Source organism: Nicotiana sylvestris, chromosome 1 (assembly GCF_000393655.2).
Source record: "Nicotiana sylvestris chromosome 1, ASM39365v2, whole genome shotgun sequence".
Lineage (NCBI taxonomy): Eukaryota > Viridiplantae > Streptophyta > Magnoliopsida > Solanales > Solanaceae > Nicotiana > Nicotiana sylvestris.
In genome coordinates, this window is record NC_091057.1 from 168,509,135 (window position 1) to 168,581,223 (window position 72,089).

Below are 72,089 nucleotides of genomic sequence, written 5' to 3' on the forward strand. Positions count from 1 at the left end.
TCTCGGGCTTGTCTAAAGATCCGCTCTTCGAGAGTGGATATTGTTTCTCTCAATATAGCAACATTATTTTCGTAGTCCCTCTTCATTTGTTGCATAGACCGTGCTCAAGTTCCTGGAGATGGGGTCTTTTAGCCGGCCTTTCGTGCTCAAGTTCTCTCCTGTACCAAGCAAGGTATCCTGGTGCCACTTCGCCTTTGGCCCGATCCTGCACGCATGTATCTGCTTTTAAATATTGGCATTCACTCCAGATCTGACGGACTCTTGCTTCAGGGAACTGTCCGTCAGGGCTAATCTCAATTACTTGAGCACTAAGATCTTCCTCTTGTGGCACTGTTTGGCATCTCCCGAGTTGTCTCAAAACCCGATATGGCGCGTAAGGCTGAATGCTCTGGAGCCCCATCAATAGAAAGTGGGTCCTATCTGCCGGCATATGGATGACCTCATCAATGGGCAACCATCCTAGTATCCACTGTATTTGGCTGGCGGTGAGGGTCCGAAAGAATGATGTCCATGCCGTAACTCCCTCGAGTAGACTGACCCCCTTGTTTCTTGTGTAGAACTCTTCTATGCAAGTTTTCTTCGAGGAACCATAACTCAAGAGCTGGGAACGGTGGCAGAGATGCTCAGTTATCCATATTTGTAGCAACAAGTTATACCCTTCGAAAAAGTTCCCTCTGGCTTTGCAGGCTGTGAGAGCTCGGAAGATATCAAATAATATCATAGGCGCAAGAGTGCTTTCACCTTGAATGAGAAAGGTACTGGCGACCCCGGCTATTTTCAGATCAATGTTTCTGTCTTTCCTTGGAAATACCAAAAGGCCCAAAAAGGTTATCATAAAAGCCACTCGTCTATGCTCGTCCCATTTCTGACGGTTACTTTTGTTGCATAACTTGTTACCTAGGTTATTGAATCCTCCGACATGACTGTATCTGTCGTATATGAAGCGCGGATTACAAAAACCTGCCGCCAAATCTGGGTTATGGACCGTCCTAGGTATCTTTAACGAATCTAAAAATCGATGCATAGTGACAGCTCTTGGAGCAATCAGGTATTTTTGCCTCAACGGAACTTCAGCATTTCCGATGTACCCGGCTATTTCCTCCAAAGTAGGAGTGAGTTCAAAATCGGAGAAGTGGAACACATTATGTGCCGGGTCCCAGTAGGTGACCAAAGCTCTTATGATATCTCCTCGAGGCTGGATTTCCAATAAACCCGTAAGACCTTTTAGATATTTCTTAACATCTTATTGCCCTTCACCACCTAAATCATCCCACCATAGCCGCAACTTGAAAGGGATTTTAGTCATTATTGAAAAAGGTTCATTTTGCATCGTGCTCATCCTGCACATTTATTAAGGTGATTAAGAAATAAAATTTATTTGACTCAACAAATTGACTATTTTTTAATTTTCCACAGATTAAAAGGAAAATCCGGTTCCGCACATGGCTTTTCAGCACTTCGGGAATGAAGACTTTAAAGCTGGGTGAGTCAACCGGTCAAAAATCCAAAAATGACTAAAAGTGGCCGTTTATGCAAAATCAGCCTTCCGGCGTCCCTTTCGGGAATATTCGGCTATTCTTGCCAAAAACGGCATCACCCGAATTATTTACGTTGACAATTAAAATTTGACTTTTTTTTTGCTATTTTTGTGAAAGGGGAGGTTGGACCCGATGAGGGTTGCCTACATATCCCGCACCCTGTGAGAATCAAACCGGCGTAGTTCGGGTAGGTAAAACAAAGTTCTTTTGAAAACAAGACTCTTTTTCAATGGCAAATAAAACCATTTTTCACAAACAAGACCCTTTCTTTTCAAAAATTCGACAAAGTTTCGACGCTATTTGGACATTGATTTCTTTTCAAAACAGGCGATTAACTGCCTCTATCTCTCTTTCCTCAAAGTATTCGAAAGCCGGTCAGCATGCAAGTCCGAAGTAAACAAATGCACAGGTAGCAAGTAGGATGCATCAAGATGGTCTTTTGTCGTTTTGGTACACCTGTCCTAGACAGACCCAACCCCCGTGTTGAGCCTCCAAAGTCAAATGCACATGATGCAAACAAATGTTCCTACTAGGGATCCGGCTTGAAGCTGAGTTATTCTAGGTTCGTAACCTGGGTATTTGTTCTAGACTGTGTACCCGAGCGGACAACTCGAGTCGAGGAGGGGCTACGTACCGGGGACCCGCGGGATCGTCCGGCTTTGTAACTTGTCCGGCCTCTTTCTTATTTCAGGGTATAACACTAACAGAATAGGGAGTCTCAACCAGTAAGCAACATCCCCGGAGGCAAGAAGAGAAGAGTTTCGGCACAGTTTATATACAGTTCAGATAATATCAAAGCGGTAAAAGCATCATTTAGCACATTAGGCCCAAACATGTAAAAATCACATAAAACCAAATATAACAATTTATCTAAGCTCGAATTCTTGAACCCTGATCCAGAGATTCTGGGTTCGGTCCCCAGCAGAGTCGTCAGAGCTGTCACACCTCCTTTTTACCTGCGCCTGCAGGGGCGTAGGGGGAGTTTTTCCAATTAAGGGACAATCGAAACGGGATTTATTATTTAATTCAGAGTCGCCACTTAGGAGATTTATGTTGTCCCAAGTCACCGGTTGAATCCCGAATCGAGGAAAAGATTGACTCTGTATTACAGTCCGCGAACCAGAAATCCAAGTAAAGAATTCTATTAACCCGGGAGAAGGTGTTAGTCATTCCGGAGTTCCGTGGTTCTAGCACGGTCGCTCAACTGTCATATTCGGCTTTTTTATCTGATTTTAATACATGTTGAATCCTATGTGCAAATTTTAACTGTTTACTGCTTTTATTATTATTATTTTTATCGAGAATATCAACATCGTGAAAATACATCTCGAACCACGTCACATCAATGCACCCGTGGTTATTGACACATTTCAACTCTGTTGAGATTTGGATTTGGGTCGCATAAATGTGCACCCGAGTTTAAGAGAGTAAATTATTTAAAGCGCGCTGGAAGTGACTTGCGCGTTATTATCTTTTGGGGAAGGCCATGAAATTCGCTAAACGGACCGTCCCTAAGTCTAAGTAATTAATACATACATTTGTGAGGGCCCCGCAGTCCGTGCGTTTTATTTGGCGAGGCTCATCTCGTTTATTTTAAAAGGACGATCCTAAAGTGACTACACTTTTTCTATCATATTTTGTCTCTAGTAATAAGAAAATGCCCTAATTAATTAGCATGTCACTGAACCGTGATTAAGTACTCAAATAGATTCAGTTCAATTTGATAATTGGGTCATCATGAGCCTCTGTACAGGGATATCATGGCTTTATTCAATGCACTATAGGCAAGCAAACTGTCAATTTCAAAATCCTATTTGTTATTTGGGTATTACCTTTCCTACATGCAAATTAATGCGCTGGGACTCAGCTTAAAGTCACCAATTAAAACCAACTGCTCGCCTATGATTATGATCTACATGACAAATGCTACTGGGAATTCTATCTCATAACATGAGTTTTCTTAAACAGATTTGAAAATAGTTAACATGAATTTAACTAAAGCTAACATGAACTTCTTCCAATTAATCACAACTGGTGCTCAACGATTAAAATTCATGTACGTTTTGTATACATGAATACACGATTTTATGACTCAACTAGACACATTCATAATTAGCAGTTTATTTGCCCACTTAATACATCATAAACAGAAATCTAAACCACATCAATAAGCTGAATGTTGAATATATAGTTACAGAAATTTAAATAACTTAGATTTCATGCTTCAATCCTTTCATATTTCAGCTCGCAACTATCAAAGGCAAAGTCGTGTACCTGGAATTGGAATATAAATGAAGTAGAAGAGGTCAGCTACAACAATAACTCGAACAGCAACAGCAGTAATCAATGCCCAGTAATATAGAACAACGAGCAGACCCAAGTGATAAACCAAAAATCCAGAAGTGTTTAAAGCCAAACAGAATTACCAGAACTGACTCAAAACCAGCTTGAATAAACCCAAAATGACTAGAAAACCAACCAGGAAACCTCTGAAACTCTCAAAATCAGAAATCAAACTAGAAACATGCAACTCATCAACTGGAATTCTAATTTGACTTCAGGAGCACCAATGCAACAGTAGGTTTTCTCAATCTTTGTCAAGGTCAGGAAGTGTGTATGTCTCAAGCCCTCTCCCTTATTTGTCTCTCAATGTCTGTTTTTCTCTCTGTCTGTATGTCTATCTTTGGACTTTTTCTATATGTTTTTGACTCTAAACCTTTACTGCCCGTTCAAAAGTCCTCCCCCAACTCTATATTTAAACCCAAAACCTCAGCCCATTTTCCAGCTTTAAGGAGCACTTAGGAAAGTATTTCTGCCCATGATATTCCTTGACAGCCACTACTACATGTTTTTTTTTCTTTTTTAATCCAAGGTTATGGGTAACTTAACTTATTTAATCAACTTCCCATGCCATTAAACCTTGTTCCCCATTGATTACTGAACAATTCATTAGTTTATTGGTACTTTAATACCCCACTGTCAAGACATTCAACTTAACTAATTTCAAATCTTTCAATCCCAAAATACCCTCCTAAAGTCCCTAAAATTACTGCCCTACCCAATCCCTTTCACTCTACATTGAACCTTTCAACTCTAACCTATTCAAACCTACCAACTAACTAAGATGAATCCAACATACTACAATAGCTATAACCAATTCAAATCAGCTAGTAATTCAGGATAACAAATGACCAATAAATTCAGTTCAATGAACTGAATATACCAACACGCTCAGTTCTAAATTCAAATATACCAACGAGCTCATTTTAATACAAACTTTAGAACACAAACGAGGCAGGAAGGAAACAGACAAGAATGAACCACAAATTAGACTATTATCATGCTAATCTAACATTCAAGCATACCAGACTAATCGACGACACTTATTCAATCGATTACACAAATTATAACATATAACAATCAACAACAAACAGAAGCAACGATAAAATTGGACCAAATAAAAGGTCTGATGAAGAAATACAAAATCAATCGACAAAAACTGAAAAATCAATAAAGCTACACTTAAACAAAGTAAACAGAATAAACAAACACAAAAATGGAACAAACAGGAAAAGAAAAATACCTCAGGAACTCGGGGACTAGACGATCCTGACTTGGACTCTGACTCGGACCTTTTTGAGGTCGAATGGACCGTAATCGAGTTTTTTCAACTGAGAACACTTCGACTAAGGTCCACTAGACACCCAAATTCCTTTTCTTCGGACAAACTTCAACCTTTTGGTTTTCTAGGGTTCTTGGGGGTTCGATTTGGGGTTCGAACGGTTCTGGTCTGATTCGAACCAAACCAACAGTGGTTTGGTAACGAGGGAGGTCAGGGAGATGTCTGGTATGAGTTTGGGACTAGTTGGGGTAGGTTTAGGTTCTGCTCGAATCTTCGATTGAAGATTCGAGAAGCTGGAGGTTGATTCGAGGCAAACGGTTAACAGATCCGTAACGAGGGTGCTCAGGGGGTACCTTGGTGTGAGTTTGGGACTGGTTGTGGTGGGTTTCAAGTTTTGCTCGAATCTTCGATTGAAGATTCGAGAAGCTACAGTCTGATTCGAGCAAAACGGGTAAGGGATTCGTGGAGAGGGTGGTTAGGTGCTCTAGGGGTGTTGGTTTCATGGTCATCGGCGTTGTTGCCACCGGCTTTCAAGAGAAAGGGTTTTAGGGCGGGTAGGGTTTCGAGGGTCGTTTGATTTTTCTCTGAAGGAGACGATGAACAAGGGTATGGCTTAGGGGGGTGTGAGGTGAGAAGTTGGGCTTATATACGGAGGGGTGGTTTAACCCTGGTCGTTGGATCAAGCACGATCAATGGCATGGATCAATTCATTTAAAGGAAACAGTGTCGTTTGAATTAGTACTGGGGCAGGGTCGATCCGGGGGCAAGTGGGTCGGGTTGTGGGGATTGTTCTGAGGCATTGGATCAAATGAAATGAATGGCCTGGATCTATTGGCTATATACGACGTTGTTTGGATATATCTGGCGATTGACTGGACCGTTCGATCGAGTGAGATCGACGTCCCAGATATTTCATGCCCGAACGGCATCGTTCCACCCGCCCTCAAGACTGGTTGGGTTGGACCGGGTAAGAGGGTATTTGGACTGGGCCTGAACTGTCTTTTAAAGTTGGCCCAGTCCGATTTTCTTCTCTTGTTTCTTCTTTTTCTTCTATTTTCTTTTTAATTCCTAATTACCAACTAAAAATCCTTATTAAATTATAAAATTGACAATTAACTAAAATATTAACTCTTAATAATCTATCACACGAAATTAAACATCAAATAATGATAAAATCACACAATTCGGACATTAAATGCAAAAAATACAAAGTACATATTTTTTGCGATTTAAATTGTAAAATTAAATCCTAAATGCACATGCAATCCATATTTTTGTATTTTTCTTAATTAAAGTAGAAATAAACATGCACAGACAAAAATACAAATAAATCACAAACAACACAAAACCATTTTATTTTGCACTTTTGGGAGTAGTTCTCATAGGACAAAAAATCACGTGTTCACAGGCCATAATAAATTGGAACTCAAACCCAACTCTTATCATTATGGAGCATCAGGACTTGATCTCGATGTCTTACCCTCAATCAAAGGCATAATAGGCTAAACAATATTGAGATTCATTCTCAAGCCTTAATTTCAATCACATGCCAAGAAAGTTATACACAACTAATTTGCAACTTAGCAAATCAAATTTGCTTTCTTAAATAAGTGTACAAATCTCAAATCAACGTAAAGCTTTATTAATTATTTGTAGCATCTATATGAAATACAACCGTTTGTAGTCAGAATATTTCTTCTAAATTCTATTAGAGTTTAAAAGGATCATAAAATTATTGTCATAACATTTATTGAGTCTCTCTCAAAAATATTGTTGTTTTCGGGGTATACCCTACCTATTGGATTTGATTAAATGTCATGACTTTCCTTCACTCAATTCAACCAAGCAATTAGTGAATAAATTTATCAAAAGTACACCATATAGGTAACAACACATATATAGTACTAATACATAAATTCAGCATTTATATTACCTGAAAAGTGACATTATAGGTAACAACTTACCAGTTGTAGCTTGTGCATCATTCATATAAAATACTTAAAAATGGTAAGTCAGTAGCAAGCATCAAGTAGGTCATGGATACTCAAAAATACCTCTTCTAGTAGTCATACTAATCATTGTTTGCTTTCAAATGATACGACCATAAATTATGAAGTATACTTTCTCAATAGCTGGTTTGTTTTCCAAATTTCAAAGAAGTAATTAATCAACCTAGATAAAGATGTGAAGTATTTCTTATTTTCTTCAAGATGATTTATGTTTTCAATCAGTGTGACCAATTTTACTATTTTTATTCATTTTTTTTGGGTACTATATGCAAGTGTAAAAATCCAAAAGAAAAAAAAATATTCATCCAAGTAAAAGAAAATATTAAAAACGGCAGGATAGATTAAAGATAGTTAACACAAATATGCATAAGACAATTTATATAAAATATCATTGGTTACCATGACATGCATCATATCAACAATTAACTGCTACTATGATTTTCACATATAGAACTTCGAAAATTTTATTTCATTCATGTGATATAAAAGATGTAATATTAATATGTGCTTATGCAATACAGGTGTAGTACGAAGTTGTGTGCATATGAGATTTTAAAGGAATGACTAGTATAAGATAATCATACCTTCTTACATTTCATTACTTACCATATGTAGTTTCTCTTTACATTTAACCATGTGATGATATGTATAGCTTCTAATTGTAATCTTTCTGGATGTAGGAAATTTTTTGTAGATATATATACAATTGGTTAGAGACTCGTGTTGATAACGTGTTATGAAATAACAACAATTTAGTAAAACATGAACAAGAAATAAAGACAATTTAGCAAAACATGAACAAGAAATAGAGATAGAGAGAAAAGAAGAGATTTTCTTCTTCAATTGTGTGTATTTTCCTATCTATTACAAGGCCTTTATATAGGCATGAAAAGTGAAAAAAATATGTCATGCAATATGTCATTGAATATGTCATTAACCATTTGAGAGAAAGATCATGGAGGAAGAGTAGACATCCATCATATTTTGATTTTCATCGTGACAAGCCCGTGAATTTTGAATGGATAATTAAAAAAAGAAGATAGTATTTGAAATTGGAGCTCTCAATTCATTGTATTTCAAACAACAATGATCATCCTTTAAATAGATTCTCTGCATGCCCTTTTTCCTTTCTTTCTTCACGAAAACTTTTGAGAGTCACTTTGTTTCTAGATTTCCATGTGACACTGTTTCCAGTGCGCAATTTGGGCTTGTGGGGTTTCCATACTTATTTTTACAAGGCTAAACTCAAAAAATTGTGTACAAGTTTCAAGTGCTCTCAAACTCTCCTATTCTTAGATTCCTTATTCAAGAAAATGAGCAAAAAAAAAGTTTACAGAAATGGGAGAGAAAGTAAAGCCGAAAGAAGAAATGAAGTCTAGAAGTTTGGAATTATCATGATTCAAGCTAGTGATCTATTTTCCCCTTGTCTCTTAACTCCTAAAAAAGATAACTATTTTGACTAGATTACACATAATTAAAATTTATATATTGTTAAATCGACACATGAGAATATATATAAATAAGGGCAAATTTTGAAAAAATAAAATTAATTCCTTCTTGATTACATAAAAGGTTACTTATCTTAGACCAAAATAAGACAAAAAATCACTTAGATCGGAGGGAGTAGAAGAGTAGAACACTCATTTCTTTTTTTCTTTTTCTTTTTTAATACTACTATAATTTAGATATAAGGAAAGAATTTCCTTTTTATAGAATTTAACTTCTACAAAAATAGTAGTGTAACTGCTAATGGAATGATAAGAGAATGAAAAATTTGTAGTGTCAATCATTAAACAAGTTCGATGATGTAATTTCTTGAAAGCTCATTTAGCAGAAGCAAAAAAAGACTATTGCTAATGGAGACCTTTTATTAAACCAATGCCTGGTCAAAGATCTATCATTATAGGGTCTTGGTCCTCTTGGAAGTTGGAACAAAGTGAATTTGTTTTTTTATGAATAAATGTGCTTTAGAAAAAAGTGAAAATTTCCCAAAGGTGAAAAGGATGTTTTTTATAATGTACTAAGTGGCACTACTGGTACATTGAAGATATGAAAAAGAAAAAATAATATTGTATAACTGCTTTTAAAAAAATAGTTATATATATATATAGTATAAAATTTATATATTTTTGTAATTACATAATATAAATAATTTTTGCAGTGAACTAAAAGTGATCTTTGCCGTATAAAAAATCAGGATAACACGCGAATGGCACACCCCCACATAAATTTATTTGAGTTGCTTTCTAATGTAGAGGTTTATAACAAGAGCTTTCAAGTGTTTTTTTCCCTCAATTGATCATTTTCTTGCTTAGTTTAGCCCATTGTCTTGCACAAGTACGGAAGTTTGATCTAATTATATTCTTTTTATTTCAAGAAAATGGCAATCATTTATTAAGTCATTTTCTTGAAATTGGGTTCATTCCTAAGTTAACAAACTCAACATTCGCACTCTAATTTAATTGTTTGTTTTTTCTCTCCAAAATAGAATATGTTCTGCTGCCTAAATATTCTAGGATATCTTCCTTTGATACAATTATATATGGATAGTATAAGTCATAACACATTGTACATGAATACATGGTCTAGAGAAATGATTATCAATTTTACAATTGAGCTAGGAGGAAAAATATATATGAACACAAAGGACCACAAAAAGGAGCCTTTTTTTTTCTTTTCATTTTCCTCATTCTTGAAAATATCTCTCTATTTTTATGGACCTTCCACTTGTACCTGTGTGTCACTTCAGTATATGAAAGCAGATTCTTGGGATTTTTCTTTGGGAAAATGCACAAGTACCTCACGATTTATATCCGGATTTTCAACTACACATTTTTTCTTTGCGGAAATTTTATTATCCCCTAAATTTATTTTAAATGTAATTATTTGCACCCTTAACGCTGACAACCAAACTCTTGGCAAATAGTGAGTTACACGCGCCCCCACATATATTTTTTGTACTTTTTTTATTCTTTCTTGTTTTTCTTATCTTTTTTCTTATTTCTTAGTATTCTCATTTTTTTTGTTATTTCATTCTCTTTCTTTTTGTTTTGGTCACCGGCGGCATAAAATGGTGCTTGTCGGAATTTCACAAACACCATTTTTTCCGGCGACAGATTTTTATCCGAATCTAAGTGTGTTTTGTTTTATATATATACAAATTTTTCTTGAAAGTGTAATTTATGTGTGGGAGGAAAAGCAAAAGAAATAAAAACGAATATAAGCTGAGAAAACTTTTTCCAGTTAAAATTTCAATACATCATTTTTTTCCGGCGTGGGAAAGTTTTCGCATGATGAATTTTTCTCCCCAAATCTGAGTGTATTTTGATTTGCTTATGAATAGATCTTTTTGAGAGACTTGTGTGTGAAAAGAAAAAATGGAAGAAAAATGGTTAGACAAAGTCGCCGGCGAATGAATATCCGTCGGAATTAGAGAAAAAACGAAAAAAAAAAGTAAAAGAAAAAAGACAAAGAAAAAGGAAAAGGAAAAGGGAAAAAAAAGTAAGAAAAAATGGTAAAAAGGAATAAAAATAATCTGAAAATCGTTTTTCTTGTTTCTCACTCTCCCAGAAATACACACACTTTGTCACGTCAGCGTTAAGGGTGCAAATAATTCCATTTAAAACAAATTTAGGGATAATAGGATTTCCGCAAAAAAAAATATATAGTTAAAAATTCGAATATAGGTCAAGGGCACTTATGCATTTTTTTTCTTTTTTCTTTTGTGGGTGGAAAGGGGGGAGCAATATCTTAGCATCTTCTAGATACAGAAGCCCAAAAAAGTTTGTAAAACTTTTCCAAGGTCTAAAAAAACATCCTTCCATGGAAAGTATAATGATAAATAACTTTTCATTAAGGAATCCAAGTAGGGGTACTTTTGTCATTGGGAAGCTTCTCCTAGGAGTGAGGGATTTTGTGCATTTCATTTTAAAAATATCATTTGCCATGCAGATATAAATATGCCACCATGATCTAGGGCTAATACATTTTCACTTTATTATAATTTTTTGGCAGCTTTTGCCTTCTTTCAAGATTACTTTATGTTTGGTATTGCCAGAATATGTGGGTCATCAGTAAATTTAATTCCTAAAATGAAAGTGTCCCATACTTAGCTTCTTGAAATATATATATAAAAAGCTAAAAAGAAACAAGTGGGACCTAAATTGATAATTAGAAAACATTTGGATGTGAAAAGCAATTTTTTAACTTTTATATCTTTTTAATTCATTAAAGGAGAAAGCCTAAACAATCCATAGTATACTTTACCCCACTGTTCCTAAGCCAATTAATTTAATTCCTACAACTAAGAAACGTAAAAAAAAAGTAGGGGAAAAAGAGAAGGAAAGATAGTGTTCTTCTTTTTCAATTTTAGCTGAAGAAATAATGAAAAAGTCTTGGTAAGATCATGAGAAGAGTGCTACCAGAATATATTCTATGATTCTATCCTTAGCTATTAAGAGAAACTGTAAAATACTTTCTTCATAATTTTTAGATTTCCTGTCTTTTCTTTCTAGTAATTAATTAATGTGTAAAAATTATGCATGTACTTGTGCCAGCCAGAAACTCTACATGCATTTTTATCATTTAAATTTCCAATCACTGTCAAAGTCAATTATTCTCAAGATATCGACATTACGCGTTTGCCTTATTCTTGTTGTAAAAAAAAAGGCTCTAACAATTGTTTAGACCTTTAGACCAATAACATATGCTAATAAAGTTAGATTAAGCCACAAGTAGGTGTACAAACTCACATGGGGTACAAGAAAATAATAAAAAAAACTAAAGCAATAATGATCTCTAAAATAAAAGAAATGAAAAAAAAAAAGGTATCATGTCAAGGCATCCAAAGCTTAGGGAAAATGAGGGAAAAGTAAGAAAAGAAAAGAAAAGGTTGGAGGTAAGTTGGAAGAGTATGATCTTCTATATTATATTGCAAGGGTGTTAGAAAAGTTTTTAAGAGTTGTCATTATGACTCTTTGCTTTTGGCTTTTTGGCTTCTCATATGAAAGAAAAGAACTTTTGTATATGCTTGGCTTGATCACCATATATATCTCTTCCAACAGTTTTTCCTTTCTTTTAAGTTTCATTCAATATAGTTATTTTTTCATTTTCTATTTACATAATGGGATTAGGAAATACGAACACGAAAAAGAGATAAATGAAAATTGAACTCATACTTATTGTGTAAAAAGCTTCCGTCCTCATGCAGTCGTGGAATAAAGAACTCTAGTAACGAGTTTCAAACGAAAATGCATGAAATCTGTCACCACCCGAATTTCCCGCCCTCGGAAGTCGTGATGACGCCTAATCATAAAAGCTAGGCAAGCCGAGTATTATAGGTACACTAACTCTTTTATTTACCCCTTTTTAACAGTTTAAAACATCATGCGATCAACAGTGAAATATTAACAATAATTAAATACACGCGAAAGACATAATCTGATAACTTAGCCAAAGACAAGTACGACAATATCAAGTACATCTCTACCTGGAACCGGAGTCACAATATAACGAACCGTCTACAAATACTACAAGCAATTATCTGGAAAGAAAGATACAATCTGTCTCTAATGTAGATGAAAACAGAATATAAAGGTAGAAGAGAACGCTGGGGCCTGCGAACGCCTGCAGGACTACCTCGGGATCTCTGACTGGACTGAAGGCAGCCACCCAAACCTATGGTCCAAAAGATGCCGCTCCGGGATCTGCACAAAGTGCAGAGTGTAGCATCAACACAACCGATCCCTAATTTTCTACCCTTAAGAACATGATTTAGGCCTAGAAATCTAATGGGTACTAATGGAAATTGAAGAAAATGAGTCTAAGATTACACACCTATGAATTTGTGGTGAAGTTCTCTTTCAAAAATTGCCCAATTTGGAGTTTGGAAGGAGAAGTTATGAATTTTGGGTTTAATCCCGAATGTTCTGTTACTGTTTAAAAATCAGTGGGCAGAACTTCATCGCGTTCGCGATGGGTCTGCCGCGTTCGCGAAGAGCAGCCTTCCTCAGGCTTACGCGATCGCGAGTCCTCTTACACATTCGCGAAGGGTTGGCCCCCCTGACCTTCGCGTTCGCGGGCCTGTGCACGTGTTCGCGTAGAGGAACGATCACTTCCCAGACCAGCCCCCCATTTACACTACGCGTTCGCGGGAAATGGGTCGCGTTCGTGTCAAGCAACCCCCCAGTGCTCCACGTTCGCGTCTCTTACCTCACATTCGCATTGAACAAATCCACCCCTGCCCATCGCGATCGCATGAAGGGCTTTGCGATCGCGAAGCACAGAAGGCCTGTGCATCAGAACAGCAGTTTCTGCAAGTTTTTCTAAGTTCAAAAACTTTTCGAGACCTATTCGAAACTCACCCGAGCCCTCGGGGTTCCAAACCAAACATGCAAACTACCTCAAAAACACCTACGGACTTGCTCGTATGATCAAATCGCCAAAATAACATTAACAACTATGAATTTAGCATCAAAATCATGAAATCGCTTAAGAACTTTAAATTTTTCAATTTTCTCAAATACGGTCCGATTCACGTCGTTTCAAGTCCGTTTCTTACCAAATTTCACAGACTCATCTTAAATTACACATCAGACCTGTACCAGGCTCCGAAACCAAAATACGGGCCCGATACCATCAAGTTTTAAACACATTTCATTTTCAAAAACTCATAAATATTCCAGAAAATAATTTTCTTTAAAAATTCATTTCTCGGACTTGGGACCTCGGAATTCGATTCCGGGCATACGCCTAAGTCCCATATTTTCCTACGGACCCTCGGTGACCGTCAAATTACGGGTCTGGGTCCGTTTACCCAAAATGTTGACCGAAGTCAACTTAAATTCATTTTAAAGTCAAAATTCATCATTTTTCACAGATTTTCACATAATGGCTTTTCGGCTATGCGCCCAGACTACGCATGCAAATTGAGGTGATGCTGAAAGAGGTTTTTAAGGCCTCGGAACGCAGAATTTATTTCTAAAATCAGTGATGACCTTTTGGGTCATCACATTATCTACCTCTAAAACAATTGTTCGTCCTCGAACGGACATAAGAAGGAAGTACCTAAGTCGGAAAAAAGATGGGGATAACGGCTCCGCATATCGGACTCGGACTCCCAGGTCGATGCCTTAGTAGGCTGACCTCTCAACTGAACACGAATAGAAGGGAAACTCTTTGATCTCAATTGACGAACCTGCCGGTCTAGAATAGCTATCGGCTCCTCCTCATAGGACAAGTCCTTGTCCAACTGGGCAATGCTAAAATCTAATACGTGGGATGGATCGTCGTGATTTTTTCGGAGCGTGGACACATGAAACACTGGATGCACGACTTATAAGCTCGGTGGCAACGCAAGTCTGTAAGCCACCTCTCTCACACGATCAAGAATCTCAAATGGGCCAATAAACCTAGGGCTAAGCTTTCCATTCTTCCCAAATCTCATCACACCCTTCATAGGCGACACTGAAAGCAATACCCGCTCACCGACCATGAAAGACAAATCACAAACCTTACAGTCGGTATAACTCTTTTGCCTAGACTAAGTTGTACGAAGCCTATCCTGAATAATCCTGACCTTGTCCAACGCATCTTGAACCAGATCCGTACCCAACAACCAAGCCTCCCTCGGCTCGAACCATCCAACCGGCGACCGACATCGCCTACCATACAAAGCCACATAATGAATCATTTGAATACTCGATTGGTAGCTGTTGTTGTAGGCAAAAACTGATCCCACGAGCCTCCAAAGTCAATGACACAAGCTCGGAGCATATCCTCCAAAATCTGAATAGTCCACTCGGGTTGTCGTCCGTCTGAGAATGAAACGTTGTACTCAACTCAACCCGTGTGCCCAACTCTCGTTGAACTGCTCTCTAGAAATGTGAGGTAAACTGTGTACCTCGATCCGAAATAATAGACACGGGCACACCATGAAGACGAACAATCTCTCGGATATAGAACTCAGCTAACCTCTTGGAAGAATTGGAGACTGCCACAAGAATGAAATGTGCTGACTTGGTCAGCCTATTAACAATAACCCACACTGCATCGAACTTCCTCTGAGTCCGTGGGAGTCCAACAACGAAGTCCATAGTGATACGCTCCCACTTCCACTCAGGAATCTCAATCTTCTGGAACAAACTACCGGGCCTGTGATGCTCGTACTTAACCTTCTGATAGTTCAAATACCGAGCCGCATGTGCAACAATGTCCTTCTTCATTCTCCGCCACAATTAATGCTGTCGTAAATCCTGTTACATCTTAGCGGCACCCAAATGAATAAAGTACCGGGAACTATGGGCATATTCTAAAATCAACTATCTGAGTCCATCCACATTAGGCACACAAACTTGACTGAACAATCTCAAAACTCCATCATCTCCTAAGGTAACCTGCATGGCACCTCCATGCTTCACCGTGTCTCTAAGGACACACAAATGAGGATCATCATACTGCCTATCACGGATACGCTCCAATAACGAAGAACGAGCGACTGTGCAAGCTAACACACAGCTGGGCTTAGAAACATCCAACCTCACGAACTGATTGGCCAAAGCCTGAACATACAAAGCAAACGGCCTCTCGCCGACCGGAATATAAGCAAGACTGCCCATACTGACTGACTTCCTACTCAAAGCATCGGCCACCACATTGGCCTTTCCCGAATGATATAAGATGGTGATATCATAGTCTTTCAACAGCTCCAACCACCTTCTCTACCTCAAATTTATCTCCTTCTGCTTGAACAAGTACTGCAGACTCTTGTGATCCGCGAACACCTCGCATGCCACGCCATACAAATAATGCCTCCAAATCTTCAACGTGTGAACAATGGTTGCCAACTCCAAATCATAAACCGTATAGTTCTTCTCATGAATCTCCAACTACCGCGAGGCATAGGTAATGACCTTGCCATCCTGCATCAACACCGCACCAAGTCCAATACGAGATGTATCACAGTAAACTGTGTAAGGCCCTGAACCTATGGGCAAAACCAACACCGATGTCGTAGTCAAAGCTGTCTTGAGCTTCAGAAAGCTCGTCTTACACTCGTCCGACCACCTGAACTGGGCGCCCTTCTGGGTCAACCTTGTCATCGGGGCTGCAATAGACGAAAACCCCTCCACAAACCGACGATAGTAGCCTGCCAAACCTAAGAAACTCCAGATCTCTATTGTTGATGCGAGTCTAGGCCAGTTCTTGACTCCCTATATCTTCTTCGGATCAACGTGATTACCCTCTGATGATACAACATGACCCAGGAATGCAACTGAACTTAACCAGAACTCACACTTCGAAAACTTGGCATACAATTGACTATCCCTCAAAGTCTGAAGAACCACTCTAAGATGTTGCTCGTGCTCCTCCCAACTGCGGGAATAGATCAAAATATCATCAATGAAGACTATCACGAACGAATCCAAGTAAGGCCTGAACACTCGGCTCATCAAATTCATAAAAGCTGTTGGGGCATTTGTCAACCCGAATGACATCACCAAGAACTCATAATGCCAGTACCGAGTGGGGAAAGGTGTCTTAGGGACATCGTATGCCCTAATCCTCAACTGATGGTAGCCAGATCTCAAGTCAATCTTCGAAAATACCTTGGCACCCTGAAGCTGATCAAATAAATCATCAATCCTCGGTAATGGATACTTATTCTTGATTGTAACCTTGTTCAACTGCCGGTAATCTATACATATTCCATCGATCCATCCTTCTTCTTAACAAACAACAATGGAGCACCCCAAGGCAAAACACTAGGTCTAATGAAACTTTTTTCAAGCAAGTCTTGCAACTGCTCCTTCAACTCTTTCAACTCAGGCGGGGCCATACGATATGGTGGAATAGAAATGGGCTGAGTGCCCGGATCCAAATCAATACAGAAGTCAATATCCCTGTCGGGTGGCATACCCGGCAGGTCTGAAGGAAATACCTCAGGGAAATCACGAACAACAGGCACAGAATCAATAGAAGGAACCTCGGCACTAGAATCACGAACATATGCCAAATAGGCCAAACACCCCTTCTCGACCATACGCCGAGCCTTCACATAAGAGATAACACTATAGGTAGAATTACCAGGAGTCCCTCTCCACTATAAACGGGGTAAACCCAGCAAGGCTAAGGTCATAGTCTAGGCATGACAGTCCAAGATAGCGTGGTAAGGTGTTAACCAGTCCATCCCCAATAGGACATCAAAATCAACCATATCCAGAAGTAACAAATCTACACGAGTCTCAAGACCTCCAATCACAACTATACACGAACGATGGACTCAATCTACCACAATAGAATCACCCACCGGTGTAGACACATATACAGGGGCAATCAAGAAATCACTAGGCATGACCAGATATGGTGCAAAATAAGATGACACATAGGAGTATGTAGACGCCGGATCAAATAAAACTGAAGCATCTCTGCTACAAACTAGAACAATACCTGTCATAACTGCATCGGAAGCCTCAACCTTAGTCTTGGCTGGAAGAGCATAACATCGTGGCTGGGCCCCACCATCATGAACTACATCTCTGGGACGGCCTACTGCTGGCTGGCCTCCACCTTAGCTGCCTGACCTCCACCTCTAATACCTCTACCTCCACATCTAGCACCTCTACCCCCACCCCTAGCTGGCAGAGCGAGCAGTGGAACACCTGGTACCTGTACCATAGCAAGGGAACCCTGATGTTGAGAAATGCTCGATACTCGAGGGCAATATCTAGCAATGTGCCTCGTGTTGCCACAAGTAAAACAAGCCTTCGGCTACTGGGGCAGACGACCCTAAAAACTCTGAAGCAGCGGTGCACTGGTAGGAACTGGTGGTGCACTGTAGGACTACTGATCAGAATACTGCATGTGAGAACCACAGCCATCTGAAGCACCGTGAGAAACATGAAGTGCTGACTGAAAAGGCCTATGAGGATGGCCTCTATCATACAAATCCTTGCCTCCAGACAAGACGCCCCTGAAACTGCCTGAATGACGAGGCCTCTTGTCAGACCCCTGACCACCTCCCTATGACAGAACCATCTCCACTCTCCTGGCCACGTTGACCTCCTCCTGAAAAGAAATCTCACTCCCTGTCTCCTTAGCCATCTGAAGTCGAATAGGCTGAATGAGTCCCTCAATGAACTTCCTCACTCTCTCTCTCTTAGTGGGAAGTATAAGAGGAGCATGATGGGCCAAATCAATAAACCTGGTCTCGTACTGAGTAACAGTTATAGAACTCTGTTGGAGACACTCAAACTGCCTCTGATAGATCTCTCTCTGAGTGATAGGGAGAAACTTCTCCAGAAATAGCTGAGAAAACTGCTCCCAAGTCAAAGCTGGTGACCCAACTGGCCTAGCCAAACAATAATCTCTCCACCAAGTCTTGGCGGATCCAGATAAGTGAAAAGTAGCAAAGTCGACCCCATTGGTCTCCACTATCCCCATGTTCTTGAGAACCTCATGATAGTTGTCTAGAAAATCCTGGGGATCCTCAAAAGATGCACCGCTGAAAGTGGTAGTGAAGAGCTTGGTGAACCTGTCCAATCTCCACAAAGCATCGACAGACATAGCTGCTCCATCAACGGTCTGGGCTACTACACCCGGTTGAACTAGGCTCCTCCTCCAGCCCGAGAGATGGCTGGTGCTACAGGAAACAAGCCTACCCGGGTGACGCTCTCCATAAGGCCCACTAGATGGACCAAAGCATCCTGGAGTACTTTGGTAGTTATAAACCCTTCTAGGACCTGAGTTGGGACCACCAGAACTGTCTGGGCCGGAACTTCATCATCAAAGTCAACCTGAGGCTCCGCCGCTGGTGCTGCTGCTCTGGGCTGAGCTCTGCCCCTACCTCGACCTCTAACACGGCCTCGACCTCGCCCTCTACCCCTCATGGGAGCTGCTGTTGAGGGCTCGGGCTACTAATCGGTAGATGAGGAAGCGCGTGTTCTCGCCATCTGCGAAAGAACAGAGTAGAAATTCAATTACCATTGAGAAACCAAACCACACGATAGGAAAGAATAAATGTGAAGTTTTTTTTCCTAACTCTGTAGCCTCTGGGGATAAATACAGACGTCTCTGTACCGATCCCTCAGACTCTACTAAGCTTGTCCGTGAATTGTGAGACCTATGTAACCTAGAGCTCTAATACCAACTTGTCACGATCCGGATTTCCTGCCCTCGAGAGTCGTGATGGCGCCTACTCGTGAAAGCTTGGCAATCCAAGTATTATAGATACACTAACTCTTTTATTTACCCCTTTTTAACAGTTTAAAACGTCATGCGATCAACAGTGAAATATTAACAATAATTAAATACACGCGGAAGACATAATCTGATAACTTAGTCAAAGACAAGTACGACAATATCAAATACATCTCTACCCGGAACCGGTGTCACAATATAACGGACCATTTACGAATACTACAAGCAATTGTCTGGAAAGAAAGATACAATTTGTCTCTAAAGTAAATGAAAAAAGAATATAAAGGTAGAAGAGAACGCCGGGGCCTGCGGACGACTGTAGGACTACCCCGGGATCTCTGATTGGACTGAAGGCAACCACCCAAAGCTATGGTCCAAAAGCTGCCCCTACGGGATCTGTACACAGTGCAGAGTGTAGCATCAGCACAACCGATCCCTTGTGCTAGTAAGTGCCTAGCCTATCCTCGGCGAAGTAGTGACAAGGCTAGGACCAGACTACCAAATAACCTGTGCAGTTAATTCATATACAACGAAAATAAAAGCAGATAATTACAACTAAAGTTGGATGGGGGAAACATGTTGCGGGGAGTAACAGATAACAACAGAACAACAGTAGAGAAATATAAGGAATGTCATAAATCAATTACCAGCAAAGATAAAGAAATAAGAAGAACAGGTACACATGTAATACTGTTGCAGGCGTGCAGCCCGATCCCATTTCATATGATACCGTTGCAGGCGTGCAACCCGCTCCCATTTCATATATTACCGTTGCAGGCGTGCAACCCGCTCCCATTCCATATATTACCACCAATCATAAAAGATTCCCAACAAGGGAACAATAGCAATATAACAACATCCCGGCAAGGAAACAATAATATTACAACAACATCCCGGTAAGAGAACAATAATATCACAACAAACATCCCGGCAATGGAACAATAATATGATAATAATATCTCGGCAAGGTAACAATAATACCACAACAACATCCCGGCAAGGGAACAATAATGATAATCCTCATATGAAGCACAACAAACCACGACGGAGTCATAACAGTTACAATACAAGACTCACGGGCATGCTTGATACTGACGTATAGATACTCATCACCATGCCTATACGTCGTACTCCACAGTTAACACGTAGCAAATAAGACACGACTCCTAATCCCTCAAGCTAAGGTTAGTCCAACCACTTACCTCGAACTTCCACGGTCAACTCTAGCCTCAAATACCGCTTTTTCTTTTGAATTTGGCTCCAAATCAAGTGTATCTAGACATAATAACATCAATAAACGCTAAACAATTTAATTCCAATGCTTAGTTATGGATTTCCTATCATTCTTCCCAAAAAATCAAAAATCGACCACAGGCCCGCTTGGTCAAAACACGAGGTCCGGACCAAAACCCGATCACCCATTCACCCACGAGCCCGAATATGTAATTAGTTTCGAAATCCGACCCAAAACGAGGTCTAAATTCCAATTATATAAAAAGTCTCAACTCTACCCAAATCCCTAATTTTTTACCCTTAAGAACATAATTTAGGCCTAGAAATCTAATGGGTGCTAATGAAAATTGAAGAAAATGAGTCTAAGATTACATACCTATGAATTTGTGGTGAAGTTCTCTTTCAAAAATCGCCCAATTTGGAGTTTGGAAGAAGAAGTTATGAATTTTGGGTTTAATCCCGAATGTTCTGTTACTGTTTAAAAATCACTGGGCAGACCTTCATCGCATTCGCGATGGGTCTGCCACGTTCGCGAAGAGCAACCTTCCTCAGGCTTACGCGATCGCGAGTCCTCTTACGCGTTCGCGATGTGTTGACCCCCCTGACCTTCGCATTCAAGGGCATGTGCACGTGTTCGCATAGAGGAACGACCACTTCCCAAACCAGCCCCCCATTTACACTACGCGTTCGCGGGAAACGGGTCGCGTTCGCATAGAGCAACCCCCCAGTGCTCCGCGTTCGCGTCCCTTACCTCGCGTTCGCATTGAACAAATCCACCTCTGCCCAATTTTCCCTTTCACGATCGTGTGAAGTGCTTCACGATCGCGAAGCACAGAAGGCCTGTGCATCAGAACAACAGTTTCTGCAAATTTTCCTAAGTTCAAAAACCTTCCAAGACCTATCTGAAACTCACCCGAGTCCTCGCGGTTCCAAACCAAACATGCACACTACCTCAAAAACACCCTACGGACTTGCTCGTGCGATCAAATCGCCAAAAATAACATCAACAACTATGAATTTAGCATCAAAATCATGAAATCACTTAAGAACTTCAAATTTTTCAATTTTCTCAAATACGGTCCGATTCATGTCGTTTCAAGTCCGTTTCTTACCAAATTTCACATACTCATCTTAAATCATATATCATACCTGTATCGGGCTCCAAAACCAAAATACGGGCCCGATACCATCAAGTTTTAAACACATTTTATTTTCAAAAACTCATAAATATTTCAGAAAATAATTTTCTTTAAAAATTCATTTCTCGGGCTTGGGACCTCGGAATTCGATTCCGGGCATACGCCATAGTCTCATATTTTCCTACGGACCCTCCGGGACCGTCAAATCACGGGTACGGGTTCGTTTACCCAAAATGTTGACCAAAGTCAACTTAAATTCATTTTAAAGTCAAAATTCATCATTTTTCACAGATTTTCACATAATGGCTTTCCGGCTATGCGCCCGGACTGTACACACAAATCGAGGTGATGCTGAAAGAGGCTTTTAAGGCCTCAAAACGCAGAATTTATTTCTAAAACTAGTGATGACCTTTTGGGTCATCATAAAATCCAACCTAAGATTTAGTGTATTCAAGAAATGCAAAAATGTCATATTTGAGATTCAAACCTTCAATCCAAAGCAATATTTATACCACTTTTGTCATAATAATATAAACTCTTCTTAAGTTAAAGGGATTCTATAACTCATTTATATACAAAGATTGTCTTAACTCATTTTTTGGTGGTACTGTATAATTTTTCGAATGAAATCCAATTGAAACTTCTTCGGTACATGTAGCTCGCCCAATCTATATCACTAGACTTTATTCTTCATTCTTAACTAGAAGTTTCGGGTTCGAGTCCCGGGGTATGGAATTGCATTTGTTAGGAAACGCTTTACTCCCAATGTAGAATTTTCAGCGCGAATCCAAATTTAGTCGAGCCCCAATGTGAATGCTGGACACCGGATGGGAAACCATATTTTTTTTTTTTTGTATTTTCTTTCTTTAAAAAATAAAGAAAAAAGACAAAAAAGAAGCTTTATGGTTGGTTTGGATTGCTTGCAATCCATTATTTTCATAGTCAGCTTTAGAACAACGCATTCTTTCCTTCCCACATAATTTCTTTATGTTTTGATATATACCAAAACCCTAAAGCAAGCACTCATTCTTGTTAAAAGCTACATATTGTAGGCCCCTTGATAACTACCTAACATCCCTTTAGCTAGCTCGCCTTGTTCATTTGATGGGTCATTTCAAAGCAAAGGAAACAAAAGAAACTTCACTTTAGTGTCTCTCTTTGTCTCTTGAAGCGCAAGATTCCTTTGGGCTCGAGGGATGAATAATAATTAATTCCTAGATTAAATTTAAAAAAAGTTTATTTCATGTTTAGTTAGGAGAATGTATAATTAATCTCGATATTAGTTATTCCGGAATTGTAGTATTTCTTTTATTTCCATAAAAAAGGTGAAATAACTAATTAACTACTCTCGAGATTGTTAATCCTGTGATAACTTCATTCCAACCAAACGACTCTTATGTTTTAATCTTTTTCTCCACTATTTGGGAATTATTGGGTGGCCAAAAAATTTGAATGTGGATTGAGTTTGGGGCTACTCCATTTGCAATGTGGTGCCGTCGTTTTTTTAATCTCCGCTACTTTATTTCTTCTCTTATCTCTTCTTATTTTTGTGACACTTCATCAAGCTAAGTCAACGATATATATGTCCTTTGCTTGCTTCTTTTTGTCTCAATCTCTTCCTCTTAGTTATTTTTCAAGTTGACTAAGTCTTTTAAATTAATTGTCTCTATCATGTCATGTGATAGTTTTCTTCTTTTCTCCAATTTATTAACTCTCCATTTTCATAATCATTGTGACTTGAGAATATTGGCAAGAGAAGAAAACATGAGGATGATGATTTTTTGTGAAATTTGAACCGTCCACTTAAGTAGGTGTACACTGGACTTACATACTGCAACTCGAATTTAATGAATTTAGAGTACTTGACTATAAGAAAAAGACCTAATAAATATTTATATTTTGTTTATCAAAAATCTATAATATATTTTATTAATCTCTAGTAAAAAGGTCATATAATTAAGCTAACAATTTTAGTGGTTATAACATCAATCTTCTTCCAAGATATAGTTAGTAAGAAGAATTAACCCGATTAGCCAACTACTCAATCGCTTAAATAAAAAATAGCCGGTGAAGACATAGCATATGGATAATTTGTGTTTAACATGTTTATAATCGTACATAATCAATATATAATCTATGTATATGTCTAGAAAAAATAAATAATAAATATGGCCGGCTCAAACCGGGTCAAAAATATTTATTTGTAATACTCTTCAATTGTTGAGTGAATTTGGAGTATAATTTATAAATGAAAAGGGGATATGCTTCCGTACAATTGACCTCCTTCTTGGACACAAATTTAATGGTTCTTAGAACCTACCACAGAACCAAAATAAGCTACTTCTCCACGTAAACGTTAACATTAACACAATTTATTTGACTTACTTTTAATAGAACTAAAGGTCAAGATTCGCCATATTAGATGAAGCATAATTGTTCCATACATAAGTATTCACTAACAAACCACAGTTTACATTGATGTGACTGTTTAATTTGACACATTGACGAGCATTAGAAAATATATAACGCTAAATCCAACCTCAGTTTTTAATTGTCATAAAACTTGAAGTTCAATTAAAAGAATAAACGATAACAAACTTTATGAAGCTGAAAGAACATGAGAAAAGAACATTTGAACCTTGAGATAATATTGCCTCAATATCAACAGCAAAAAGAATAGTGCAAATAATGCGTAGAGCCTCATAGCTGCTGGCTCTTCCCCCTATCTAGTCTAGGGATACATGCTTAGCCTTTGTCTGCAATCAATTCCAACCAGGTTTTACTTTGGCGAATTACAGAAATCTGGTCAAAACGACTTTTGATCAAATTTCCAAGATTGCCATTTGTTTCACACATCAATAACTTCAGGCTGAGAGACATTTAGAGAATTAGCATATAGTAGAACGAACATATCCAATCACTCGATGCAACTGAAAAAGGTTGCAACTTCAGTATTTCCTACCAGGACTTGAAGAACGGTAAATCTTCTCATCTTCATTATTAAGATGTCAAATCGCCAGTAATTATTTAAACAGATTATGACATTTCTGTGACTAAAAACGAATATACACTTGCAGAATCATAATTATCTAAAACGAATATACACTTGCAGAATCATAATTATGCAACAATTATAAAATCACAATGGGGGAGCTGGCTTAGTATCAGCCAAAACAACCCAACACTGATCCGCAAACATCATGCGGATCCCTTCCCCGGTCTGTTATCCTAAAGTGCTGAAACTACTATGAACTTGACTTCCTCGATCTCGGAATCAGGTATATGAATCAGTAGAATCTGAGGGTCTTGTCGTGTGAAACTTAACTGACCTTCAATGGAACCTCCTATGTCGTATGTTGCTCTACTGTATTGAGTAAGTCACCTTGTGCTTGCTCCTAAGTTAAGAGAACAGCGATGAAGTATCCTTTTTCTTCGTAGGGAATCGTTACCAGGTTCATCAAATTCCATAAAGTGGTAAGAACAATTTAACAAAGGAGTATGCCAATGCCCCCGTAAATATGTAGCTGTCCACCCTGTCCAGTATTCCTCCTGCAAAACAGGCATCACTTCATTCAAGAAAGACCCAAGAAACTTGCCACGAGGCTACTAGCCAGTTAACATTCTCGTTCAGCTAAGATAACAATGCTAAAGGATGATCATTTCGAATTGGGGAAGTATCTCATAAGAATCTAGCATAGCTATACAAGGTCACAACAGATGGGATTTAGAACGTTAAGAAAGCGTAAGAAAACCTAGCAAGTAGCAGATTTTCATTGATTGGACATCCCCCCTGGATTGTCATGCTCAAGTTTGATAACTCAACATGTGACCTCAGTTTTAGGAGTCTTACACTAATCTTGCCGCAATGACTACCCAAAGAGTTTTGGTTACTGGGTCCAAAAGATGACAATGAGACCATCAGAAAATCTTTTATTTTCCCGCCATTATAGTCCTGTTAACAAATTAAATGGAAGTTGATAAACGAAGAATGCCCACAACCCACAGCAATCACACATTAGTACATCTGAGATTTTTTTTTTAATAAAAAAAAAAAGTACATCAGAGATTCTTCATGGCTGCAATTGTCTTCACTAGGCATCAATAGTACATGATCCTCCTGTTCCAACGACATAAAGAAGACCTTTGGAATACTATCTCAAAGAAATGGTCTACTTAGAATTTAGCACGCCGAATACTGTGGGAAAATCCAAAATATCGGTTCATGTGACATTAATTCCATTGTCTAGCATATAATGACAGTCCAAATGTTAACCATATCCTCATATAGTTGTGCCTGATGTCAGAGATAACCAAACTTTCAAACCGTCATATACCAATATCAGCCTATGAGAATAAAGTTTTACTAACATGTAAATTCACGTCGAAAAACTTATGACAGGACACATAAATGACAAACTTTGTTACCTCTTCATTGAGCAATGATATCCTCTCAAGTTTCAAAATTTTAAAATTATCTTCCCCATTTGGTATTTAGAGATTCAATTTCCAGTATGCACATACCTTTTTTGGGGGATAAGACAGTATGCCTACTATGTTTTGGCGTCAGAACAGAGTTCAATTTATCAGTGAAAAGTACAATCAAAGGTACAGAAGTAGTTACCATGTCCAGGAATGAGAGATCCTGAGTCCTTCACACCGGCATCACGTTTGATCATTGACTCAGTGAGGTCACCGAAGAGAGATCCAAAGAAGTTTAGAAATCCAAAAGCTACAGCACTGAAAAGCCGTTCAGACACAAACATGAATTCAGAAAGCAATGATTTTCCGCAATTTACAGGTTCACAGGAAAGATTAAACAATTTTAAGGCTCAAACTGCACCAACCTAGAATGTGAATACACCCACAATAAGAAACCAAAAAACTTTTCAAATATCATGTGCTAGTTTAGAAAGAAAAAACAAATGATAGTATAAACTCCAAACATGAGTTTTCAAAATAAAAATTGTAATAAATAGAACTCCTGATATGCTTTTTTAAGCGCTAGCAACTAAAATGCAAACGTGATGACAAGTTAATATGACATAATATCCCACTACTCCTGTAAAGTATTCAATTTTTTACATGAGTATACGATATCATACAGAGTTATAAAGACTCAAAATTACACTTGGGGAAATGCTATGGAAACCAGAGCATGTGCCAAAAGGTGAAAGAACCACTGTATATCATTCCATTCTTTATATTTTATCAAATAATATTTACTGTATTAGTTTACCTCTCTAAAATTTTTTTTGGGGGGGGGGGGGGGAGAAAGATAAAGACGACATCATCCAAATCCTAGCCCCACCCCTGTATATTCACCCACCAACAAGGAGAATATTCCTTACTGCAGCTATAGACACATCAAAGGGTCTGCAAAACAAGTAATTAACACCATTGAAAATATTATTACCTTAATGTGGATGTAGGCCAACAAAAAATTCTTGATAACAACACAGAAGTGGCTATACAACCTCCTAAGCCTGCAACAGCTCCCTCCCAGGTTTTCTTTGGGCTAATGTTAGTAAGCGGTGTCCGACCAAAAGCCTGCAAAGGATTTCAACTCTGTTATGTGCTCCTCCTTCACAGACCACCAAAGAGACATCACAATTACTTGAATTTGTTCCACTACTCCAAATAAAAAAGCATTAGAACTAAGAAAAGTTTTGTTGTACTTCCAGCATGCAAAGATTAAAGGACAGCAAGAGGAACAGGACAAGCAAAGGGGAAACCAAGAGATGCATACTTCCGCATAGAAGCATTATAGCATTACTGTGCTCATTTGCTATCATTAGTTTCTAAGTTGCTCAAAGGGTCAATGTCAATCCCACTCAAATGGGTTTCGTGACTGCCAAATTGTCCCTATGCAGAAGAATCCAATTCAAAGTTGGATTCTTACTCGTAAACCTTTTATATTAAGTTGCACATCGCATACCAAACAAGTATGTAGATTGCCGTGTACTTTGTAATCCAATTCCAAATTGGATTTTACAATTTAATACTCATAATTACTATATATTTATAAATAGGATATATATAATATTACTAAAGACTTAATTGTAAAATCCAATTTGGAATTGGATTACAAAGGACAAGGCAATCTACATACTTGTTTGGCTGATTTCTTGATGTCTGTAACTCCCAGTGACATCCATTCTTCAGAAGAATCTGTTGAAGTAAGAATGACAGCTGATTTACGCGAATGCAAGAGATCCTGGATACCACATCTGCCAAGACATCAATCTAGTTCTCTAAGGAGATTATTTGAAGGCAAGCTGGTGTCAAGTCTGGTTCTCCAAGAAGAATACTGAAGGCAATGCTACTAGCTTACACATGTGGCCTTTATTATGTATAGATGGTTAATCAAGTTTGAGACATCTTTAATACGTCTTCTGTCCCTCTCTCTCGCCTCCAGCTTATTTCCTTCTTCGGATTCTTTTTCTCTTCATAGCTCATCCAACTACAGAGTAACACGCATCCCCCCCCCCTTCTGTCTATGTGTTTGTGTCTGCGTATATGCACATTGACATGGACTGTTGGTGTCATTTTTCTTTCTTTGTGTATAGCCAGTATTCTGGGACGGTAATTCCGTTCAAACCTTGGTCCTTTCAACATCGGTAATATCAATTTTAGTATTTTACAATTATTTCAAGTTTTCTTTTATAAGGGCACTTAAACTTCAAGTTACCCTTGTTATCATGAACCCGAGCCCTTAGTCTACTTAGAGACGTATGCCAATTTAAGGATGAGTGTGAGAATTAGAGAACCTCTAGTTTTAGGAACCCCTAGCTTAACTTAAATTAATTAGTTTGGGAAAGAAGAATGAAGTAAAGTATTTACAGAGGATTTATATAAAGAATCCAGCACTAAGACAGTGTGAATGTTACAGTTGCAAGAATAATACAGTGAAGCTCAAATTTCCCTAAATATTGTATTCCATACAAATGCCAGACAAAACCAAAGGAGGTTTATCTTCAATGTTTAGAATGGATCCAAAATAATCATTTAAATCTCTACTAAATAGCTACTACTTCCATGATTACACAACAAAAGAACAGGAGAGGATACAAGACAAGCCAATTCACTGTCTTATCAAGTCTATCATATTTCTCATGATAGGATGACATAAAAGATGCAATGACATCAAGGACAGGTGCACCAAAAATATGATAATGCCAGGTTATGTACTACATTTTTTAACAAGAAAACAAACAGTCTTTGGACTGTTTTAGTCTGAGACATCTGAACAAGGATAGAACCGATTTACAAAAATAACATCAAGAGTGGAAAAGTACCTTGCCTCCAATAAAAGCAAATGTATCTGCTGCAATGATACTACTGAATGAAATTAAGGTTGCCACAAGCCCCACAGTCCACTGAGTTTGGCCTCCAAAAATGACAGGCCACGATGCTCCCAGTCCTGTGTAAACCCATTGAAACGCCAATAAAAGTCAGAAGACCAGTAGCTTTAGCGGATCAGCTGTCGAAGAAACCAACTGCAAAGAATTTTCAAATGCTACATTAGACATCAAGTTAAAATTCTATATAATAGTAGTGTCTAGGCCAGCTTGCGCGTATCTCAACTAATTCACTAGATATTTGTTACCTCACACCAACATAGGTAGGCCTAAGAAGAAGAATGCACCTAAGTGAACTTGTTCCCAAGGTTGTCAGTCCATCTCTTTGACTATTAGGCTACCCTTTCGGGGGCTTAGATATCAAGTTAAATTATCTTTTTTTACTGTTTCACGGGGTGTTCATATAGCAACATTAATATTACACCCGTAATGGCCAAATGCAAGCTTTGTTTACTTTAAAGCCGTCTTGCCTTTTACTTGAACAGCTGATAATTCTATACTTCGACTTACTCTCCCTCCCCCCAAAAAAAAATTTTAGGTTTTTGAAGGCATGAAACATAAGAGGCGAAGCTATTTATCAACCAAAAAAAAAAACAAGTGGCTAAGATAATTATATCAGATTATATTTATCCAATAAAAGTATCATATCAGATTACACTGTTAGGATGTTAAATCTGTAACAATTGTTTGACACCACACTCTTCTGTTCATGCTTGATTGTCTCAATAGGAAACTTCTTCATAGCCCTGGCCTTCTTGAGCTGGGAGTTTTAGTGGGTCAATCAAATAGTGAGACACAAATAATGACTCCTAATCGAAGTAGCACATACACTGCCGCAGACATAAAGAAACAAAAGAAAAGTCTAACTGTTACATCATATGCAGATAAATAATCATATATAATTATACAATGTGTTAATCTCACAGGAAAATTGTAATTTTCTTTTATAAAAAGGGAAGATTTTTGAGAAAGCTTTAGCCTTTAAGGAAAATCAAATGATATGGATCAACACATTTGCTACTTTTCTCTACTTTTGAAGTACGCATCCCGTGCTGCTTCGTGTAGATGATTTGATGGAAATTGGAGCTAATCATTAGGTACAATGCTCTTGGGTTCATTTGGTTCAAACAAAAGGTTATCCGAGGATTACAATCCTGGAATATAATCAGGATTATAATCCCACTTTCTATTTGGGATAGATAATACCAAGATTTTGGTATAAAATTTATACCGGTATTAGCTAATAACAATAACCAAACAGTGTGTGTTATGTCTATGTAACCGGGACCTCTCATGAGAAATTGGATCCTAGAGCTGTGAGATGTGTCTTCACTGGTTATCCGACTAAGGCCAAGCAACTAGCTGCTGCTGCAGGATTGGACGTCTATCTATCTCACCACGCTCCCCTACTCCTATAAAGGCCGGCAGTGGATAAATAAATCCTAAATCTAATATTGGGATTAGCTATCGCAAACAGCCTTTCAACCTTCACACGGTAGGGTAAGGTCTGCGTACACACTACCCTCCCCAGACCCACTTGTGGGATTACACTGGGTTTGTTGTTGTTGTTGATTAGCTATACTAATCTTACTAATCCCGAAAACCAAATGACCCCCTTTGAGTAAAACTTATACTGGGGTTTCGCCTTTTCCAAATAGAATTACAACAACTACTACCCAGTAAAATCCCACATAGTGGGGTCTGGGGAGGGTAATGTGTACGCAGACCTTACCCCTGCCCCGGTAGGACAGAGAGGTTGTTTCCGATAGACCCTCGGCTCAGAACGACGGAAATAAAGAAAAACAAGGAAAACAAGAAAAGAAAAGAGAATTCACTAGTAACTCCAGTAAAAACCATTATAGTAACAGAAGCATAAAAATTAAAAGATGAATGACTTGCAATAACAGTAACCAGAGTCTAAGGAATCTAAGATAAACAACAAGAATAGTGTGGGTTCAACATAAACTGCAAACCATCTAAGATCAACCCTAATCCAACCCCGCCTCACTCCCGGCATGCAGTAAGGAAAGCTCCACTACCCCTATCCTACAACTCTAATGCTAGTCCTCCAGGCCTTCCTATCAAGGGCCATGTCCTCGGAAATCTGCAGACGAACCATGTCCTGCCTGATCACCTCTCCCCAATACTTCTTAGGTCTCCCTCTACCCCTTCTCGTGCCCACCACAGCCAACCGCTCACACCTCCTCACCGGAGCATCGATGCTTCTCCTCTGTACGTGCCCGAACCATCTGAGCCTCGCTTCCCGCACCTTGTCATCTACAGAGGCGACGCCCACCTTCCTCCTAATATCTTCATTCCTGATCTTGTCTAACCTAGTGTGCCCGCACATCCACCTCAGCATCCGCATCTCTGCTACTTTCAACCTCTGGATATGGGAGTTCTTAACCGGCCAACACTCTGCCCCATACAACATTGCCGGTCTAACACAGCTCTATAAAACTTACCTTTGAGTATCGGTGGCACTTTCTTATCACACAAGACTCCAGATGCAAGCCTCCATTTCATCCAGCCCACCCCTATGCGGTGAGTGACGTCCTCGTCGGTCTCTCCATCCCTCTGAATCACCGACCCAAGGTACTTGAAGCTATCTCTCTTGGGGATGACCTGTGACCCAAGCCTCACGTCCCCGCCTACATCCCTCGACTCAGTGCTAAACTTGCACTCCAGGTACTCTGTCCTAGACCTGCTCAATTTGAAACCCTTAGACTCGAGAGTCTGTCTCCAAACCTCCAATCTCTCGTTAACACCTGCCCTCGTCTCGTCAATTAGAACAATGTCATCAGCAAATAGCATACACCATGGCACCTCCCTGAATATGATGTGTCAAAGCATCCATCACCAAGGCAAATAAGAATGGGCTAAGCACAGAGCCTTGGTGTAATCCCATAACAACCGGGAAATGCTCCGAGTCGCCTCCCACAGTCCTAACCTTAGTCTTAGCTCCATCATACATATCCTTGATCGCTCTTATGTAGGCTACCGGCACGCCCTTCGCCTCAAGACATCTCCAGAGCACCTCCCTAGGAACTTTGTCATACGCTTTCTCCAAGTCAATAAACACCATATGCAGATCCTTCTTCTTATCCCTGTACTGTTCCACCAACCTCCTAATAAGGTGGATAGCTTCCGTAGTGGAGCGGCCCGGCATGAACCCAAATTGATTGTCGGATATAGACGTCGTCTTCTTTACCCTCACCTCCACCACCCTCTCCCAGACTTTCATGGTATGGCTAAGTAACTTGATACCCCTATAATTGTTACAACACTGGATATCACCTTTGTTCTTGTACAACGGTACCATTGTACTCGACCTCCATTCCTCCGGCATCCTTTTCGTCCTAAAAATTACATTGAACAACCCAGTTAGCCATTCCAATCCTGCTCTACCCACATACTTCCAAAACTCAGCCGGAATTTCATCTGGCCCGGTCGCTCTACCCCTACTCATCTTACGCAAAGCCCCCACGACCTCGTCGACCCTAATGCGCCTGCAATACCTAAAATCTTGGAGACTCTCCGAATGCCCCAAGTCCCCTAGCGCTATATCCCGGTCCCCCTCCTCATTTAGAAGACCATAGAAGTACGTCTGTCATCTCTGCTTAATCTGGGGATCTCCCATCAATACTCTACCATCCTCATCTTTGATGTACCTCACTTGGTCCAGATCCCGGGCCTTCCTCTCCCTCGCTTTAGCCAGCCGAAACAACTTCATGTCCCCTCCTTTCTCCCCTAATTCCTCGTATATACGGCTAAACGCTGCATTCTTAGCCTCCGTGACCGCCAGCTTCGCCTCCTTCCTAGCCACTTTGTACCTCTCTCTATTCGCTCTCCTCTCCTCCTCGCTTGAGCTCCCTGCCAACTTCGCGTACGCTACCTTCTTCGCCTCCACTTTACCTTGGACTATGTCATTCCACCACCAGTCTCCTTGGTGCCTGCCAGAAAAACCCTTCGATACACCTAGCACCTCTCTCGCCGCCTTCCTCACATAGTTCGCCGTAGTTGACCACATAGTGCTCGCGTCTCCACTACTCCTCCAAGCTCCCATAGCAGATAACCGCCCCTCCAAATAGAATTGTTTGCATAAAAAACAAAAAGAAGACAACACACACACAGAGAGAGAGACCCCTAAGTGATAGTTTTGTGGAAGGACCTTTTCTCTAGCTAACCATTTGGGGTTAGGACTTCTAAGTGATGGTTTTGTATTTTTAAGTACGATAATGAAAAATCGTACAAGGGTTAGAATGTACTAAATACCCATCAGCCATAGAAATATGTGGAAAAAAATCTTTTCTTGTTAAGGTGAAGGAAGATTATTTTACGTGTACATTATCTTCGGACAACAAAAAGGTAAATTAGACATTATTTTGGGACAACTCAAAAAGGAAAAGTGAGAAGTAAGCTTTTGAAATCGGCAAACTTTTAATGGTTTGCTAATAAGGCAAAATAGTTCAAGTACTTTCAGAATAAAACACACTTTCAAGTGTTTAACTCTAGTGGCAACCTCTTCCCCCTGTTCCAATTTGTGCCTTATCGACTAAAAGAGTTATAAATTAGTTTAGTTATTTTTTTTTCTTCTAAAATTTATAAGAAGAAAAAATAAACTTATCTTTCTTTATGCAGTAAATTTAACTCATTTCACATACAAAGTATGGATGTAACATTAAATTGGAGACTACTCTTTGCAAAAAAAATTTGATAACATTTTTTTTATAACATCTTGCAAAGAGTTAAAAATCACTAATAACTTCTCTAGCTCAAAACCATTAAAAATCACTAATAACTTCTCTAGCTCAAAACCACTATCTGGAAACACCAAAAAGCTAGTAATAAAGGGCATATAGAACCTTAAAATGTTCTTTCTAAGAATACATTTTTTGTATCCGAAAGAAAACAATTCTGGAGACAGCAAAATCTTGGGAGAACTCCTGAGTGTGAACTCCTGTATGCGCAATAGGGTGACACTCGTGCCTCAAATAAGTAATAACAGCGTATGAATTAAAAAGATTATACAGAAAACTGCAACTTTGATTTGTCATTGGAAGGGTTGTCCCACTAGTGTCGATGCCAGACTATAAATGTGGAACAAATAAAGCATTCCTATGATTTGGTATCCATATTCCGGGGTAATAAAGGTTCTTTTGTAAAGAACTACATTAACGTCCATAGTTATGAATTAGTTCAATCAGGGGCGGATTTATAGCCTCAATTATGGGGCACATGAACCCATGGTCTCTCCTTCAAACTATGTATTTTATGTACGTATTTTTAAAAATTAGTCTAATATTGTCTTTTGGCACCCATGCTCCCAAAAGATTCAATGGTGCACTTGGTTGAATCTTGGGTTATTTACCTTGAGCAACAAGGATCGATTCCCACTTAATACTATTTGTTCTATTTTTTTTTAGTGGTGCACCCATGTTCAAGAAATCCTAGATCCGCCTCTAAGTTCAATGTGACATACAAGCCTAAAGGTAACAACAACAACAACAACAACAACAAACATCCCTCAATCCCACACTACTGGGGGTCGCTATATAAATTCCCACTGCCCAATATCTTATGGCTGTCTCATTCTAGTATTCAATAATTTAGGTTCTCTAACACTAGAAGTTCCCTACATTTTCTATTGGCGTGAATATCATCAACAACCATGAATTGAGAATGAGCAATGAAGCTCATAACCTGATTATCATCCTAATAGGGAATGATTGGGGGCAATTGGGATACTGAAATGTAAAAGCTATACCCAAAATATAGCTCATTGAAGACCATGAAAAGCACCTACGCAACGCCGTGGCCAACATTAATTTCCTGTTGGACACAGATACAAATATTAAAATTAAAGGAGACACACGTAGCTAACACAAGATTATAGTACATATAGTTTTCAACAACAAAAGAACACAGTAGTTATAGTGACTACTTCAAAAGACATAAGAAAACATACCTCCATTAATTTATGGATTCTTAACTCTTAAGATCCTGCCAACAATTTTTCTTCAATATTTCTACTTGATCTAGTTTTTTCTTCATAACTTCAGAAAATTAAGTCTAAATAATTGAGTAGTTAAAAAAGGAAGACAATGGAAAGTACTTTGTCCTTCGTCTGGCCATTAGAGGGTTATTGAGAGAACAGGACTCAAACAATGGGTGATGAAGGCGGGATTGAGGAATTTTATGTTTTATAGAAGCGTTATCATGAATTCTGATCATGATATATATATATATATATATATATATGTGTGTGTGTGTGTGTGTGTGTGTGTACACTTTTAAATAACCGAGAAATCCTCGAGGGATAGTTTCACATGGTCCGAAACTCAATCGATAATGGGTTCGCCCCTCTACCCTTCTCCACTTAAACACCATGCTTTTATCTACGGCAGGTTTCAAACCCATGATGAGTGCCTAACCCAGACGTCACGCTCTGCATTCTTACACTAGACCAAAGCCCTGGGGGCTAGCACATATGTATATACTTTTCTATTTCTAAACAATCAGAACAAGGGGCATCAGTTCTTACTAGTATTCAGAGCAGGTACCGCCAAACCGCATCTCAACTTAACCCAGAAACAAGGGAGATAGCCACAATAAAAGAGCCCAAACATGGCACTAGTAAGTTGAGCAAAACGAGGAATTCCCCTTTGCATCAGCAGTGCCATTGAAACAACAAAGGCCGCAGAGGTAACAGAAACATCAATCTGACCTAAATATCTGACAAAAAATTCGAAGAGCAATCAATTAGAAAATCTTCATCTTAACAAATTCCAGAAAAGAAATAAATCATAACAACAAGAAAGAAATAACAATTAAAACAACTCTAAGATATTGTATACTGTCCTCAAGCATGTATCAAGCTACTCTAGAGAGAAACCATTGTCCATTTACTGTGGAAGAACAAAGCCTAATTGTAGAAGAAAATCATACATAGGGTGTGACCATTGGGGAAGCATGATAAAAGTACCAGTGTCTTCGGGTTGTTGTTAATCCAAGTAAAAAGAAGACCTTCAAGATGACATTCATAGCTCTGTAAAATTTTTATCCCATTAACTCTTCTTGAAGTGATAATTTTGCCGTTTTTTAATCTAAAGGATAAAGCAAAGACTTGGACTGTCTAAAAAAGCAAGTTCAACCCAACAAAAGGGTTTAATCAAGTGGTAGCTTCCCGGTTTAAATCGGGATGCACAAAATGAGTCATAATTCTTCAAGGTATTGGAGCCCAAAAAGGGTACAACAAAAGACAAGAGGTTACACACAATGCTAGCTAGCACAGGTAGCTGGCGTTCAATGCATAAATGATTGACGGATCAAGTCATCATTTTCTAGCATTATTGGCCTAATTTTCTAAAAGACTGAGAAATACAGTCACAGTAATGCAGGTCTTGCCAATGGAATGCATGGTTGACATTTTGTAAAAAACAAAGTCTTTCCGCTGATAATTCTGGTAAGGGTCAATGCGACAGCAAATAGATAATCTATTTATCTTAATGAGCAAAGGTCACAAATATTGAATGGTATCATGAAGTAACGTCAAAAATATTTTATGTCCATGCATATATACTTTTTCTTTGAAGCGCTACATTGATCCATCAACGTACAATAGATGATGCAGGCATGAAACCTTGCTGTTATTGTTCCACTTCCTAAATATCTGTGGCATGGGATTAATGGCACAGTGTCTTCTGAACAGAATGAATGTTGAAAAGGTAGATGATGACACTTACAGTGTGAGTACAGGCATGAGAGCACAGATTACAGAGCAAACTCTTGATATGTATCGAGGAGGAGGAGTCATTCCATCAGCAATTCCACGACTCCTAACCAGCTCAAAGTACTCTCGTGCACCCACAAAAACAGCTGCAGCAAGGGCAACCGTGAAAACCCATCCTCCAGCCAATACCACACCTCCGACAGAAATACCTATACCAAGTCCAAAGACTACCCTTTTCTTCAATTGACTATTTTTCTGCTTAAGTTCAGAAGTGGGAATTTCCCTAGCCGTTGTACTGTTGCCTTTGTTGACTTCCTACAACATAATTATCTCAGTGATTCCAATTCAATAATCTGCTTTAACCATGACATGCATAGATCAAACCAAGATAAGAAGTAAAAATGCTTATATAACTCCCTAATGTGATTAATTAGAGCAAACAAACACACACACACACATAGGTTAATGCAACAGTTAACTTAGTAGTATAGCTAATGTTAAAAGCTGAACCACTCATTATCATCAAATGAGAAGTAGCGATCCTGTTTCATCTTATATTCAACTTAAATAATTATTATCATGATTTTGCAGAATTTTCTTCTAACAATCAAAAATAAAAGATATAGCTATATTGATAAAATCAACCAACCAACTATTACCTAAATGCCAAACAAAACTAGGGTCAAGTCATTCTATTACAACAATTTCACTTATATAAATTTGTCACATATCACGGCTTTTTTTTAACTAAAAGTTTATAAAACTCTCAAGCCAAACTAACAAGGACTAATAGTTACCTCATTCGGTTCAGCACGAGCAACGGCAGTAATAATTCGAGGATGTTTCAAGAAAATGGTTCTGGGTATGATACCCGAAACCTCTCTCTTAACTCTGGACCCATCAAGAAAAAGCCCAATTCTTGGAATTGAACATCTGGGTCGGGTCAAAATTAAGGCTCTGGATGAGGTAGAAGGAGAGTGGGAATTGGAGAGGGAAGCGAGGGAGAGAGGAAGCAGCTTGAATCTATCAAAATCTATACAAGAAGAAGCCATTAATATGAAATTGAGGGTATTGATGATAATGGAGTTCAATTAAGCTTTATTTTGAGGCATATTTGAAAAAAGAGTTAGACGAAATCAAGATTCGCCATTTGTTGAATGGAAAGAAGAGAGAGAATGTAAGTGATAGAAGACGGGATGGGTTGGTATTTCAGCACCGCTACTTGCATAGGAATTAGCAACACCTTTTTGTTTTTACCGGCTTTTGCTTCCTCATTTTTTTTTATGGAAAATGTTCAATTTTGGGAAATTGTCTTAAAATAATTAATGCGTTGGCCTTTTTAGAAAGAAAAAAGCAATAGTTCAAATCACCCTTGAACTATGCAGTATGATCTAAATTTACCCTTAAACTTTGTGAAATAGTTCAAAATTGACAACTATTTTTCTTGATCGCCATCCTTAGTAGGCGTTTGAACATAAGAATCGTAAAATTTCAAGTGACAATGGCATTTGGAATTTTGAGTTGTATTTGGACATGAATATAATTTTGGGTTGTTTTTGAAGTTTTGTAAGTGATTTGAGTGAAAATTTTGAAAAACGGTTTTTCGGAGTTTTTCGAATTTTCAAAAATTTCTAAAATGCATCTTCAAGTGAAAATTCGAAATTTATGAACAAACGTTGATTTCGAAAAAAAATAAAAAAAATTTTTTAAAAAAAAAAAAGTTTCTTATGTCCCAACGGTCTCTTAATCTCTCTAAATTGAACATCACCATAACAATTAATTCTCCTTCTCTTAAAAATACAACTTAAAGACCACATTTACTCCTTCACCACCCCTTCTCACATCCACGACACCCACCAAAAGAACATGCGAAATATTCATACAAAAAATAGCACATTCGGCATCTTTATCAATTTTACAGTTATATTTTATATAAGGTAAAATCGATTCACTCGTATAATAAAGTGATACGTAGAATCAAAAATAGATGAAAATTAAGACAGGTGGAAGTCAATACCGGGGCAACAGCCTCAACTGTTGTCCTCGAGCATTATAATCATCCTTGATTGTTACAATAGTTTAGGAATTGAATTTTAAATGAATTTGTTTTAGCATTAGGAGGTTAATGTGGAGCTATTAATCTGACGCTATTAATTTCGCTGTGCAATTGATATTATTTGAATTCCATTTATTGTGGTGCTACTGCTAGAATAGTGACCCTTTTCGTCAAAGTTTAGGAGCAAATGTGTACCATTTCACATTAGGTTAATTACTTGCAAATTAAGGCTCATGAATTGAAAAGTTTATGCCACTTACTAAAGTTTACAAGTACTAGGTGATTTTCTTTAGGAAGTGCTAAATTATGGTAAAGAAATACATAGCACTCCCTACATTTAATTTATATTTTTGTATACGACAATCTTTTATTGTAAATTTATTCAACTTTTGTATTTGTATTATAAATATAAATATATATATATATATATATTATATTATAGATGTTCATTTAGTACTCTGTTGTAAATAAGCTTTCTGAAGAAGCTTATTCATATGGGACTCTGCCGTAAATATGGTTATCTATTTAGTACTCTATTGGAAATAAGCTTCCTGAAGAAGCTTATCATTTCGGTACTCCGATATGGATAAATATTACCCCCGGCACAAGATTATCTATATCTGGTACAGTAGCAACTTACAAACAACTTATAAGAAGCTTACACAGCAGCTTGCAGTAGTAGCTTACAAGCAACTTACACAGCATCGTGCAGTAGCAGCTTACACAGCAGCTTCCTTTCTTCTATAAATAGAGGAGATTTCAATTCATTATGTGCATGTATTTGAAGTTGAATAATAAATCTCTCTCTCTCTACTTGTCTTCAGTTTCTTTACTTTAAAATCTTTATTTTATAACACGTTATCAGCACGAGACTCTGTCATCTCGAGCAAATACTTTGAAAGTATCAAAGGCAAAAGCTACGTGTCTTGGGTGCTTGATGCTGAAATTCATCTTAATATGATGAGTCTAGCAGACACAATCAAAGATAAGTTATGCGTTTTACTTGCTATGTATGCTACTGCCACTAAAATAAAATTAAAAAGGTACTTAGGAACCTAGTAAGTGAGCCATAATCATTGGACGAGATTCTGGAGCATTTTATGAATTTTAAAACACTATAATTTGTATATCTTTATATTCTGTTTTTCACTTACTCATTTTCGAATTAAGATTTTAATTTTACTCAAGAAGAGTAATATTGCATAGGAAACTATAAAGTGATGTCATTGTTACATCCATTTATACTCCAGCGGAGTTTGCAAGAAATAAACAACCACCGGAAATGGTTATGTTTCATATATCTCATTGTAACTAAATTTTCGTTAACCACCAGAAGTGGTATATGCCTATGGCCACCAAAAGTGATAATTTAGCCTTTCTATTGTTACAATAGAAGATAAGCTAGAGAAATATTCTCTATGGTACATGTATGCCTCGATTTGCTCCTGAAGTAGCATTATCGTAAAAGAGCTTCTAAGACATCACACAATTTGTGTGATTAATGCGCGTTCAGATAATTATGTTCCGTTCCATGAAAGATGAGAACTTTTGATAAATATTAATCCATTTCCTGAAGTGAATGTGACAATATTAATAAAGCTCGTAAATATGAGCGCGCTATTAATGTAAATATATTATGATTCACCTCCAAGAGGTAATATGATTGAGAGAATATATACTCAATATTTTATATTTTAAATTTGCTACTTGAATAGTAAAACAATTGAATTTTTCTTCTGAAGCAAGAAAATATTATGAAAGTGTGTCTTTTGTGCTTAAATAAAATAATAAGCTATTCAAAGTTATTTTTGAAGCACACTTTCATTCCCTAGAGTGAATGAAGAAATACCACAACTCACCTCCTGAAGAGGTAGAATAACAAAGGATATAAATTTTGTTTTTGTGGCATAAAGATCATTGTCGCACGTTGTCACACCTCCTTTTTACCGCCCCGCGAGGGGTGAAGGGAGTTTTTTCTAATTAAAGGACGATCGAAACAGGATTTATTTATTTATTTCAGAGTCGCCACTTGGGAGATTTAGGGTGTCCCAAGTCACCAATTTTAATCCCGAATCGAGGAAAAGAATGACTCTGTATTACAGTCCGCGAACCAGAAATTCGGATAAGGAATTCTGTTAACCCGGGAGAAGGTATTAGGCATTCCCGAATTCCGTGGTTTTAGCACGGTCGCTCAATTGTCATATTTGGCTCATTTATCTGATTTTTAAACAATTAAGAACTTATATGCAAATTTAACTTTTAAAACCGCTTTTATCATTATTTATTTTATACAAAATTGCAACGTCGTGAAAACGCATCTCGAACCACGCCACAACCAGTGCACACGTGATTTGTTGACGCATTTTGACTTCGTCAAGATCGTGATTTGGGTTACATAAATGTACACCCGTATTTAAGAAAATAACCTTATTAAATATGCGCCAAAATACTACGCGTTATGGTACTATTAGGTAGGACTGTGAATTTTACTAAATCGCCCATCTCGGAATCTAGATATTTTCTTATATTAAAAAAATAAATAAATAAGATTGGAGGACTGCAATTTTTTGTATTATTTATATTTATTTATTTTTTAGCGAGATCCTCCCTTATTTTATAAATACCCTTTAATGACTACATCTTTATTATTACTAAGTTTGTCTATAATTATGAAGTCAAACTCTACATACTTAAAAATAACATATTAATTACTAATTTAAAACAAATATTAATGGAAAGTAATATTACTAAAATTATAATTACAAACAACATGGAATTGTCAAAAAATAAAAATAAAAACTAATTATCCCATAGTTGGATTAAAATTCATATTGCTAGTATGACCTTAAGCTTATTGAAATTAATTATTTACAAATACTGAAAATTGAAAAAAAAAGTTGATTACTAAACCATATTTCTAAAAATTAAACAATTTAACCTTAACTAACATTGTTTTAATTCACATCATGTCCTAATACTTGATTCGCAAACTAATTCATGTTTTAACTGAAATTAACTACATGATTCCGATTAACTTAACGTTGACAAAAAACCTTATGAATAAGGAACTTAGTCAATTTTTGCCAAACTGATTCAATAACGCCATTTTTACGTTATTTCTTCTATTTTGATTATTAAACAGTTTTAATTAGTAATCAGGCTTAAATATATTTCCTAATAATCCGGTTAAGGCGTTATTTAATATATCGCTATAACATGCCTAGTTATGCCAAATGACAGTGATTTACAGAATAATAATACATGAATAATCTAAATACAATACAAAAAATTAAATTAAACTAAATTAAAAATTTAACACTCCATTCTTCATTTCAGCTTACAAAATGCCAAAATTACAGTTGTGTACCTGATATTGTCAATATAAGAAGAAGAAAGTCAGCAACGTAATACGTAACACAGCAACAACAACAATAACCAGCAATAACCAGTCAACGAAAACCCCAGTGATAGATTTGAAAAATTCAAAATAAAATCTAGGAATGCCGAAAATAACGGACAGAAACCAAGGGAAATTTTCATATTTTTGAAAGGCTAGTTAATCTTCAACCCTTAATTTCTACACCTATATACCAGAATATTTATTAGGTGTGTACTACTCTCTCTTCTAATTTTCAACTTTTTTTTTTTAATTTTCTTTGTATGTTTTTTCTTTTCTTGAGAGTTTCAATGTTTTTTCGGAATAAATGTTCAGCTCTTTTTTTCTCTCTAATCTGTTCTCTCTCTATTCTCTGTCTGTCTTCTTATATTTGTCCAAGACCTCCTATATATATCACATTCTCAAACCTTTTAATTAACTAATAAATCAATACTTTTTCCTACCAAACCCATTATTCTTCTCACTCATCCCCATTACATTAAATAAATATATCAACCCCACTCCATTATATTTTGTCCCTCATGCCTACCATAAACAAATACCATATTCTCATCCACTTCATTTTGTCTTGTCCCCCATTTATATTAAACAACTATATCTCCTACACCCCATTACCTTTTGTCCCCCATGCTTAACATAAAGAATTACAAAATGTACAATTCCTAAACTACCCCTCCGACCTTATTGCAATTACTATTTTACCCCTGGACGTGCTGCAATTTACCAAACTACCCTCATCAGTTATAACTAATCAATTAATCAAACTCAACCAAAATATAGCCAATATGACCAATTTCTACACAAATTCAAACAACAAATCACATGAACATGATTTCTTCAACATTTCATCAACAAATCACATGAACACAAATTAAACAACAAAGAACAACTAAAATTTTGATTGAACAATATTTGTAGCAACAAACAAACCTATTTTCAGATTCAACAACAACAACAACAACAACAACAAACAAGTATATTCAAATTTCTAAATTCAATAATATTGAACTTAAAACCAACTCTAACAACATTACAACCAACAATTCCTATATTAAACTTAAACAAGATTATGAGACAAATTCAAGAAATAATCATAAATGATAAACAAGAAATCAAACTATACAAATTTCGGATTCAAGATCAACCAAACAAAGTATGAACATGAATGAAAATATTCAATAACAATAACAAACAAACTTTGTTCAAACTTCGAATTAAACTTAAACAAAACAAATAAACATATTCAAATCACTAATCTTCAAATAATCAACTAATCTTTCTTAAATTAAATCCAACAAAACTTATAACAAAGATGCATGATCCAAAAATTAAAACCAAAACATAACTTCGCATTAAATTACTAAATTAAAAACGAACTTCAAACAAGATGAACACGAACTAAATCTATATTAACAACCAACAACGGATTTGAACGATTTAAACTAATACCTTTCTATATTAAAACTAAATCCTCTTAAAATTAATAAAACAAGCTGAAAAATAATTAAATTGGATCTTCAACTTAAATCTAACAACAATATAATTAAACTAACAATTTTTATCTAAAATAAATAAGAAAACTAAAGCAAACTTATACTAATTCCAAATCTGAAAATATCAAACAAATTATGGATGAAATAAAACTTAGAACAACTAACAGTAAATGACCAACGACGAACATCGAATGAACTCTAAACGAAACCAACGAAACTTGGGAGACGTCGAAGCGACAAACACCATTCGAGGTGAAAGATGAAGAAGTATGCATCAAGAAAAAAACCGGAACGCAGCAGCAGCGCCAGGCAGTGGCGGGCAGCAGCTCGTGAAGCAGCAGCGGCAGCAAGGCGCGGACAGCAGCGGCAGCAAGGCGCGGACAACAGCAAAAACGCAGCAACAGTTGTGGCGTGGCAGCAGCAAAAACGCAGCAACAGCTGCTCGCAACGCCGTGATGTAGCAGAAAATGCAACCATGGGAGCTCGACGAGCTTCATCAATGGCGGATAGGGCTGGGACAGTTGGACGAAGAAGAAGTAGCAGCTATGGGAGCTGAAAAATGCAGCATGAAGTGAGGAAGAAGAAGCAACGACATTCAACGTAAACTTGAAAAAGAAGAAACCCTCGCGATCTTGAAGAGGAAGGAACACATGCAGCGGGTGTATGTGAAGGGGAAAGGGCAGCCATGGATGGTGTGTTTGGATGCTTGAAGAAGAAGAAGAAAAGAGAGAAAGAGAAAGGGGGGGGGGGGCGGATGAGAGAAGGGTTTTTAGGGTTTTCTTCCTTCTTCTTTTTTTGTTTTGTTTTGCTTTGTTTTTTTTCTTTTTTGCAAGATAGGGGGTGTTGGGTTATGGATTGGGTCGACCCAGTTTGAAATGGACCGGGTCATGGGGAAGATTGGACAATTGTTTGGACTTGGGGTTGAAATTTGAAGAAATGGCCCAATCTGATTTTTCTTTGTATTTTTGCTCTTTTTCTTCTTTTATTTTTTCTAGAACTAAATTATAAAAATACTTAAATTATTATTAAGAACTATATTAAGTTATAAAAGCGCAAATTAATTCCCAATAACAATTAACGCCTAATTAAGTAATAATTAAGCATAAAATTGTATATTTGGACATTAAATGCTAAAAATGCAAAAGATGCCTATTTTTGTAATTTTTTAATTTTTGTAAAACAAACTTAATTACTAACAATTGTAGGACCAAATCCTAAATGCAAATGCGACATATTTTTTGTATTTTTTTTTATTAATTTAACAAATAAACATGCACAAACAAATACAAATAATTATCCAAAAATGTCACAAAATTCTCAAAATTGCACACCAAGGAAAATCATTTTATTGTGAATTTTTGGGAGTAATTCTCATATAGGGCAAAAATCACGTGCTCACAGCTGCCCCTCTTTGTCCGAAAACACGAAGGGTTTTCGTGCAAAGATAAAGTGAGCGAATACGAGCGATTTTTGCCCGTTCGAGTACTCCGTGTGAAGCATTTTTTGAAAGATTTTGACCGAACCTTTGCTTCAAAGGTTTCCTACATATCCTGGGCTGAACAGGAATCAGGTCAATATAGTTCGGGAAGTCTTTGTAGCTGGGACTACCATGGGACTGCAATGTTACTGATGTTGCATGCTACTTTTACTGTTTGCTGACCTCCTTATTACACCATGCTTAAAAAATAAGAAGCTAGACTAAGTTAGAAATTACAGAATCTTATATGTCTTCCCCCTTGCTCCAGTTGCCTTGCTTTTTGTCGGCTTGTGTTTCCTCTGGTGCCTTTTTACCAAGACTTCTGGCCCTTTGCTTTTTTGAATACCAGTTTTCATCATTTTGTTTGGTCCGCTGGGGACATGGCTTTCTTCATTAAGCTTTTTGGCGGTTCCTCTGGGGACACGATTCTCTTCATCAGATTTGTTAGGTTGGGCATGATTTAATGTTCACACGCCATTTTTCAAGACGCGTCTTTTCTTTCTTTTGACTCATGCGCTTGAATTTGCGCTGGGACTTCTTGTTGCCACCTTCTACCTTCCGGTACTGGGATTTTTATTGTTCCCTGCTGGGGATTCTTGTTGTAACCTTCTACCTTCCGGTGGGGTTACTAACTTCAAAATCTGCAGTATAAGACTGAAAAGTATTCCTCTCGTTATACAGGTGGGCGCCTGGCTTCAACAAACAACTTTGAAAAATAAACGCCTTTCCTCTCTTCAGGCGGGCTCCTGATTTCAACAACTTTGAAAGTAAACGCCATTCCTCTCTTAGGCGGGCTCCTGACTTCAACAACTTTGAAAATAAAATGCCATTCTTTTCTTTAAGTTGGCGAGATTTCAACAACTTTTAATAATAAAATCATATTCGAGGGCGGATGAACCCAAAATATCCTATTCGGGGGCGGATGAACCCAAAATATCCTATTCGGGGGCGGATGAACCCAAAATATCCTATTCGGGGGCGGATGAACCCAAAATATCCTATTCGGGGGCGGATGAACCCAAAATATCCTATTCGGGGGCGGATGAACCCAAAATATCCTATTCGGGGGCGGATGAACCCAAAATATCCTATTCGGGGGCGGATGAACCCAAAATATCCTATTCGGGGGCGGATGAACCCAAAATATCCTATTCGGGGGCGGATGAACCCAAAATATCCTATTCGGGGGCGGATGAACCCAAAATATCCTATTCGGGGGCGGATGAACCCAAAATATCCTATTCGGGGGCGGATGAACCCAAAATATCCTATTCGGGGGCGGATGAACCCAAAATATCCTATTCGGGGGCGGATGAACCCAAAATATCCTATTCGGGGGCGGATGAACCCAAAATATCCTATTCGGGGGCGGATGAACCCAAAATATCCTATTCGGGGGCGGATGAACCCAAAATATCCTATTCGGGGGCGGATGAACCCAAAATATCCTATTCGGGGGCGGATGAACCCAAAATATCCTATTCGGGGGCGGATGAACCCAAAATATCCTATTCGGGGGCGGATGAACCCAAAATATCCTATTCGGGGGCGGATGAACCCAAAATATCCTATTCGGGGGCGGATGAACCCAAAATATCCTATTCGGGGGCGGATGAACCCAAAATATCCTATTCGGGGGCGGATGAACCCAAAATATCCTATTCGGGGGCGGATGAACCCAAAATATCCTATTCGGGGGCGGATGAACCCAAAATATCCTATTCGGGGGCGGATGAACCCAAAATATCCTATTCGGGGGCGGATGAACCCAAAATATCCTATTCGGGGGCGGATGAACCCAAAATATCCTATTCGGGGGCGGATGAACCCAAAATATCCTATTCGGGGGCGGATGAACCCAAAATATCCTATTCGGGGGCGGATGAACCCAAAATATCCTATTCGGGGGCGGATGAACCCAAAATATCCTATTCGGGGGCGGATGAACCCAAAATATCCTATTCGGGGGCGGATGAACCCAAAATATCCTATTCGGGGGCGGATGAACCCAAAATATCCTATTCGGGGGCGGATGAACCCAAAATATCCTATTCGGGGGCGGATGAACCCAAAATATCCTATTCGGGGGCGGATGAACCCAAAATATCCTATTCGGGGGCGGATGAACCCAAAATATCCTATTCGGGGGCGGATGAACCCAAAATATCCTATTCGGGGGCGGATGAACCCAAAATATCCTATTCGGGGGCGGATGAACCCAAAATATCCTATTCGGGGGCGGATGAACCCAAAATATCCTATTCGGGGGCGGATGAACCCAAAATATCCTATTCGGGGGCGGATGAACCCAAAATATCCTATTCGGGGGCGGATGAACCCAAAATATCCTATTCGGGGGCGGATGAACCCAAAATATCCTATTCGGGGGCGGATGAACCCAAAATATCCTATTCGGGGGCGGATGAACCCAAAATATCCTATTCGGGGGCGGATGAACCCAAAATATCCTATTCGGGGGCGGATGAACCCAAAATATCCTATTCGGGGGCGGATGAACCCAAAATATCCTATTCGGGGGCGGATGAACCCAAAATATCCTATTCGGGGGCGGATGAACCCAAAATATCCTATTCGGGGGCGGATGAACCCAAAATATCCTATTCGGGGGCGGATGAACCCAAAATATCCTATTCGGGGGCGGATGAACCCAAAATATCCTATTCGGGGGCGGATGAACCCAAAATATCCTATTCGGGGGCGGATGAACCCAAAATATCCTATTCGGGGGCGGATGAACCCAAAATATCCTATTCGGGGGCGGATGAACCCAAAATATCCTATTCGGGGGATGGTCTTTCTCCCTTCCCCGTTCTGTGTTTCATTATGTTATCAAAACTTGCTGGGAATTATTTTGTTGTGGGTGAATTTTCCCTTCCTTCCTTCCCCAATTCTGTGTTGTCCGACCCTCTTGGAACTTGATCGAAAATCTGTCGGGGATGCTGCTACATCTTGATGATCTGCTGGGGCCCTCTTCAAATTAAGTCCACAACCTTTCAATTATTGTTTTCCTGTTTTTCTCCAACTTCCCTTGGAAATTTGGTCCTATTGGGATCTAGACCCCTTTCATCATTTGGTCTTGCGACCAACTTCTTTTCTCTTATCGCCTTATCTTTGGCATGTCCTATTCACATTTTGCTTTGCATCATTTTGGCAACTGGTAGTAAGCTCTGAAAATCCTTTTAAAAAACAAATTGCTGGGAAGGTAAAGTCTTTTAAACCAAGAAATGAAAAAGTGATGATTTCAAAAAATAGAAAAAGAAGAAGTCTTTCTGAACAAATGCTGGGGAAAAGGAAAGAAAAGAACTTATCTGAATGATATAACCGATTCCAACGATCATGTCGCGCATTCCAGATTAATCAACCCAGTCTATTTGTATCAATCAACCTTTCGGACGGCCTCATGTTGCTGGGGATAAACATGCACTCAACTCTTTGCCAAATGCGGATCCTTCCCGCCAATCTTGTCTTGTCGCCTCATAGTGCCCTTCGAGGGGTTTTCACTAATAAGACTCTCTCATTTCTCTCAACTCCCGTCGCCTTATGGTGCCTGTGAAGGTTTTCACCAATAAGACTCTCCCATTTTATTTTATTTTTCAGCCGGGGATTGGAGTGCTGCCGATATGACTCTCTCTGTTGGGGATTCTTTCGGCTATCAATTCATTTCCAGCTTATGATCTTCTTCTTTGCTGGGGATCAGAGTGTTATTCCCGACTTCCATTTGCATTGACTTAGCACTTCTCAGATACTGATCGGGAGGTCTTTTTTGGACATCAATAGGGATTTTTGTGTATGGCTGAAAGGAGAAGGGGGTATCAAAAGTTCAAAAATAATTTTTAGGGGTAAAATAGTACAACTCTTGGAATCAAACTTTCTTGCCAAAATTACAAGCGCCAACTTCTGCCCCAGTTTTTCTTGCTCGGGGATTTTTATTTTGTCACACTATGTTACCTTATGCACACTATGTTACACTATGACCGAGCCGTGAGGCGCCTACGTATCCTTCTTTGAGGAATCAGGTCAAACGTAGTTCCCAAGTCCTTTGTTTTTTTTTTGTTCTTATTATCATTACTTTTTTTTTCCTTCTCTTTTTCTTTTATTTTCATTACTGATTCCAAAAGAGAGGTATGAAAGAATAAATAAGGCTCAAAAGGGGAAGCAAAGGTTAAAGTGTTTGGATAGAAGAAATAATTGCCTCCGTCATTTCATTCTCTGATAAATGCTAAGTACAAACAAACAAAAATTACAATTACAAGAAATCATACATAATATCTCTTAACTGTGTCAAAATTGATAGTCATGTCGACGCATTTCCCTTCGATATCTGTTGATCATAAAGCATCATTGGGCTTGCTCTGTTTAGATTGCGATAATCAACACACACCCGGATTTTCCATTTTTTTTTTTTTACACTGGCACCACATTAGCCAACCAATCAGGATATCGAGCGACCCGAATAACCTTAGTATTCAGCTGTTTGGTTACTTCTTCTTTAATCTTCACACTCACGTCGGTTTTGAACTTCCTCAATTTTGCTTGACGGGGGGAAATGTCGGGTCAGTGGGCAATTTTTGAACCACTAGATTGGTGCTTAAACCCGGCATGTCGTCGTATGACCATGCAAAATGTTTTGAATTCAGTAAGTGCTTTGATTAGTTCTTCCCTGATGTTTGGTTCCATGTGGACGCTTATCTTAGCTTCCCTGATGTCATCTGCATCCCCTAGATTGACGGCTTCCGTGTCATTTGAGTTGGGCTCTTTTTTTTTTTTTCAAATTGGCTCAACTCTCTGTTAATTTCTTCGAAGGCTTCATCCTTATCGTATTCCGACTTATCATCACAATCTTGTACTATAAGTTCGAAATCAGATTGATTTGTTTTTTAGACTAGGTTGAAGATCCGTCGTGCATGCCATGTGATTAGAACCGATATAAAGAGAATTGTTCAGAAGAGAAAAATAAGAAGAAAAATTAAAACAAAATAAGGAATGAGAAAAAAAAACTTTCACTTTATTAAAATACGGGATAGCAAGGTTTCACACTTTGGCGAGCACAAGAAAAAATCTGGATTACAACCCTGGAATAATCCAGACAACCAGAAAGAAAATCAGAGCCCACTACCAAGACTCCCTTCGTATAGGAAGAGGAGTAGCCATTCAATTGTTGATTTTTGCTTTCAGCCCCACAAACTGCACATCTGCCTTATTGAACCCTTTTCCAACACCATAACTGGCTTGTCATCCACCTTTTCCAACTATACCACCGCTTTTCCATTGGTTAACTTTTCTTTTGAACAGGCACGGATCATCATCACTGTTTGTGAGGGTTTCTTTAGCTCCCCTCCTTCGTGCGCTAGCTCAATCATGTGGGTTTCAAGGTGTGCCGGCAACGGGTTCTGATTGATGTTGGGTGCTTCTGGTGTCTGAACCTCAATCTTGTTGGTGTCAATAAGATTTTGTACTGCATGTTTCAACTTCCAACACTTCTCGGTATCATGTCCGGGAGCCCCCAAACAATACTCACAGCTTACCGAGTGGTCCATATTTTTGGGAAGGGGATTTGGCAATCTGGGCTCAATAGGACTCAACAAGCCTAACTGCCTTAATTTGTGGAACACAGCAGTATAGGTTTCTCCCAACTCAGTGAATGTTCTTTGTATTCTTTCATTTTTTAAAGCCTGATTTCCCCGGAAACCTGCCCCTTGAGGGTTCCTGTAGGCTCTTGGTGGTGGATAGGTGTTTAGCGGTGGTGTATGTGTGTTCTGGGGAGCCGGCGCGCGCCATTGTGGGCGAACCAGAGGCTGAGTGTATGTTTGGGCTTGGTGCACGGAGAAGTGTGGTTCTTGAGGTGGATAGTAGTGCTGTGGTGGGCTATATGGGTAGTTTGGTTTGTGGGGTCTGGGTTGGTTGTAGTATGGTTTGTCAGACCTGGACCAACTGCTTGCCTCAATCATGGCAATTTCTTCTTTCTTCCTTCTTCCCAGCGCACCTCCCATGCCGCTCTGAATAGCCTGGGTCGTTGCCTTTAGTGCCGAGTAATTCAGGATTTTGTCAGACCTCAGACCCTCTTCTATCATGACCCCTATCTTCACTACTTCGTTGAAGGATTTTCCAACCGTCGTCACTAAGTGACCAAAGTAAGTTGGATCCAGTGTTTGCAAGAAGTAGTCCACCATTTCTCCCTCTCTCATGGGAGGATCAACTCTGGCCGCTTGCTCTCTCCAGCGGAACCCGAACTCGCGAAAACTTTCCCCGGGCTTCTTCCCGGTCCTCAGCAATGTGAGACGGTCAGGGATTATCTCGAGATTGTATTGAAAGTGACCCGCGAAAGCTTGCGCCAGATCATCCCAAGTGTACCATCTGCTGGAATCTTGCCGGGTATACCATTCCAGTGCCGATCCAGTTAAGCTTTGACCGAAATAAGCTATCAGTAGCTCATCTTTGCCGCCTGCCCCTCTCATTTTGCTACAAAAGCCCCGCAAATGCGCCATGGGATCACCGTGCCCTTCATATAAATCAAACTTGGGCATCTTGAACCCAGCCGGGAGTTGGACGTCCGGGAAAGGGCATAGATCCTTGTAGGCCACGCTGACCTGGTTGCCCAATCCGTGCAGGTTCCTGAAGGACTGCTCCAGGCTTTTGAACTTCCTCATTACCTCATCTTGTTCTGGGACCTTAATCGGTTTTTCAATTTCCGTCGGTACCTCCAAGGGTGGATTGTAAGTATGGGGTTCTGGTGCATGGAATGTGGGCTCAGGGGGATAGTATTGCGTATCGTGAGCCTGAAACAACGGCTCGCTGGTTGATCTTTGCAGGGTGGCTGATGCGGGTCCCATAAAAGTGGGAACATTGGGTATTGGGAGAGGTTGATGGGGTGGTGGAGCTTGGGAATCATGGGGGCTTCTCTCCTGAAGATAACGGTGATTCGGGAGGCTGGTTGAGGGGCCAGAGTGAGGGTATTCCGGCATATGCCCCAGTGGTTCAGGGCTCTTTTGTGTTTTGGCCAGAGCGAACTGCATTGCATTCATCTCTAACCCCATCTTTTCTATCTTCTCCATCGCTTTTTTTAACAATTGGCTCAACGGCCTTACTTCCTCGGTACTATTTTCTGAAGTAGTCATGCTTGTTGTTACCGGTCCTTTGGGTCTGGTTCGGTACGGGTGTGTTGCCAGAATGCCTTAACAACTAACTGTCTGGTATTTGGGAAAACAACCAACTTGTTAGCGTCAGAGTTTAACAGATTTGATAATAGCACATTGGGGATGCAATGATCCTAGGCAGTCAATCATTTCTAACATGGTTTGCTTCGAACACATGCGTCATCCCGGCTTGCTTACTTGCCCCTTAAAGTACTTTGGGAACCCCCGTATCTTTATTTTCTTATTTGCCCCGTATTTATATATATATATTTATTATTATTTTTTATTTGTTTTTAGTGGTCGAATCTTATGTGGATTGCCTACGTATCATGTCCCCGCATGAATCAGACCTTGCGTAGTTCGGACCACTAAAAGATAAACAATACTAAACATTTTTTTTTCAATTTTCATATTATAACAAATTGGGTTTCAAAGGTTTGAAGATGACCTACAAACTGGAAAATCAAACAACCCACATATTCCGATTAAAAGATTTACAAACTCCAAAACAAATGGCCAGCTTCCTTCTCCGTTTGACAAATGCAACGGAACGGTTATTTTTGCAAACGTGGCCCCTTCCGAATTCCACATGAATTTTGAGGTCGGGGAGGATTATTTCATGACACTTTACAAACTTGTCCGTTCTTTTACGAAAACAGCCTTTCGACAACTGAAAGATACTCTAAGGCTATTTCGGCAAGAACGGTTTAAGACGCGGCCGAAGCTGGCTCGGCTTGTTTTTGACAAAAAATCCAAACGGTATTCACCTGACCGCTGACTCTTTTTCTTTTCAAATTACAATAAAAACTTGGTGTTGCAAACACGGCCCTTCAGCGCCTCGGGGACGAAGATTTATAGGGTTGTGTGGGTCCACTAGACCAAATCTTAAACATGACCCGAAAAGTGGTTGTTTATGCAAAGTCAGCCCTCCGGCATCCCTTTCGGGAACATTCGGCTATTTTGACAAAACAACATCACCCGACTTATTCATGACAAAATTAAAATTTGACTTTTTTTTTTTTTTTAGCAAAAGGGGAGGTTGGACCCGATGAGGGTTGCCTACGTATCTCACATCCGGTGAGAATCAAACCCGCGTAGTTCGGGGCAGATCATGATTAAGTAAATAAACTAATTATTATATTATTTTTTTTTTGGAATTTGTGAAAGAACTGCTTTAAAAGAAGGAAGTATTTTTTCGGAGTTTTGATTGATTGTTTTTTTTTTTTGTTTTTTGAAAGAAAGACTTTTAAGAATTCCTTTTCTTTTGACTTGAACTTCGAGAATTTCAAAAGTAAAAGGAAGATATTTTTTGTCTGAATTTTCATTTGTTTTCTCTTATTCTAAAGAAGAAAGAAAATATTTTTTTTTTGGAATTTTACCTTTAATAAAAGAAATGCTTCTAAAGAAATATTTTTGAATTTTGAATTTTCTTTTCAATTTGAAAGAAGAATCAAAATATTTTCGGATTTTTTTTAAAAGAAAAATATTTTTATTTTTATTTTATTTATTTATTTATTTTAACCAAAAACAATTAAAAAGACTTTCTAAAGAAATCAATAATGGAAAATAAAGATATATATATATATATATATATTGGAAATAAAGAAAAAAAATTTGGATTTATATATATATATATATTTGCAGCAAATAATAAAATCACTTTCAACGCCCGACTCTTTTATTTTTTATTTTTTATTTTTTATTGGCATTTTCATAAAAAAAAACTATTTTAAAAATAAGACTCTTTTTTCATTTTCATTTTCATGGCAAGACAAACTATTTTTTTCTATTTTTTTTCTAATAGGACATTTTTTTTTCTCAAAATTTCGGCAGAGTTTTGACAGTATTTGGGTATTGGTTTTTTTCAAAAATAAACAATCAATTCCCTAACCGCTATTTTTTTTTCAATTTCAAAATATTATTCCTGATATTCACAAGTCAGTCAACACACAAGTCTGAATCAAATAAATGCGCAAGTAGTAGCAAGTAAGATGCATCAGGATGGTAATTTTCATTTTTGGTACACCTGTCCTAGACAGACCCAACCCCTGTGTTGAGTCTCCAAAGTCAAATGCACGTGATGCAAACAAACGTTCCTACTAGGGATCCGGCATGAAGCTGAGTTATTCTAGGTTCATAACCTGGGTATTTGTTCTAGACTGTGTACCCGAGCGGACAACTCGAGTCGAGGAGGGGGCTACGTACCGGGGACCCGCGGGGTCGTCCGGCTTTGTAACTTGTCCGGCCTCTTTCTTATTTCAGGTATTGACACTAACAGAATAGGGAGTCTCGACCAGCGAGCTTCTCCCCGGAGGTAAGAAGAGAAGGGTTTCGGCACAGTTTATATACAGTTCAAATAATATCAAAGCGGTAAAAACATCATTTAGCACATTGAGCCCAGACATATAACAAAATCAGATAAAACCAAATATAAAAATTTATCTAAGCTCGAATTTCTAACCCTGAACCAGTGGTTCTGGGTCATTTTTCCCCAGCAGAGTCGCCAGAGCTGTCACACCTCCTTTTTACCGCCCCGCGAGGGGTGAAGGGAGTTTTTTCTAATTAAAGGACGATCGAAATAGGATTTATTTATTTATTTCAGAGTCGCCACTTGGGAGATTTAGGGTGTCCCAAGTCACCAATTTTAATCCCGAATCGAGGAAAAGAATGACTCTGTATTACAGTCCGCGAACCAGAAATCCGGATAAGGAATTCTGTTAACCCGGGAGAAGGTATTAGGCATTCCCGAATTCCGTGGTTTTAGCACGGTCGCTCAATTGTCATATTTGGCTCATTTATCTGATTTTTAAACAATTAAGAACTTATATGCAAATTTAACTTTTAAAACCGCTTTTATCATTATTTATTTTATACAAAATTGCAACGTCGTGAAAACGCATCTCGAACCACGCCACAACCAGTGCACACGTGATTTGTTGACGCATTTTGACTTCGTCAAGATCGTGATTTGGGTTACATAAATGTACACCCGTATTTAAGAAAATAACCTTATTAAATATGCGCCAAAATACTACGCGTTATGGTACTATTAGGTAGGACTGTGAATTTTACTAAATCGCCCATCTCGGAATCTAGATATTTTCTTATATTAAAAAAATAAATAAATAAGATTGGAGGACTGCAATTTTTTGTATTATTTATATTTATTTATTTTTTAGCGAGATCCTCCCTTATTTTATGAATACCCTTTAATGACTACATCTTTATTATTACTAAGTTTGTCTATAATTATGAAGTCAATCTCTACATACTTAAAAATAACATATTAATTACTAATTTAAAACAAATATTAATGGAAAGTAATATTACTAAAATTATAATTACAAACAACATGGAATTGTCAAAAAAAAAAAAACTAATTATCCCATAGTTGGATTAAAATTCATATTGTTAGTATGACCTTAAGCTTATTGAAATTAATTATTTACAAATACTGAAAATTGAAAAAAAACTTGATTACTAAACCATATTTCTAAAAAATTAAACAATTTAACCTTAACTAACATTGTTTTAATTCACATCATGTCCTAATACTTGATTCGCAAACTAATTCATGTTTTAACTGAAATTAACTACATGATTCCGATTAACTTAACGTTGACAAAAAATCTTATGAATAAGGAACTTAGTCAATTTTTGCCAAACTGATTCAATAACGCCATTTTTTATGTTATTTCTTCTATTTTGATTATTAAACAGTTTTAATTAGTAATCAGGCTTAAATATATTTCCTAATAATCCGGTTAAGGCGTTATTTAATATATCGCTATAACATGCCTAGTTATGCCAAATGACAGTGATTTACAGAATAATAATACATGAATAATCTAAATACAATACAAAAAAAATTAAACTAAATTAAAAATTTAACACTCCATTCTTCATTTCAGCTTACAAAATGCCAAAATTACAGTTGTGTACCTGATATTGTCAATATAAGAAGAAGAAAGTCAGCAACGTAATACGTAACACAGCAACAACAACAATAACCAGCAATAACCAGTCAACGAAAATCCCCAGTGACAGATTTGAAAAATTCAAAATAAAATCCAGGAATGCCGAAAATAACGGACAGAAACCAAGGGAAATTTTCAGATTTTTGAAAGGCTAGTTAATCTTCAACCCTTAATTTCTACACCTGTATACCAGAATATTTATCAGGTGTGTACTACTCTCTCTTCTAATTTTCAACTTTTTATTTTTAATTTTCTTTGTATGTTTTTTCTTTTCTTGAGAGTTTCAATGTTTTTTCGGAATAAATGTTCAGCTCTTTTTTTCTCTCTAATCTGTTCTCTCTCTATTCTCTGTCTGTCTTCTTATATCTGTCCAAGACCTCCTATATATATCACATTCCCAAACCCTTTAATTAACTAATAAATCAATACTTTTTCCTACCAAACCCATTATTCTTCTCACTCATCCCCATTACATTAAATAAATATATCAACCCCACCCCATTATATTTTGTCCCCCATGCCTACCATAAACAAATACCATATTCCCCTCCACTTCATTTTGTCTTGTCCCCCATTTATATTAAACAACTATATCTCTTACACCCCATTACTTTTTGTCCCCCATGCTTAACATAAAGAATTACAAAATGTACAATTTTTAAACTACCCCTCCGACCTTATTGCAATTACTATTTTACCCCTGGACGTGCTGCAATTTACCAAACTACCCTCATCAGCTATAACTAATCAATTAATCAAACTCAACCAAAATATAGCCAATATGACCAATTTCTACACAAATTCAAACAACAAATCACATGAACATGATTTCTTCAACATTTCAACAACAAATCACATGAACACAAATTGAACAACAAAGAACAACTAAAATTTGATTGAACAATATTTTAGCAACAAACAAACCTATTTTCAGATTCAACAACAACAACAACAAACAAGTATATTCAGATTTCTAAATTCAATAATATTGAACTTAAAATCAACTCTAACAACATTACAACCAACAATTCCTATATTAAACTTAAACAAGATTATGAGACAAATTCAAGAAATAATCATAAATGATAAACAAGAAATCAAACTATACAAATTTCGGATTCAAGATCAACCAAACAAAGTATGAACATGAATGAAAATATTCAATAACAATAACAAACAAACTTTGTTCAAACTTCGAATTAAACTTAAACAAAACAAATAAACATATTCAAATCATTAATCTTCAAATAATCAACTAATCTTTCTTACATTAAATCCAACAAAACTTATAACAAAGATGCATGATCCAAAAATTAAAGCCAAAACCAACTTCGCATTAAATTACTAAATTAAAAATGAACTTCAAACAAGATGAACATGAACTAAATCTATATTAACAACCAACAACGGATTTGAAACGATTTAAACTAATACCTTTCTATATTAAAACTAAATCCTCTTAAAATTAATAAAACAAGATGAAAAATAATTAAATTGGATCTTCAACTTAAATCTAACAACAATATAATTAAACTAACAATTTTTATCTAAAATAAATAAGAAAACTAAAGCAAACTTATACTAATTCCAAATCTGAAAATATCAAATAAATTATGGATGAAATAAAACTTAGAACAACTAACCGTAAATGACCAACGACGAACATCGAACGAACTCTAAACGAAACCAACGAAACTTGGGAGACGTCGAAGCGACAAACACCATTCGAGGTAAAAGATGAAGAAGTATGCATCAAGAAGAAAACCGGAACGCAGCAGCAGCGCCAGGCAGTGGCGGGCAGCAGCTCGTGAAGCAGCAGCGGTAGCAAGGCGCGGACAGCAGCGGCAGCAAGGCGCGGACAACAGCAAAAACGCAGCAACAGCTGTGGCGTAGCAGCAACAAAAACGCAGCAACAGCTGCTCGCAACGCCGTGATGTAGCAGCAAATGCAACCATGGGAGCTCGACGAGCTTCATCATTGGCGGATAGGGCTGGGACAGTTGGACGAAGAAGAAGTAGCAGCTATGGGAGCTGAAAAACGCAGCATGAAGTGAGGAAGAAGAAGCAACGACATTCAACGTAAACTTGAAAAAGAAGAAACCCTCGCGATCTTGAAGAGGAAGGAACACGGGCAGCGGGTGTATGTGTGTGTGTATGTGAAGGGGAAAGGGCAGCCATGGATGGGGTGTTTGGATGCTTGAAGAAGAAGAAGAAATGAGAGAAAGAGAAAGGGGGGGGGGGGCGGATGAGAGAAGGGTTTTTAGGGTTTTCTTCCTTCTTCTTTTTTGTTTTGTTTTGCTTTGTTTTTTTTTTTTGCAAGATAGGGGGTGTTGGGTTATGTATTGGGTCGATCCGGTTTGAAATGGACCGGATCATGGGGAAGATTGGACAATTGTTTGGACTTGGGGTTGAAATTTGAAGAAATGGCCCAATCTGATTTTTCTTTGTATTTTTGCTCTTTTTCTTCTTTTATTTTTTCTAGAACTAAATTATAAAAATACTTAAATTATTATTAAGAAATATATTAAGTTATAAAAGCGCAAATTAATTCCCAATAACAATTAACGCCTAATTAAGTAATAATTAAGCATAAAATTGTATATTTGGACATTAAATGCTAAAAATGCAAAAGATGCCTATTTTTGTAATTTTTTAATTTTTGTAAAACAAACTTAATTACTAACAATTGTAGGACCAAATACTAAATGCAAATGCGACATATTTTTTGTATTTTTTTTAATTAATTTAACAAATAAACATGCACAAACAAATACAAATAATTATCCAAAAATGTCACAAAATTCTCAAAATTGCACACCAAGGAAAATCATTTTATTGTGAATTTTTGGGAGTAATTCTCATATAGGGCAAAAATCACGTGCTCGCACACGTACCCGTTGTATGAAAAATATCTTGAAATTTTTTATTAAACATCATTCCATGGCAAAAGTATTATTGTAGAATGCTTTCTACTACAACCACATCAGTATATTATGGTTAGTTATTGAGTTCCCCAAAGAAATTAACAACTCGTGTATCTTTTCTTAAAGGACGTAATGACTATGTGGTTGCCGCATTGATACAAAATATTCAGATGTTAATGGTATTTCTCCTTGAAGGAGATATTTGTCACGAAATTAGTAGTAGAATATTAAAATTCTTGATTTTCGTCATTTATAAATTTAGAATTGGCTTTGTATTGTCTATTTGATTATGATTTTCTCTCATGACACCAGAAGTTTTGAGCAATATTTGGTAGTACAAAATTTATCAAAAGCTCCCGAAGAGCTATTTGTTTATTTGGAAGACATATGACACCAGTAGTGTCCGATAAATATTAGATTGTGGATAATGAATGAAGGCTCTTGAAGAGCTTATATATAAATATGTCATTTATATTATATGATTATGGTTAAATGTGATGACCCGGCCAGTCGTCTCATGAGTTACCGCTCTGTTTCTCTCATTTTAGCTTCTTTACACTTCGTTATCCTTATGTTTATGTTATCGGGTTGATTAGTTCGAGTTCGGAGAGGATTTAGTAAGAAATGAGACACTTAGTCTCTTTTAAGAAGGTTTAAGTTGGAAAAATCAACCAGATGTTGACTTATATGTTAGAAGGCTCGGAAATGAGTTCCGATGGTTCGGTTAACTTATGGAGGTGATTTGTGACTTAGGAGCGCAATCGGAATGGTTTTTGGAGCTGTAGAGAAGATTTAGGCTTGAATTGGCGAAATTGAAATTTTGGCAAATTCCGGTTGATAGGCGAGATTTTGATATAGGGGTCGGAATGGAATTTTGAGAGTTATAGTAGCTTCGTTGTGTCATTTGGAATGTGTATGTAAAATTTCAAGTCATTCGGGAGAGATTTGATAGACCTTTTGATCGAAAGCATAATTTAAGAGTTCTTGGAGTTCTTAGGCTTGAATCCTATGTTAAATTGGTAATTTGATGTTGTTGTAAGCATTCTGAAGTATTAAACAAGTTTGACCGATATCATGGGATGTGTTGGTACAATTAGTTTGAAGTTCCGGGGGTCCCGGTAGGTTCCGGGATGTTTTAGGTCGAAAATCATAGTTGTAGCAGGTCCAGGAGGGTTGCAGACCTCAGAACTCACCCACGCGGTCCACACAAAAATGAGTGCGCCCGCAGTGAGTGCTGTGCGAACCGCACAAAAGCGGGCGCGACCGCGGTAGGCATCGCGCGGACCGCACAAAAGTGGGCGCGGCCGCGGTGAAGAACCTTCCCGCTGGTCCAACTTCGGAAACTCATATCTTTTGATCTACAAGGAATTTTGAGGTGATTCAAAAACGAAAGTTGCAGCCCTTTGTGTCTAGTTTTCAAAAAGGTAAAGATATTGCAATTTGTACATCTTTAGAAAAAGTTATGGCCAAAAATATTAAAGCCTATCACTGCAGAGGAAGGCTTGTGCGGCCGCGGTCGTTTTTGCGCGGACCGCACTGGCTTGTGCGGACCGCGGTAGATGAAATCTGAGGGGTATCTATAAATACGAGGTTTTAGGTTTTATTTAATATTTTGACCTAGAGAGCTCGGATTTTGGCGATTTTTTGAAGGTTTTTCAAGAAATTCATCGGGGTAAGTGATTTTAACTCAAATTTGACTAGAATACATGAATCTATCACTGAATTCATCATTTAATTCGTGATTTAGGATGAAATTTGGGAAGAAAATTGTGAAACCTTTCAAAAATATAAAATGATGATTTGAAGGATCAAATGGTATCAGAATTGGATAATTTTGGTATAGTTAAACTCGTGAGGGTATGAGGATTCTTAATGCAAATTTTACCCGTTTCCGATACGTGGGCCCGGGGCTAGGGTTTTGCTAATTTCGGAATTTTTGATACTTTTTGAATGTTTTTGTTTGGGCTTTGTTCCCTTAGCATATTGTGACATATTCGTTCTGATTTTGGATAGATTCGACGCGCGTGGAGGCCAATTCGAGGGGAAAAGGCGTCGCGAGCTAGAGAATTAGCCAGTTCGAGGTGAGTAATGATTGTAAATGATGTCCTGAAGGTTTGAAACCCCGGATTGCACATCGTAGTGCTATATTGAGGCAAGACACGCGCTGAATGATGAGCGTGGGGTTTTTCACTACTGAGGATTGTGACTTGATCCATCCCGATTAATGATTTTACCGAATATTTGACTGAAATTCATTTGTTATCATCGTGATTTAGGCTGATTGTCATATTTGGGCTTCGTGCCAACTATTTGAACCCTTCAGAGATTTTATCACTATTTCCTCACTGCTTGACTTATTATTTGAACTCAGTCCTGTTGATATCTACTGTTTTACAAACTCAGCCACTTTTACTCAGATTTGAAACTTAAATGATATTTCAACATCATGTTTTGGGCTGAGAACTACTGTTTTACTAATGCCCATGAGGCTTATGATGATTTCCGGACTGAGTGAGGCCGAGGGCCATATGTGAGGATATGCTGAGTGATATGAGGCTGAGGGCCTGAGTTACTATTTATGCCACGCGGTGGCTTGAGTGATGTGAGGCAGAGTGATATGAGGCCGAGGGCCTGAAATACTTTATATGCCACGCGGTGGCTTGAGTGATGCGAGGATATGCTGAGTGATGATGCCACAAGGTGGCTTGATATAGCATTTGGGCCGTAAGGGGCCCCTCCGAAGTGTGCACACCCACGGTGAGCGCGAGTACCCATTGTTCTGATGATTGATGCTATGCCCGAGGGGCTGATATGAGTGATTGTAAGGTAGCCCGAGGGGCTAATACTATTCTGAAAGTGAGCCCGAGGGGCTGATACTGTTCTGAGTGATTGATACTGAGCCCGAGGGGCTAATACTGTACTGAGAGTGAGCTCGAGGGGCTGATACTATGCTGAGCGATTGATAATGTGCCCAAGGGGCGGATTTCTACTTGTTATTTACCTGTTAAATTACCGATTGTACTTGTTTTAAAAGGAATATCATTTGATTTCTTCACTGATTTACTGCTCTAAGTGATATTTACTGCTTGATATGGAATTGCTTTGTGCCTTTACGTGTTTTCATACTTTCAGCCATTATTTATAATTATTACTCACTGAGTCGGAGTGCTCACATTACTCCCTGCACCGTTGTGCAGATTCAGGCATAGCAGAGTCCGCACCTGAGCGCTAATTCCGTCCAGGCTAGGCGGTGATTTGGAGTTACGGGGTAGTTGTTGACGTCCACAACCCCTTGTCTCTCTTATCCTCTATCATTTATGTTTTCTTCAGACTGTTGTATCGGATTCCGTACTTTGTAGACCTATAGCAAATTCTGTAGTAGCTCATGACTTGTGACACCCCGGTTTGAGCTATGTCGGGATGGTTCTTGCGGTTATTATCATTAAATTCCGCAATTTATGAGTATTATATTATATGTTATTACTGTTTATGATGATTAACTATTTAAAAGAGGTGTTTCGTTTTGGTCTGACTGGCCTTGTCTTCACGGGAGACGCCATCACGACCGGGTTCGGGGATTGGGTCGTGACATTAAAACACATGTTGTAGTAAACTTGAAGTTTACTAATACAAATGAGAATCATATTGAGACTACAAATGATCGAAAGATTGAAAATCTTCATGTTTCCACAATCATAGGGGGTAAATATGTATGTGAGATGTTACCCGCCTTATTCTTCAATTTATACTACATCATGTATCACAGCAAACCAGAAATTTACCAATGCAAAAGCAGCTACAGTAAATCAAAAATTTACTTATACAAAAGTAGCCGCAGTAATCAGAAGTTTACTAATGCAAAAGCAGCTACAGTAAATGAAAAATTTACTTATACAAAAATAGCCACAGTAAACCAGAAGTTTACTAATGCAAAAATTTGTGTCATAGTAAACAAGAAGTTTACTAAGAGATAGCGCATGTCATGATAAACTTGAAGTTTTTATTTGCCATTTTTAAATGAGCTATTTGAGAATTCAGATAAGCATATACTGAAGAACTAGAAGATTCTTCAAGAATTCTCCTGTGTTGCTTATTCTCATAATAAACTAGTGAATATATTCACGCTTCGCGCGATTATTTAAAGAGTTATTGAATATACGAAATGATCGAGAATTCAATAATGACCTATATATATTTCTCTTCTATATGAGAAAGAAAATATTCATAACAATATATATTTGAGTTAATTCATACGTTAGGGGTGTACAAAGGAAACCAACAAACTGCACCAGCCCGATAATCCGAGTCAAACCGAGAAAAAAAAACCCGACTATGATTTGGTTTGATTTGGTTTGGTATTGGAAAAAAAATCCGACCATAATTGGTTTGGTTTGGCTTAACTAAAGAAAGTCAAACTGAAACCAAACCAACCCGACATTACATATATAGAAATTTTAGATATATTTAATATATAAATATAATTATTGTGATGTAACTTATAAATATTTCTTAAATTTTATCTTTTAAGGTATTATTTCAACTTTACAAGATTGGACTTAGAACTTTTGAATGTTGCAATAAGTTTTATAACCATTAATATTAGTAACTTAAATAATGCTACAAATCCCAAACCAAAATCAAATTAATACTAGTGCTAACAAAAAACATTCAATTCAATACTACAAACGACAATGTATTGGATATCTATTTTTTATTTTGCAATAATTTAGATAAAAATGCATAACCTATTTTTATTTTTCTTTAGCGTTTAGTCATGTAATTAATACTCCCTTATTAATCTATTTATTTTAGCATGACTTAATACTTTATGTTTATTTTTATTATTGCTTTTTAATTAGCAATATTTATATTACATAATTTTATTGTCTTTATTGTTGAATATTTTAAGATAATGCTATAACACATCTCATATTTTGTATTATTTTCTTGGAATCTTATATAGTTGTATCTTATTATGATTAAAGAAATATTTTGAGCACAAGTTATATGTTTTGTTCTATAAAAAAAACCCGAAAACCAGAGAAAAATCGAGATTTAAAAACTTGATTTTTATTGATTTGGTTTGGTCTTTAGATTTAATAACCCGACACAATTGGTTTAGTTTGATAATTGCAAAATTCGAACCAACCCGACCTATGTACACCCCTACGTTATATATTATTTCTCTTCTATATGAAAAGGAAAATATTCATAACAACATATATTTGAGTTAATTCACCATTTGGGTTATTAAGAAAGATTCAGAAGCAGCATTAGAAAAATATAAAATTTTGAAATAAAATTACATAAATCTCATTAACTACTAATTATTGTAGACGTGTGATTTTTGACCCTCCCCGGGAATTTTCACATTTTTAGCGTGAATATTTAAATTGGGTCTAATATAGCTATTTTGACTATTTTACTTTATTTCGTCGCAAAAGAAAAATTACAAAAAATATATATATAAATTTTAGCTTATGTATTTCTCACAAACTTGAAAAAATACAAAAAAAAAATAGTACCTTATTTTTGTACTTTATATAATTTCAAAAATTATAAAAAATCTAGTTTTATTAATGTTTTGTAGTCATTTTAACTTAAAAAATATAAAAATAGTACTTTATGTTTTTATCATTGTATAATTTCGAAAATTACAAAAAAAAAGTTATTAACGTTTTGTAGCCATCTTAATCTTGAAAAATACAAAAATAGTACTTTATATTTTATCTTTATATAAAAACGAAAATGACAAAAATAGTTTTATTTATGCTTTGTAGCTATTTTAATCTTGAAAAAATACTAAAAAAGAAGAAGAGAGAAATAGTTTTGTTTTAAATGTTAGTCTTATTTTGGTAGTTATTTTGCTTGCATAGGATTAATTGAATAACATCGTGTTTTATTCTCGGGTCTGGGCAAAGAATAATATTTGGGTTCAAACTACTCGTTTTTAGGCCTAATTTTCGGACCTAGCCCGTAATAATCCGAGCCCACCACACATGGGGACACGCGTGGGGAACCCCACCACGCATGGGGGACACAAGTCTTGGACCCCTACACACGTGGGGTCCATGTTCTTTGCACAAGCTACAAAATACACGGACAAGGCTAGAAAAAAAAAAGAGGGGAGAAAAAACGAAAATTTTGAAAACAAAATTTGAAGAAGGGACTGTTCACCTTCTTCTTCATTTTAGAACTGAAGAAAACGAAAAAAAAACGTAAAGGTTGGCCATTGCTTCTTCTTCTTTCACGACCAAACGATACCAGTTTTCCGTCGCGTCGACCACCCTGTCGAGCAGCAGTTGTTGCAGCTGCTTCACGTCCTTCCCCCATCGTCTTCCCCACCTCCAAGCCTCTCCGTAACAACCAGCAAACGACCCCTTTCGTCGCCGGAAAAACTAGTAGCTCGCCTTCTTCCTCCATTGAAACCAGCTCCATCCTCACGTCCGGCGACCACAACCAACCTCCCCATCGTCCAGCAGCCATGGACAACCAGTGAAACCACCATTGCTGCGGCTGCTGCCCAGCTCCTCTCCTCGACCGCTGCTGCCCGCTACCAGCTCCCTCCATCGCGTCCAGCCCCGACGACCACTGCTGTTTCGCCGTCCCCAGTCCAGCGACGCCTCCAGCCATCGACCACTGCCAAACGACCCCTCGTATTCCCAACAACCAGTAGCAGCATCGACCACTGGCCAAACGACCCTCCATAGCTGCTCCTTCCTCACATCCAGACGACCCCTTTTGCTTCATATTCACGTACCAGTTTGCTGCGTCGAAAAGAAAAAAAACAAGCAGCAGCCAACATCTTGGGTCGCTGACAGTCTTGGTTCGAGCTTTCCATTTCCATCGAGGTCGTCGTTGTTCGTCGAGGTCCGGTACGTCGAGGTTGTTGTTCGAGGTTTCGTCGCAGTTTCGACGTATCAAACGTTAATCACAAGTAGGTCACCTCTGCCCATATCCTTCGTATTTGCTTTTGGGTAATATGTATATATGATATTGAAATGTAATCCTAGCTCACGTGGATCGTAGGTAATTGAGCGAGACATATATACATGATGTTTGCGAATTGCTATTTCTGGCTAACTCCGTATGGCATTGAAATTTGGCCGTGAATGTCTTTTCTTTTGTTTTGTTACTCTAAGTAGTTATTTGGCATTCATTTCCTCATGTTTAGGTTGTTGATTATCCAAATATTGTCACAATAGGTGTTTGTACACATTCTGAAAATTTTAATTATTTAGTTCTTCTTAATAGTTGTTTATTGTAATGGTAATTTTAAAATTATGGTAGTAAGCTTAATTCCACGAAAAATACTCTTTCCATCAAATAAGTTCAATCTACAACCCATGACCTCCGCTTAATTAATTTAATCCTTTAGAAATCGAGGTGTGTCATCAGTTGAATTGTCCATGACCTCGCAAAGTAGAAAAATGTAGTTATTTTAGCCTTATCCTTTTTTTTTAAAATAAAAATGAGATAGCCTCGCCAAATAAAACGCACAGATTGCGGGGCCCTCACAAAAATGTATGTTTGAATTAGAATTTGGAACAGGCCGTCTAGCGAATTTTACGGCCTTCCCCAAAGGTAACAATACGCTAGTCGCTTTAGGTACGATTTTAATAATGTACCTCCCTAAACTCGAGTGCGCATTTATGTGACTCAAACCCAAATCTCAACGGAGTCGAAATGTGTCTCTAATCACGGGTACATTGTTTGTGACGTGGTTCGAGATGTGTGTCCATGACGTTGCAAATTTATTTTAAAAAATAAGAATGAGATGAGCCTCGCCGAATAAAAATACAAAATTGCGGGCCCTCAGTAAATATTTGCTTTAAAATTGCTTAGACTTCGGGATGGACCGTTTAGCAAAATTCCATAGCCCTACCCAAAGTAAATGATACGCTAGTCGATTTAGGCGCGCCTTTAATAATTTAATTTTCTTAAAATCGGGTGCGCATTTATGTGACCCAAATCCAAATCTCAACGGAGTCAAAGTGTGTCAACGACCATAGGTACATTGATTGTGACGCGGTTTGAGATACATTTTCACAACGTTGCAATTCCTTGTAAAAATAATAATAATAATTATGAAAGCGGTAAAAGATAAAATTTGCACATAAGTTCATATTTGTATAAAATCAGATAATCAAGCCGAATATAACAGTTGAGCGACCGTGCTAGAACCACGGAACTCGGGAATGCCTAACACCTTCTCCCGGGTTAACATAATTCCTTATCCGGATTTCTGGTGCGCAGACTGTAATATAGAGTTATTCTTTTCCTCGATTCGGGATTAAATTGGTGACTTGGGACACCCTAAATCTCCCAAGTGGCGACTCTGAAATAAATAAATAAATCTCGTTTCGATTGTCCTTTAATTGGAAAAACTCCTTCACCCCTCGCGGGGGCGGAAAAAGGAGGTGTGACAGCTCTGGCGACTCTGCTGGGGATTAGAAAAACCCAGAACCACTGGTTCAGGGTTAGAATTCGAGCTTAGAATAATTGTTATTATTTGGCTTTATTTATTATCTGATTATTACATGTTTTGAGCCTAATGTGCTAAATGCTGCTTTTACCGCTTTGATATTATTTGAACTGTATATAAACTGTGCCGAAACCTTTCTCTTCTTACCTCCGGGGATGTGCTTACTGGTTGAGACTCCCTATTCTGTTAGTGTCATACCCTAAATAAAAGAGGCTCGGAAAGTTTCTAAGCCGGCTGGCCTTTTGGTTCCCGGAAAGGAGCTCCTTCCTCAACTCGAGTTGTCCGCTCGGGTACACTGTCTAGAACACCGACCCAGGTTTTGAACATAGAATAACGTGACTTCATGCCGGATCCCTAGTAGGAACGCTTATTTGCATCACGTTGCATTTGACTTAGGGGACTCAACACAGGGGTTGGGTCCGTCTAGGACTAGCAACCTGATATGAAAAGACCATCCTGATGCATCCTATTTGTTTTTCGTGCATTTATTTGTCTCGCGCCCGCATGCTGACCGGTGTTTGAATATTAGGAATATTGTGAAATTGAAGAAAAAAAAGAAATAGCGGTTAGGGAATTGATTGTTTATTTTTGAAAAAAACCCAATGCCCGAATACTGTCAAAACTCTGCCGAAATTTTGAGAAAATGAAAAAAAAATGTCTTATTAGTTTGTTTTATTAAAAGCAAAGGAAAAATAGAAAAAAAAAGAGTCGTTGTTCTGTCTTGTTTTTCAAAAAAATAGAAAAGGAAAATAGTTTGTTTTGCCATGAAAATGAAATGGAGTCTTGTTTTAAAATATTTTTTTTTGTTTATGAAAATGCCAAAAATAAAAATAAAAATAAAAAGAGTCGGGCGTTGAAGTGGTTTTCATTATTTGTTGCATATATATATATATATATATATATAAATCCAAAAAGTTTTTCTTTATTTCCAAAAAAATGTATATATATCTTTATTTGTTGCAAAAATATTTGTCTTGCCAAAAGTCTAGAAAAGTTTTTTTAGACCCCCAATTTTCAAAACAAAAAATCCAAAAATATTTTCCATTATTGACTTCTTTAGAAAGTCTTTTTAATTATTTAAAATAAAAAAAATAAAAAAATAAATAAATAATAAAATAAAAAATCAGAAAATATTTTCCTTCTTCTTTCAAAATTGAAAAGAAAATTCGAAATTCAAAAAAAATACTTTTAGAAGCATTTCTTTCGTTGAAAGTAAAATTCCAAAAATATTTTCTTAGAAATCCTTCTTTGCAAAAATGCTCCATTTCTTCTTTATAAGTCTTTCCTTCAAAAAATAAAATAAAAATAAAAATAAAAAGTTAGTTCATTACTTATTCATGATCTTCCCGAACTACGCGAGTTTGATTCTCTCCGGATGTGAGATACGTAGGCAACCCTCATCGGGTCCAACCTCCCTTTTTGCTAAAATAGCCAAAAACAAATAAATAAATAAATAAATAAAAACACATGTCAAAATTTTAATTTTGTCATGAATAAGTCGGGTGATGTTGTTTTGTCAAAAATAGTCGAATGTTCCCGAAAGGGACGCCGGAAGGCTGACTTTGTATAAACAACCACCTTTGGGTCATTTTTTAAGATTTGGTCCAGTTGACCCACACAGCCTTAAAAATCTTCGTCCCCGAGGCGTTGAAAGGCCGTGTTTGCGATATTGAGTTTTCTATTTTGAAAAAAAACAATAAAAAGAGTCATAAATAAGTCGGGTGATGCTGTTTTGTCAAAAATAGCCGAATGTTCCCGAAAGGGACGCCGGAAGGCTGACTTTCCTTAAACAGTCACCTTTTGGGTCATGTTTAAGATTTGGTCCAGTTGACCCACACAACCTTAAAAATCTTCGTCCCCGAGGCGTTGAAAGGCCGTATTTGCAATATTGAGTTTTCTATTTTGAAAAACGATAAAAAGAGTCATAAATAAGTCGGGTGATGCTGTTTTTGTCAAAAATAGCCGAATGTTCCCGAAAGGGACCTCGGAGGGCTGACTTTGCATAAACAGCCACCTTTGGGTCATGTTTAAGATTTGATCCAGTTGACCCACACAACCTTAAAAATCTTCGTCCCCGAGGCATTGAAAGGCCGTGTTTGCAACATTGAGTTTTCCATTTTGAAAAACAATAAAAAGAGTCATAAATAAGTCGGGTGATGCTGTTTTTGTCAAAATAGCTGAATGTTCCCGAAAGGGACGCCGGAAGGCTGACTTTGTATAAATAGCCACCTTGGGTCATTTTTTTAGGATTTTGGTCCAGTTGACCCACACAGCCTTAAAAATTCGTTCCCGAGGCGCTGAAGGGCCGTGTTTGCAACACCATATTTTCATTGTAATTTGAAGAAAAAAAAGAGTCAGCGGTCAGGTGAACACCGTCTGGATTTTTAGTCAAAAATAAGCCAAGCCAGCTTCGGCCGCGTCTTAAATTGTTCTTGCCAAAATAGCCTCAGAGTATCTTTCAGTTGTCGAAAGGCTATTTTCGTAAAAGAATGGGCAAGTTTGTAAAGTGTCATAAAATAATCCTCCCTGGCCTTAAAATTTATATGAAATTGGGAAGGGGCCACATTTGAAAAATAACCGTTTGGTTGCCTTTGTCAAACGGGGAAAGAAACTGACCGTTTGTAAATCTTTTGATTAGAATATGTGGGTTGTTTTTCGAGTTTGTAGGTCATCTTCAACCCTTTGTAACCCAGTATGTTTTAATATGAAAATTGTGAAAAAAAATGTTTATTATTTTTATTGGTCCGAACTACGCAAGGTCTGATTCATGCGGGGTCATGATACGTAGGCAATCTCCATAAGATTCGACCACAACGAAAAAATGAACGAAAAAATGATGAAAAAAAATCGAAAAAGGAAAAAAAAAAGAGAAACAAAAAAAAAGAAAAAAAGGGAAAAAAGATGTTAATAATGAGGACCGACTGAGTCCATTCTAACCTGTTTTGTTTTGAATCGCAAAGAAAGTTAAGGTGGTTGGTTTGTGGTAATCCAAGACAATGACACCGAGAACATCGCGCAGAATCATTTACCCGCACATCATGATGCACACTTGCGGGGATCAGGCCTGATAGCAGAAGCACTCAAATCCTATTGGGGACTTGTTGACTAAGGTTGATGAAATTGAAGTTGGTAATGGTCTAGGCAATGCTGATGCGAAGCTCAGTGGCTAAGATGCCAGTTTTGATAAAATGGGAGGACGCTCTATTCCTTGGTTAGTAAGAGAGAAGCTTGTGGTGACTTATTTTGTTGTCATTTCTGTTGTTCGGTTTATTAGGATTGTAATTCGGATATTGTTTTGTGTCAATATCTTTCCGCTTATCTTTCTATTTTGTCATAGCGGTTTGTTTAAGTTTTGTCCAGGTTGTTTTAGGATTTTATTCTGGTTTGTTTTTGTTTGTTTTGTTATTCAAACCATTTCACCGGTAGTTGTCACACCTCCTTTTTCCGCACCCGCGAGGGCGCAAGGGAGTTTTTTCCAATTAAAGGATAATCGAAACAGGATTGGTTTATTTATTTCGGAGTCGCCACTTGAGAGATTTAGGGTGTCCCAAGTCACCAATTTTAATCCCGAATCGAGGAAAAGAATGACTCTATATTACAGTCTGCGTACCAGAAATCTGGATAAGGAATTCTGTTAACCCGGGAGAAGGTGTTAGGCATTCCCGAGTTCCGTGGTTCTAGCACGGTCGCTCAACTGTTATATTCGGCTTGATTATCTGATTTTATACAAATGTGAACTTATGTGCCAATTTTATCTTTTAACCGCTTTTATCATTCACTGTTATTTTTATAGGACTTGCAACGTCGTGAAAACATATCTCGAACCACGTTACATCAATGCACCCGTGGTTATTGACATATCTCGACTCGGTTGAGATTTGGATTTGGGTCACATAAATGTGCACCCGAATTAAGGAGAATAAATTATTAAGACGCGCCTAAAGCAACTAACGTATTGTTATTTTGGGGAAGGCCCGTAAAATTTGCTAAACGGCATGTCCCGGATTCTAAGTATTTTAATATATATATATGCATTTAGAGGGCCCCACAGCTTCTACATTTTTTGTTTGTCGAGGCTCGTATCATTTATTATTAAAAGGAATTTACAACGTCATGGAAATGCATCTCGGGCCACGCCATAATCAATATACCCGTGATTAGAGACACATTTCGATTCCGTTGAGATTTGGATTTGGGTCACATAAATATGCACCCGAGTTTAAGGAGATAACATTATTAAACACGCGCTTAAAGAGGCTATCGCGTTATTATTCCGGGAGGGTCGTGAGATTTGCTAAACG

General features: G+C 37.8%; 1 protein-coding gene across 1 annotated transcript; it reads right to left on the reverse strand.

Moving 5' to 3' along the window:
- Positions 1–24,704: 24,704 nt before the first annotated feature.
- On the reverse strand, positions 24,705–38,053 carry LOC104227145 (phosphatidate cytidylyltransferase 4, chloroplastic-like). The gene is made up of 7 exons (XM_009779311.2): positions 37,624–38,053; positions 36,840–37,141; positions 35,639–35,829; positions 29,032–29,156; positions 27,150–27,283; positions 26,358–26,473; positions 24,705–25,285 (listed from the first exon to the last, which is right to left on the reverse strand). The coding sequence occupies exons 1-7, from the start codon at positions 37,876–37,878 to the stop codon at positions 25,194–25,196; spliced, it is 1,215 nt and encodes a 404-aa protein (XP_009777613.1). The 5' UTR covers positions 37,879–38,053; the 3' UTR covers positions 24,705–25,193.
- Between the last annotated feature and the right edge of the window lie 34,036 nt (positions 38,054–72,089).

Excerpts from the sequence above, each read along its gene's own strand:
- LOC104227145 (XM_009779311.2), bottom strand. The coding sequence starts at position 37,878 with ATGGCTTCTTCTTGTATAGATTTTGATAGATTCAAGCTGCTTCCTCTC. Across the intron at positions 35,830-36,839 it reads CTCATGCCTGTACTCACACT|ATATTTAGGTCAGATTGATG; the intron begins GTAAGTGTCATC and ends ATTTTTTGTCAG. Across the intron at positions 27,284-29,031 it reads TTGCTTTTATTGGAGGCAAG|GCTTTTGGTCGGACACCGCT; the intron begins GTACTTTTCCAC and ends AATCCTTTGCAG.